The sequence below is a fragment of the Doryrhamphus excisus genome, linkage group LG1 (genome assembly GCF_037039965.1).
Source record: "Doryrhamphus excisus strain RoL-2023G ecotype Guam linkage group LG1, RoL_Dexc_Guam_v1.1, whole genome shotgun sequence".
Classification (NCBI taxonomy): domain Eukaryota; kingdom Metazoa; phylum Chordata; class Actinopteri; order Syngnathiformes; family Syngnathidae; genus Doryrhamphus; species Doryrhamphus excisus.
The window spans coordinates 7780198-7852286 of NC_136357.1; the positions used below are offsets into that span (position 1 = coordinate 7780198).

At 41.2% G+C, this 72089-nt stretch overlaps 1 protein-coding gene across 2 annotated transcripts; it reads right to left on the minus strand.

Annotated features, from left to right (window-relative positions):
- Positions 1–777: 777 nt before the first annotated feature.
- Positions 778–29549, minus strand: smad6b (SMAD family member 6b). 2 transcript variants are annotated; one of them, XM_078789185.1, is made up of 5 exons: positions 28188–29549; positions 24734–24790; positions 24192–24269; positions 1443–1685; positions 1199–1372 (listed from the first exon to the last, which is right to left on the minus strand). In XM_078789185.1, the coding sequence occupies exons 1-5, from the start codon at positions 28960–28962 to the stop codon at positions 1347–1349; spliced, it is 1179 nt and encodes a 392-aa protein (XP_078645311.1). In that variant the 5' UTR covers positions 28963–29549; the 3' UTR covers positions 1199–1346. The 2 variants fall into 2 exon arrangements, with proteins under 2 accessions (XP_057932518.2, XP_078645311.1); XM_058076535.2 differs by having other exon boundaries at positions 778–1685; positions 28188–29546.
- Between the last annotated feature and the right edge of the window lie 42540 nt (positions 29550–72089).

Genomic DNA, 72089 nt, shown 5'->3' on the forward strand with positions numbered 1-72089 from the left:
CAGGCTTTGGAAGGAGGCTGTCTGATCCGCTTGATGGAGGGCAAAGAGCGAGAAGCAGCGAGAAGCAGCACATTCAATTGGAAATTGTATTATCAAGTTGAAAGAAAAACACATTGAGCGTCACAAACTTTTTCAGCTTATCGCAACTCGATGCTCGTCCATTAAACCTCATAGCTGCTCAGCGGTGAACTCGTTTAAGCAGAATGAGAGGCGAATGGCTCCTATGCTGGCAAATATCTCTCTACACACACACACACACACACACACACACACCACCAATCTGACAACCCAACACTAGCAATTATGAAGGAAGCCGGCAAAACCCACATCCACTCTGGCAGCAGTTTGGAAGATTCCAGCAGGCTTGTAAAAAGTGCACATTCCAACATCACAGAGGCCGTCTCAAGTTGCTGCAGTCGACCCCCACCCCCCACCCCACCTCACCCCACCCCTGCACGTCCATTGTGAGACCTTAAGACACTCCTGAATTGAGATATAAGAACCTTTGAAAGAAGGCAGCCTTTTTCTTTCCACTGCCACCATCTCATCACCGTGGCTTCTTAGGACCTCAAGGACATGTGGGACAGTCAAGCTACATTTGACACTTAGTGTCCCTGAAGCTCACAGTAGGAACTCTCAGCATTATCATCTTTGGAGGGTCCTTAATATTGTATCTAATGAGTTATAGCGACACAATTCAATCGAGCCACTATAAATAATAAAAAAATATCGGCAACCATCAAAAGGCACTAAAGATACAAACCAAACCAAAGCAGCTTATTATGCGAATACTTTATTATCAATGTGTGAATGGTGTTAGCTTTTCGTCTGGATATTAATAGTATATAAAAACTATACACCAAATCCAGGCTCATCCTAATTTTGCTGTATAATTTCTCAAGTTGGTATTGAAATTTTCTTTCTTTTATATATATTTATATATAATATATATATATATATAAGCCAAAGTGCATTTTCCATTTTTTTTCCTCTTGTCCATATACACATTGCACCATACATAAATAATGACATTGTAAAAAGGACTCCGTATTTACAAGTATAATATATATATTTCATATAATATATAAAACTTTATATTAAATCTAGGTAGATGATATTTGGGGTGGTCTGTGGGGGTCCGTGTTATCTGTGGTTGTTGAGGAGGATCTCCAGCCAACATGGGCAGGAAGTGATGAACTGTCTGGAGTAGCAGGGCCCCCAGCCCTTAGCAAAGCTGATACGAACGCTGTTGGGGTCGTAGGGTCCGTCCAGGAGGTCGGCCTCGGCCGTGTGCCGTAGCAGACAAGATCGCTCGTAGTCAAACACCTTGATGGAGAAGCCTGGCATCACCTTGCGCACCACCAAGCTCCTGCTGTTGGGCACATCCAGCGTGGGTGAGTTGACAAAGATGGGGTGGTCGCTGCGGTTATATGCCCACACGCCGTCCGCCTCTTTGCTGAGGAGGATGCCGTAGCCGATTTTGCCGCGTGTGCGCTGCACCGTGCTGCTGCGGTGCTCCAGGTTGAGCTGGCCCAGGCAAAAGCCCGTGCCCTGAGGTAGATCGTAGAAGATGCTGACGGAGTGCTCGTACACTGTGTAGAGGCGGCCCACGCGCGTGCGGTGCTCCCAGTATGCCACATTGCACCAGTGGCTCTGCTTGGGGGCATCGGGTGACATGCTGGCATCTGGAAGACACACACGAAGGGAGACGCTCAGGAGTCAAAGCATCAACAAAAGCAAGCATGACTCGTAAAAAGGAAGGATGGGCTATCTCTTTTTATAGTTGGGAGCAGATGGTCACGCTGTTAATACTGAGCACTCAGTACTTTTACATGCACAAAAAAATATATATTTTGCATGAATTGGCATAAAACCAGCTTTTAAGCATGAATGTAAACACCTTAATCGGACTGTGTTTGGCTTTTTAAAAGTCAGGTTAACATACCTAATTAAATCATAATATAAACGTAATTAAATCTTCACTTATGCACAATACTAGTAGTGTCCATTTTTAGTAGTTCTATCTTTAGCTACGATCGAAATTGTTCCTGAGTCGCTCAATAGTGTGGAGAAAAATAAGACAACTGTATCTTCCGTTAGAGGTTTCCCAATGCATATTTGCAGGCAGACACAGTGATTGTGGCATTTCGAGAGAACCAAGCGACTATCTCTCTGAAAACATGGCTAAAACAACAAAAAACTAGGGAACTTGCAAGCGACTACAAAAAAACATCTCCAAAATCACTGACAATAAGCCTGCCTAGCAATCTAGGACACTTAAACAGAACTGCCAACTCAGCAGAAAGTCCGCCATCATGGTGAGCAAGAGAGGTGGGCGGGACGAGGCGGACACTGTATACGATATAAAGGAAACTTTTTCATTCATTAGATTTTTTCCTTGCCTACATCTGTCCATTTTCTATCCCAGCTGTCTTCGAGTGAACGGTGGGGTACACCCTGGACTGGTCGCCAGCCAATCACAGGGCACATATAGACAAACAACCATTCACACTCACGTTCATACCTATGGACAATTTGGAGTCGCCAATTAACCTAGCATGTTTTTGGAATGTGGGAGGAAACCGGAGTACCCGGAGAAAACCCACACATGCCTGAACGGGGAATCGAACCCGTGGCCTCCTTGCCTACATTGTACCCAAATTTTAATGTATCAATCAACATATGAAAAAATAACACTGATATAGCTAATTAAGCTTTAAGCTATATTATGTGGGAATCTCACACAATATGTGAGTCCTGTCCACTGTCTTGTTTACTTGCAACAACCAGTGTCTATTAAAGCAGTTAATGGCGGAGCAGTGTGCTGAAGACATGTTTATGGTGCAATGCATGGCATAATACGAAAGTGAATGCCGAGTTATATAGTGATGTAACAGGTCAACCACAAAAGCCAAACATTTACACCTGCTGACAGGAACATGAGCGCCATCTAGTGTTTTGGAGGTCCACAGCATATGACTAATAATCGCAATGGAGAAACAAACAAACAGGGATGTCATGCTTATTATTTTGCCAATCTGACTAATTTAGTGCATGTAAACGTACTGACTGGATGGAAACCTAAGCCTTGTATAAATATCACTGCATGCATATCCATCTGACACACACACACACACACACACAGACTATACATATCCTGAGAGTGTATCCAGGTCAGTCAGAGGGGAGCACCTGTACTTTACACCACCGCCTCAAGAGGTCACTGTAATGATTTAAACACTAGGCAGTACACTAGACACTCACTGTTTCCACTGCAAGTCATAATAAAACAAAGTCCAAAACACCTTCTAGTCAAGGAGGAATAAAATATTTTATATGTGGAACCTCTGAAGCTGCATGTCTCATGTGGGAATTCGACCCAAATATTCAGGAAAGTGAATTTTCCAGTAAAAAAAAAAAGAAAAAAGAAAAAGAAAAATATACACCAGATGTTAGTGCTTCACTTATTTTTACACTTTACAGTGAAGTAGAGGTGGTTTTATAGCACTCAAACAGCAACAAGCACCTTTATCCACATGTGACTTAGACCACAAGTGCAGTCCAAAACCCGTACTTGTCACACAGGAATGAATATGGCCGATCCCAATGGTCCCTTGACCTGTAAATCCGCTTGCTAATTCACTTTTCATGGCTGCTGTCTCTGAACTCTTTTCAGCAAACTCCAAAGTGAGTTAGTGCTCCCTCGGTGGACGTCCATCCTGCGTGGACTGAACACACACGCTTGCACGGTCGTCCATGCTGCCCGTTTGCACACCTCATGAAGTATGTAGAAGAGGCTTACGTTCATATTGTGTATCTTTTACTCCTTTTGGTGTTCTTCCTCTGCGCTCCTCACATTCCACAGGAGTAGGGGCAGGGGTCCCCACCTCCCCCACTACATTACTCTTCCCCCTGCTGCGGGCCCAGGGACAGCATTCAGCTCCCTGACAACTTAGCACAAGCCTGTGACCCGCTGACCCCCCAGCCTTCATGCTATCAGCTCCCATTAACTCACACACAGAGTGATGCCATTATTTTGCTTCACAGAGTCTATTGGCACAGAGGATTTAAAGCCTGAGGCCTGTGGCCCCATTCCTTTCAGCCTGTGTGCTCTCAGGGCGTAATGACCGCCCGCCACAATAACAAACACCTTTAAGGTGGAGCACTTCGCATCCACGTGGCAGCAACAAAATGTCTTTGCGGGTGTCTTTGCTGTATTGCTCATGTTCATAAAGTTTGTTGAAAGATTAGCAAAAAAAAGCCAGACGTGCACAGACAAAACGCCTACTGGTTGAAGGCTTTCTGTGCAGTGCAGGGGGAGGACCAGAGTGGCTGAGTGGGAGTGGGGGCTGCAGACAGGCTCTCTGTGTGTTTGTGCACACAGTGATGGCTGAAATGACCCCCCCCCCCTCACTCCCTCCCTCCCCACCTTCTTCATGGGCCCCAACATGCATGTGCCATTAGTGAATTCCACACTGCAGCTCCTCCACTCTGTGCTCAGCGTTTACTGCAAGCGGTCCGTACAAAGAAGTCAGGCCTAACTTGTTTATGGCCCTCCACTGTCTCAAATCAAATGGAGCCCACACATCAAGGTAAACTCTGAAAGTATGCACACAAGGCACTGGAAGGCCAAAAGGCTAGTTGTCTCCCCTTTACGTCCTGTCCGCACGGGAACGTTCCTGGGAATGAAAAAAAATTGGCATCCAGACGGGAACTGATCACTGGGTGAAAATGATGTAATACACAATGCACACCTACGTGTGGCGCTGTAAACAGACATAGAGACGGAACCATGTGACAAAGTAATCTATAGAAAGAACACATGCATCTAGACGTGTGGAATTAAGTGGAATTATTTCTGCAAATAGAAAAGTTAAATGTTGACGAAATATTCAGATATTATGTTGGCTTGTCGTCAAAAAAGACAGTTTCGGGGCACATAGAACACCTGAAATGCTAAAGTACTTTACCGTTTTGACCTGAAAACGTTTCCGTGCGGATAGCCTCTTAGATGGGAAGTTAGTCCCCACTATCTACTTTTCACACGTAGACTTCAGTATGACCGAGATGCAGGCCAGGAAGAGGAACAAGCAGGACAAAGGTTAGAAATGTACCTAATGTCAAGCCAGCCAGAGGGAAGACAATGAAAGCATCGTGAGCCAGGCCTTTTCCTGTTGCTCGCTTGTGTCAAGCGTTTACAGTACGTGTGCACTAGCACACGTGTCTGCTCAAGAGAGGGAGAAAAGAGAGCCGTGTTTGTGTTTTTGTCCTCAAATTGTGTGTTTTGGCTACATGGGGGTGGGGGCATGCGGGGGTATGTTGAGGTGAGTTCTTTGAGCGAAAGAACCATTAGGGTTTGTTTGACGGAGCACCACTATCAGCAAAGCAGCTGCATGCACGCTGCATGAACGTTTATCCTCACGAGGGTCGCGGAGGGTGCTGGAGCCTATCCCAGCTGTCTTCGGGCGAGAGGTGGGATACACCCTGGACTGGTCGCCAGCCAATCACAGGGCACATATAGACAAACAACCATTCACACTCACATTCATACCTATAGACAATTTGGAGTCGCCAATTAACCTAGCATGTTTTTTGAATGTGGGAGAAAACCGGAGTACATGGGAAAAAAAACACGCATGCACGGGGAGAACATGCAAACTCCACACAGAGATGGCCGAGGGTGGAATTGAACACGGGTCTCCTAGCTGTGAGGTCTCCGTGCTAACCACTCAACCACCATGCAGCCTAAAGTAAGTTTTATAATGGCACATTTTAATTCAATTTATTGGTTTATTCAATCACAACAGCAGTGCACAACATCAACATCATATGGCACCTTACATATGAAGGTCACACTCATAAAAGACCAACTGAAACCCCACAGGAGCAAGCACTTGGCAACAGAGGCAAGGAAAAACCTTGAACAGAACACGGGCCGTTCTGAGTTAAGCCATTTAACTTGTAAAGATTCAAGGAGCACAGTGTTCTACTGGGTTGATAGGGTTCTAGTAGCTCTTTAAGATACAGTGGTGCATGACGGTGTAGTGCTTTATATGTAAGATAAACTCAATTCTAAATTTTACAGGTAACCAGTGCAGTGAGGCTTCTGATCTCTTCTGGTTCCAACTGAAGGATATTTTAAGATTACTTAGGGCAACCTGTTAACAGAGAGTTACAATGATCCAACCTCACAACAGCATTGACAAGTTTGTCGGCATCTGGTAGAGGTAGGAACTGCCATACTGTATAAAGGACACAGGTCGTAGCACGGAATCCTGTGGGATGCCATGACTGACCTTCATGTGTCTGGATTCTTTGTTAGTAGTGGATACAAACTGTAGGCCAGGGGTGAGCAAAGCATGGCCCGGTGGCCACATGTGGCCCACCAAGAGTTTGAATCCGGCCCGCCAGTTGCTTTCTAAGTATTTCAAATTTTAACATACAAACTGGTAACATGACTTGCAAGTCAGATGTCTTATTTTGTTAAAAAAACAACAAAACTGTAAATTTAAATGACATAGTTTGATGTGGTCTGATGTTTAAAGTGCTCCTGAAGACAGGGACATGAGAACATACAGTTGATAGTATAACACTTTTACAAAAAATTATAAGCATAAACTAGTGTGTGTGTTAAATATATCAAAATATTATATAAAAATATACAATATATTTTATTCATTCATTCATTTTCTACCGCTTTTTCCTCACGAGGGTCGCGGGGGTGCTGGAGCCTATCCCAGCTGTCTTCGGGCGAGAGGCGGGGTACACCCTGGACTGGTCGCCAGCCAATCACAGGGCACATATAGACAAACAACCATTCACACTCACATTCATACCTATGGACAGTTTGGAGTCGCCAATTAACCTAGCATGTTTTTGGAATGTGGGAGGAAACCGGAGTACCCGGAGAAAACCTACGCGTGCACGGGGAGAACATGCAAACTCCACACAGAGATGCCCGAGGGTGGAATTGAACCCTTGTCTCCTAGCTGTGAGGTCTGCGCACTAACCACTAGATCGCCGTGCCGCCAAAATATATTTTATAATATTTAAAAATATAAAAATATGTCAAAATATTTGCCCACGCCTGCTGTAGGCCATCTGACAAATAGGAGTGAACCCATTTTAATGCAGTTGCTTTAATTGTCTCTGTACTATCAACTGTGCAACAACTAAAAAAATAAAATAAAATGCATGAATAAAATGAATAATGAATGAATAACGCATGAATGAAATGAATAAAATGCATCCATTGAAATTGACAAGAAGTCTCAAAATTCTAATCTCAAAATGTGCATCTTTACCCAGTTGGGGTAATGTTCCAGGGATGTCTTTGGCCCATTTCTATAAGTTAACAGAAATCTAAAGTTCACAAATAAACAAAGAAATGACAATAAAAATGTCATTTCCTTGCTGACACATGTCCATAAATGTAATAATATGTGAGCAAACATGATAGCGAGACAGGAAGGCTACACACAGGCCGTTCAAATAAGACATGAGGTGGTGAATTAAGGAGGGCGTAGCTCACCTCCCCTCTGACCACAGTTGGGGCACCCAACTCTTTGAATTCATGTTGGCCCCCTTTGACAGGATCTGCTCAGGGTGGAGCCATGACAGGATGGGAGCAATTACTGGTGCTCTGCATCCATTTAACCCTGTCACCTTTTAACAGCTCTGTTTCCCCATTAGTATAGTAGAACATGTTATTATTGTTATTTTATTCTCAAAAGTCTCTCCTCTTAGTGTCAGTCTCAGAGTCCATGCACGCAGTCCAGCCACGGAAAGGAGTTAATGAGCTGCAGCATGTTATATAACCAGACCCCAAGTATGCTCGCTATTGTACACTTCATGACCCAATACAGTATATCTCTATACAACTCTAACACACATACGATCTATGTATAAAATGATTACCAGAGTGCAGCACCGCCTTCACTGACACTTAAAGACATTCTCTTAGCTCTGTTTTTGTCATGTGATCATCTCTGTTTTTGTTTTTTTTGGGGGGTTTTTTGTGACCATCGCTAAAGATGCGCTGTATTGAACAGTCTGTGAAATTAAGTGATGGATTAAAACAATATGAATGCAAGGTGTTGAACATATCACAGTGTGACCAACAACCTCAATGAAAACAAAGATTGTCTATATACGGTCTACCTATGAAATACACACCTTTATAAATAGAACAACTATACACAATTTCATAAAAAACACATTAACACACATGTGAAAATAAAATGCAATGTATTTTTTGGCCTACATTTTCAAGTATAGAAATTGCTAAATGAAGTAAAATTCAAATATAATGCATTAGGAAGACACATTCAAAGATGCTGTGAATATCAGTAATGTTGTTTTAATGTTTGGTGAGACAGACTTGATCACTGGAACATTGCAGGTTTAAATTACTGCAATACAGACACAATAGTCCCCAATAAAAAGTCACGCCAAGGTAAAACGTAAATCTGATTAATCACATCTTAATCTAATGTATGTCTGAAATATGCCCAATTTTACTGTATTTTATGAACAGAAAGATAAAGATATAGAAAGATACATGATTACTGTATATATAAATGAATTAACAGAATATGAATTAACAGCTTCAAATGAATCGAAAATTTCTCTCAAGCTAAAAAAAATGCCTAGCAGCATTTTTTCTGGGATTTCCCAGCATACTTAAATGCAGCAAATTGTATTAAGAGTTACAAAGTGTGTGATAACAATATCCATGTCATGTTCTTCTAGGTCTTTCTATTGTGTATTTAGGCCATTCACACACACACACACCCAATAAAAGCGTGTCCCTGAATGCATCTCACGTTCTTGTAATGGACTGTTGAAGTATCTTTATGAGGAAGAATGGGCTGTTCAGGTAAGAATGTGATAAAAGAGCATCAGCATGTGTGTGTATTTCTAGGTATTCACTGTGCCCCCTTCTGCGTTAATTACACTAAATAGTATAACATAATTAATTGAATAAATTAGTTGCCGCATTATTTTAAACAGCCCTGTGTGGATGATTTGACTATACAGAATAACATACAGAAAAACATTCACTTTAAATCCACGTGCTTGACTGTGGATAAAGGCTAGCAAATATGCAGAAATGTAAGTATTTTAATGGCAGCCCCTAAATGAATTTAAGGAACAAAGTACATGAAAGAAAAGCCATAGGGGGTTGGAAGTGGTCTAGTCCACGTTAAAACCCAATTCCGCAGGGAGAAAGAGATGAATGGGGGGCCGAGCGTCGGGGACAGGCAGACAAACAACAGTTTCCCCTTCCATCCTCCCCAGCAGGCCACCTCCATTACACCTCATCTCTGCTAATCCACAGTGGAGCACACATATGAACTCATTCCTCCACAACTTCAAAAAAAAAAAAAAAAAAAAAAAACACAGTTTCCAGTCCAGCTCTAAGCAGTCCAGTGAAGGGGAGGAGTGGGGGGGTGAAGGGGGGGGGGGTGCAGTCTCTCATCCTGTGCCAAGGATTAGATTCCCCTCCGGCTATTAGTCTCTCCCAATGAACTGATAGGTTGAAGCGGGGGCTGGGGTGAAGCGAAGGGGGTGCAGGAGGACTTTATGGGTCCTGTGTGTTGAAGTTGGTGTAACATTTACATTTTTTTAACCCAGTCTGACTTTGCATTCCTTAGCACCTCTCCCATCCAAACTTATTCATGCTTAAAACAACAACTTAAGCTTGTAGCTTTAGAGTATGCCTTTTCTTTAAGTGCACAATAACCCCAGTGACAGACTATAACCCTGAGCAGGCAGCATTTAGGCTGGCGTCTGTGCTATCTCTGCCATCAAAGTCAGCTTTATCAGTCAGACACGCCAACTGAAGTTGCTTTTATATGTTCTATGGATTTTTCTCCCTGAGGTCTGGTCTTCTAGGAGGAGCCGGGGGAAGGAGAAAGAGACAGATACAGAATATGCTCCAACAAAACACAGCCAGGGCACAACTGAGAAACTGAATCCAGTCAGCCAGCCAACCAAGCCTGGCTGAATGCTTTACATTGTCATCCACTTCCTCTCCACTTCACCACCATTTCTGTTTCGGTACAACCCTTCCAGGGAGGAAAGGTTCTGTACTTTTTTAACACAACAGATAACTAACACATAAATGACAACAAATAACAGAAATGGCTTAGGGGGCTAAACTGGCGGGAAGGGAAGAGCACACAGTGACCTTCGAAAAGTATGAAAGACGTGGTGCTCAGGTCGGGGCTTTTAAAAGCGTGGTCACAAATGTCACGTCTACAGGGTGCCTTCAAGGTCTGTAGATGTCCGAGAGGGCAGGCAGCCGAGCACTGAAAGCAAAACACTCAGTGAACATCCTGCTGGGTGGCTGTGCCCTTTGACCTCCGCCTACAGTCTGTGTGTGTGCGTGTGCTAGTGTTTGTTTGTGAGTGTGCAAGACAGATTTCAGCCAAGTAGGCTGCAGCCTTTGAGTAAAGAGGACCCTGCACATTCCTGAAATCTCCTCTCCTCCCTCCCTGCGCCTCCGAACTTCCTACTCCGGTTGGGACCTGAGGGTGGGCGTGCACAAAGGAGTTTCCTTTAAGGGTTTGTATAGAATACTATCTCACTAAGGGTTTAGTTTCAGTAAGTTATCTTTTGTTGTTGTGCATAAAGACAACTTATAGTACTTTTCCCATTGTGCAACTGTGGCCTCCTGTTTGGAAAAGACCACTGCGGGAGACTGTGGCAACTGTGCTACACTGAACACATCACAAAGAATGGGAGAATGAGGGCCCTCGTGTATTTACTCCTCAGCAGTGAGACACATTCTATTCAAGTGGAGAATGAGGGCGGCAAGAAATCAAACCGCTGCAGCAATGTGGACACTGCGGCGTATAGAGCAGGGGTGGCCAACCAGTCAGAGATCAACAGCCACATTTTTTTTGTGACTGCAAAGAGCCACATCATACACATGAACAGCTTTCCCTCCTCACACACAAAACTTTGCACCACCAGATTTATTGTAAATGTCACACACTGACATGAAAACAACAAAAATCGACTCCTACAGAGTACCAAGACCACAGGCCATTCATTTATAAAAACTCATTCTCACACAAACAAACTACTAGTTTAACCAAGTCCACAAACAAAAATATAATAGGTATAAATATTATTTTCTCAAAAACGTATGCAAAAATTTTGCTTTGTTTTCCATTTCCTGCTTAGCATGCACTATGGCGCATGTCTTAGTAATGGTAATGGTTTTATTTCATTTGAACATGCATCACATTACAATTGAATGCACATAATCAGTTCACAGTTCCACATGTCCAAAAGGAGTAGGAAGAAGCAAAGCTTATTAAATCCTACCCCTTCGTCTGGTACTTTTACAATCAGTAACTGTTACATTTGTTCACTTCCTGCTTTCCTAATATAGTTCAAGTTTTTTTATTAATTTTATTTTTGTCACGTACCAAAGTAGGAGGTGATATGACCATCCAATGCCATAATGGGTACCATAGTGTCAATATAGTGATATATATAGCACATCATGACTCTTCATCCTTGTATTTAGCAAACATCAACTGCTTGTATTGTTTCTTGAATTGGCTCATCGTTGTGCATTGTTTGAGGGTCTTACTCAATCCATTCCATAGTTTGATTCCACATACTGAAATGCTATGGCTTTTTAACGTAGTCCTAGCATATAAGTGTTTCAAATGTAGTTCTTCCCTGAGATCATATTTCTCCTCTCTTGTAGAGAAGTATTGGATGACATTTTTAGCTAATTGGTTATTTTTAGCCCTATGCATTATTTTAGCTGTTTGAAGATGAACTATATCAGCAAGTTTAAGTATTTTTAGAATTTTAGAAATACTTGTTGCATTAATAATACATTGCCTGGGTCCAACTGTGTTAATAATGTATTATTATAACAAGGCGTCCCTGTTAGCATCATGTTAGCATGGAAACATGGTTAGCATGGTACGGCTCCATCCCCTGTCGAACGGGTTCATATGTTAATATGAACGTAATGGAGTGTTGTTGGCACTTTTGTTCAGAAGGCTTTATAGGCAATCTTAGCCGCCTCTTTCTGCCTGTTTTTTATATCGTTGTGGAAAATTCCCCCTAAAAAAAGAGCGGTTTTCCTTCAAGACAAAGGGCAGATAGTGGTTTGTTGCGGCTGTAGTTGAAAACAAGGATTTTCTATTGATCCGACCAAGTGGATCAGAGTCTGCGAGGAGAATGTGTTCTGTCAGGATAATGTGGCTCCAGAGTTAATGTTTCAATCGCAACACTTGCTGGGCTGTGTAACCCACACTACTCCACCGTGAGCATCCAGACACCAGCTCCCCCAAACACAAACAACCCCCCCCCTCCTCCCCCAAACCATCTCCAGAGCGGTTCACAACAAGCAAGACATCAATTAAAAATGTAGTAGTGAACATTTCCAATCACTTCCGTGGCCCTTCCCTGTCAACATCTGCAAAAAATCTTGAAGCTTAAGGCAATGGCAGGATTTCATTAAGTAAATTGTGTGCTGGCAGTGACATAGAGAGGAAGAGGGGGGAGTTACAGCCAGACCTCTAATCTAAACCGTAAACTGAAATAGGACACGTACTGGAGCCAAACAGCCAAGACTTCAAGAAAGGTACACTAAAGAAAAGATACGGAAAACAAACATTTGGAGGCAAGGACAAAGTTAAGGGAATTTACACGTCTTACCAAAATTTATTTGCTCATTTGAGTTGTATTTACAGTAAGTCTAAAAGTGTTCCAGTCAAATTTAGAACTTAGCCATGATGCATTCATGGTCTTACAGAAAGTTGCATCCATCCAGGCATTTTCTATGCTGCTTATCCTCATTAGGGTCGTAGGGATATGCTGGAGCCTATCCCATCTGTCTTTGGGCAAGAGGCGGGGTACACCCTGGACTGGTTGCCAGCCAATCACAGGGCACATATAGACAAACAACCATTCACACTAAAGAGCCACTAAGGGACCCCGACCCCTGTAAGAGGACAGGAGAAAGCCAGGCAATTTCCAATTTGAAGGTCAGAAACACTACAATTCTACAGTGACGAAAAGACGCCATGTCATCTTAGTTCAAGAGTCAGATATAAGCATCACATGACTGTACATAACTGGATTAGTATTCATCAAAGAGCATGACAGATTCTGATTATGATGATAAAAAATGCATTTCTTACAAATCTCTCATACAGCTATAATGCTGTATTGATTTGTTTGATACCTATATGACATACCTATGACGTGCATTATGTGACGCAAGGTGGCTGCACAGAGAGTAAATACAGTGGTACTTTGGTAAATACGTCTGACCCAGACCCTTTTAAACAACCAACTAAAATGTGTTCACCAAAGTGTTTAGCATCCGAAATACTGTCTGGTTTGTTTACACTGTGAACACCATTTGAGGACAACGGCGTTTGTATCAGAGTTTTGTTGATGTAAAAGTGATGTCAAATGTTCAGTTGTGCATTCATTTGTCATTTGCAATCATTTTTTAATCATTTGTAAAACTATAATTGTCAATAAAATGTTTTGTGTTAACATGTTTGGGAGTCTGGAACGGATTAATTGAATTTACATTATTTTCTATGCTTTGGTTAGAGTCCGTTTTGGTTTGAGTTGGACCTTCTGGAACTGATTGACTTTAACCAAGGAACCACTGTAATCGGTAAAGTGGACAACAACAAGACACCCATACCAATAATATTGTAACGAGAAAAGACCAGAGAGACCATTGGTATGTAAGTATCGTTGCTTCCAAGATACAACCGTGTTTCGTCTTGAGTCCTGGTAGTAATTTAATTCTACTCCTCTCTGATTCAAAGGTTATCAACCCAACCTGACAAGCTAAAATAAAACACGGGAAAACCTACTGGAGTAGAGTTGAAGCGTTTTCAACAATCTTCTCAGCATTTTCAAATGCAGGCTGACGTTGGTCTAAAAGAAGTTGGCACATATGGACTTTCTGGTGTTTCAGTGTGACTGTGCTCCTATGCACTAAGAAGGATCCTAGAAGAACTTGGACAAAACCCTGACCTCAAGTCCATCAAACACTTTTGGGATAAATTCGAGCAGATATGGTGATCCATCAGGTCAGTGACCACCTGATGTCACAAATATTCTTGTGGTAGTAAACCGACACACTGCAAAGTCTTACAGAAAGTACTGCCAGAAGAGTAGACACTGTTATAGCTGCAAAGGGGAGATCTACACCGTAGTTTCATAAATAAATGGATGATTAGTTAATAATACTGTTAAAGGTTATGATTGAAAATACACTAGCTGGTTAAAAATAAGACCACACCCTCCCAATCGTCTATAATAGTAGGTCCCATGTTGAGACATAGCAGCAGAGAAGAGATTTATGCCCAGCAGATCAAGTTCAAGATAATGAAGGAGGGAAATGATGTTTCTCCAGTTACATGTGAACAGCAAGAGAAAATGAAGCACTTTATTGTTCCCCCGCTGTCCACAATAAGCTTCTGTCCTGTCCTTCCCTCTCGCTGCTGTAAAAGGCTTGTTTGGAGATGTCGACTGACACGGGCCGCTACAGTTAATCCACACACAGCATTCTGGTGGCTCAAAGAATGCACCGGCTATTCTGAGTTTTAAAAATACTGACAGCTATAGATTGGAGCGCAACTGTCGATGCTCCTCTAGGGAGGAAGGGGAGAAAAAAAAAACTATCGTCTATTTTAGCCAGCAATCAGACCACAGGCCTAAAATCATAGCCGGGCTAGGGCCAGAGTCTGGATTTATAATTGTGGGTAAAATGGTCAGAAAATAAAAACAGCCTCCACAACTGGCACCTCCTCCATTTGCCTTTGCCAGGCGATGCAAGGCAAGCACATTTACTGTGTGGCTACTCAAAAGGGAGCATTGTTCCCCCTCTCAGCCTTGAGAGGAGGCACACTAAAACACTAAACTAACAGTTGGACATTCCATACATTTTTAATGGCATTACATGCTCCTTATTTGTTGCTGTAACCCTGTGCCCTGAGCTGAATGAATGGGCCTATTGGTGCTGTGCTGCAGGCTGAAGCCAGTGAAGATGGCAGCAACATCCTTGCACAAGATTAGGTCACTTACAAAGCTAGAAAATGGGGCATAGGTAATTAACAACATACATCCACCTCTTTCTGTCTTACCTTGACGGAAACAGTGCAGGTACATCAGACTCAAGAGTCATACTTGATGAATCTTTTTCTGTGGGACCTTCACAGGTTAGTCAAACCCGATAATGGTGGCATCACAAGCTGGCTAAAAGACAAATACTAAGTCCTAGTTAAGAGGCGTTGGGCCACTTGGAGCACTGATTTCAATTACAACTGCGTATATAAGTACTGTATTATTACAGCTGATTACAGATGCCAACAACTCTGTTACTAGCGAACAGTATAGAAAACACGGATCTATTGTCAAATTATGTGGGTTTTTTTGGTCCATCCATTTGCTGTTATTTCCTAGCTCACACAGAAGGGGATAAAATCCTATAATTGCAAAATTATAATGGGTTTTTCCTTAGATTGTGGAAATTACTTCTGTACTGCTGCTAAGTGTATATGTAGTGTGTCAAAACAACAAAGCCAGTCTTTGGCTTTAGAATTTTGTACAGTAATGTATACGGTAGTCCCTCATTTATCACAGACAATTGGTTCCAGAACCAACCAAGAAGAGTGAATTTTCACAAACATTCCTTATTTATAAATGGAATATTAGTTAGAGCGTAAAAAACCTGTTTGTGACCTTCTAAATACTATTTTTAACTTTATTGGGGCCTTCAATACTTGGAATACCTCCATTGTATTTCAGTGGGAGCTTGACAAGCCAGAATTGGGCTTCACAATGTGAAGGCCAGTATTGTTAAAAAATTCTGATAATAATCTGTATTGATTGCCATTTATCCTAGTTTCAAAACCCAAGTGTCGATGTTGTTACCCGCTACGCTAATCAATCACTTAAAAAAACACATTACACATATGTATTAATAGCATTAATAGTCCCAGCTTGTAGTTGAACAATGCCAGCTCTCTGCTTGTGTCTAAAACCCTCAAAATTTGAAATAAAATACAATGACAGTACTGTATTAGGCAAAAGACTTTACGGTTAAAAGGTGACAAAATATGCTACTGTACGAACTTTTTCTTTGCAGATAGGCAGAACTGAACCCGGCTTGGGATTTCTCAATATCATAAAAAGTTTTAAATATAGTTAAATGTTTACTTAGTTCCCAACAACAAGTCTTAAAGTCTTAATCTAATAGCCAGATGACCGCTTTGCATTTTTTGGGTGCTTGAGTGGAAACAATCTAGGCTGCAATCAAACCCCAAACAATAAAACAACTACAAACACGCACACATCCTTGCACACACACGCACACACACACACACACACACACACAAGAACAAGGCATGTTAATGAACCACTGCTGTGGACTCCACTGAGGACATTCATTCAGCGTCATAGCCCCCGAGAGGAAAAGTTGAAAGTGGATTTCTGATCGCAGCCTAACAATGCTGAGAAAGGGAAAATGAAAAATGTGCTTATCGCTCTTATCAATAGTTCATTTATGTGTTTGTGTGTGTGTGTGTGTGTGTGTGTTATGTAAGGGGAAACGGAAGCCAGCCTCCCAGGACAGGAACAGATACAGTGCTTGAGACAGGGATTGTGGGTAAAAAAGCTTTACACCACTACGGAGAGAAAAGAGCGCAGAACCCCTCAAGATGTACCACTACAACCCTCCACCCATTTGAACTGCGATGAGATCCCCTCAAACCATATCAGTCCTCTGTCCCTACATTCCTCAGGCTCCCTTCCACTGTAGAGGGGGCAGTTCACCTCCCCGCATGGCTACAAAACCCAGGCTGCTTTTTTAAAACAGGATGTTTGTCTGAGGCCTCCTTCCCCTCAAATAAACAATCCGCAAAACCTGATTTCAGGAGGCAGGGCTGGAAGCACTCCAGTCACATTATTTCCACATCCCGTATCCTGGAGCATCGGCGCTCCTGGGGGAGTGTGGGCGGCGAGGCACTGGGAAGACGCCGGGAAAGACTTAGGTCTGTGGTGGAAACCTGAGGACGGATGCCAGGCTGCAGGGGGAGATGAGCCCAAACTACAAGATGTTGATCATATTGACAAGTCCAGGGGCAGATTTAGGTTGGCTATCATAAGTAATGAATTGAATGTCGCCCATGTTGGATTTTAGTCACATGCGGCAGTCAAAGATGTTTCAGATGCAAAACGCAGGTCAGTTGGTGTTGATAAGTACTTGAAATGGTATTTTGTTCTGTAAATTAACACATACAAATCTTCACTCTTACTGTGCACTTCAAGTTCAGTTGCAATTCAATTGTATTTATCAGCTTTTAAGAAAAACTGCTCTGGTTTAACAGAATAATCAGAGTAATTTAAGAATAATCAGACATGATATTACAGAGTCCCAATTTTGTCCACCACATACTGAGAATTCATTTTGCAGATTAAAATTATAACAGGGCTGGAGTGGTTAGCGCAGGCCTCACAGCTTGGAGACCCGAGTTCAATTCCATGTGTGGGCTTTCTCTGGGTACTCCGGTTTCCTCCCATATTCCAAAAACATGCTAGGTTAATTGGCTCCAAATTGTCCATAGGTATGAATGTGAGTGTGAATGGTTGTTTGTCTATATGTGCCCTGTGATTAGCTGGCGACCAGTCCAGGGTGTACCCCGCCTCTCGCCCGAAGACAGTTGGGATAGGCTCCAGCACCCCCGCAACCCTCGTGAGGATATAATCATTTTGAGGAATGCATTTTTGAGGAAAATGAATGAATGAATGAAAATTATAACCAAAAATACAATAGTACACTTAATAATATACAGCATTAATCATGATTTCACTTTCAAAATATGCCAAGGGCCAATAAAAAAAATCTGCGGGTCGCAAATAGCCCCAAGGCCACACTTTGGTCACCCATGATTTAAAGGAAAGTGAGTCAAATCCTATCCTAATTTGTGTAAGTGTAACCCATCTGGTTCAGCCAACCCTGCGTTCTGATTGGGCTCGAACCAAGGTCCACTGAATGACAGCTCGCACGTGGGAGCTAACAACGCATGTAACGGGACACACCTATTTTGTCAATGAAAAAAAACACAAACAAAAAATGCCAACAATGTTCTATTTAGATTACTGACCTGTATATAAGCAACCCATAGCGACATTGTTGTTATTGTAGCTAACACTGTGTAGCGCCTATCGTCACTACTGAGGACTGTTCGACACAATGCAACTGACTGGAAAACAAAAACATAGGAACAACTATGAATAGACAACCAAATTATCTGTATTAGCCTAAATGTGTATTATGTATACAAGTATTAGCCCCCATTCTGTGTTTTGTTTATACATAGCTCGATGGACTGTGTTGTGATATCATGTGCTATGTGCTCCATGTATCACAATTAATATCATGGTGACTTCCACGATGGACAGTTCTCTATCTGATCCAGCTGGTCTGGTGTCTTTTACAATTTATTTTAGGTACGTGGAAAAAAACAAAGTTTATAGCAGTGCAAGGGTTGTTAGGGCTAACAATTCTTTGTTTGTTGTGATGCAGTCTCTTGGAGAAATGCCCGGGCTATACATATGAAGGCTTTCCATCCATGCTAACACTGTATGCTACGCTCATTTCTGGCTTGATATGCATGTTGTCATGAATGTACCTCTTAGTGCAGTTCAGTGTCCCGTGTATGTGTATGCGTATTGATAGCTCCCTCATGCTAATTGTTTTTCTGTCTTTAGAATGCACAGAAAAGGGAAAGACGTGTATTCATGCTTGTGGGTGATGGACAACCCCCCCCTTTCCAGACATAGATATGCTCTTTTGGCATTCATCATGCAAATTTGCCTTTAAAATTATGTAAAACAGGGCGGCACGCCCGTCTAGTGGTTAGCGCGCAGACCTCACAGCTAGGAGACCAGGGTTCAATTCCACCCTCGGCCATGTCTGTGTGGAGTTTGCATGTTCTCCCTGTGCATGCGCGGGTTTTCTCCGGGTACTCCGGTTTCCTCCCACATTCCAAAAACATGCACATTCCGGGCTATACATGTAAGGCTGATTGGCGACTTCAAATTGTCCATAGGTATGAATGTGAGTGTGAATGGTTGTTTGTCTATATGTGCCCTGTGATTGGCTGGCCACCAGTCCAGGGTGTACCCCGCCTCTCGCCCAAAGACAGCTGGGATAGGCTCCAGCACCCCCGCGACCCTCGTGAGGAAAAGCGGTAAAAATGTTTGAATGAATGAATATGCCAAGGGCCAATAAAAAAAATCTGCGGGTCGCAAATAGCCCCAAGGCCACACTTTGGTCACCCATGATTTAAAGGAAAGTGAGTCAAATCCTATTCTAATTTGTGTTCTCGAACCAAGGTCCACTGAATGACAGCCCAAAAACATGACCACACATGTCTTTCTCTTTTCTGTGCCCTGTGATTAGGTGTACCCCGCCTCTCGCCCGAAGACAGCTGGGATAGGCTCCAGCACCCCTGCGACCCTCGTGAGGAAAACAGCGGTAGAAAATGAATGAATGAATGATGTAAAACAGTAGCTTGCATCCATCAAACATTCAGTCAATAAATGAGCAGGCTTTGCAAAGTGCTTTTACTCCAGAGACAGGCTGGCACACTGCATAGAATGTGGAATGATTACTGTGTGGGAACTTTTGACTACTGATTCCCTCCAAGTAAGCATGCAATACAGGGAAGCGGGCACACTATGTACACAACATCTTTCCGCTCCTTCGGTCCAGCTTTCCTACACTCTCAGGAAGGGGGGAAAAAGGACAGTGAATTAAAGGTCAAATTATATGTCCTGTGGTCATGAGACCCCTTTAAATGCAAAGGGAGCCCCATGTATGTGTGAGTGATTGTGTGTGTGTGTGTGTGTGTGTGTGTACACAATGTTATGCTGACAAATTCCTTGGCTTGATTGGGCACACAACCTGTGTTGCCGGAAGAATGTAGGCAGACTGGAGCCATGATATTCCAGCAGTCTAAAGCAGGAACAGTTAGAAGGATTGCGTCATTCATTGATCATAAATATTCTCTATTACAGCAAAACATTGTTGGCATGTCTGCACACTCAAAGCAAAGCATCAAGTACAGGCTTCACGTCCGCCAAGGCCACACACAGTAATGCCTGTGGCTGCATTTGTCATGAATAATCCAATACTATTTTTAAAAACTAAAATTTGATAAAGCATTAAAAAGCTCAAGAAGGACTTCTATGAACCAGATTTTTCCACAGTGATAAAAATCTGGAGCTGTACTAAAATTTTATCTTTCCTACTTAAATTCACTTCACACTGCTCCATAAAGTTTTGTGAAAATCTTGGCATCTGGCAGAGGTAATGAAAATGCCAAACATGAAGAACAACCCCTCATTTGTCTCGGGGTATGTACACACTGCAGGGTATGATGCCTGCATTTTTGTTAAAATGATCTTTTTATGGAGTCTTTCGCATCGCCACATAAATGTGGCTTGTATTTGTTTATATGAATTATATGAAATATGAATGCAATGTAACTGATTTTTTCATGTCAGTGTCAACAATACAATTCAGATTTTTTTTTATGTGACTCTGGCCTCATTTGTATATAGATATAAATCCAATATGTATCCGGGCTACTGCAGTCTGAACTATCAGGTTGCATATATCTCGGGATGAGCATCCATGGGAATCGGTACTAACATTCCGATTTTCCTGGGATGATTCATATCTTAAAATTTTAATTCCTAAATTCTACAGCCGACCAGCCCGATTACCGGAAATAATAACACCAACAATGAAGTGGCAAGGGGCGTTTGTGTTCATCCATTTCAACCATGTACAATGTGTGAAGTTTGGCTAAAATCATGCAAGAAAGCATATCATGCAAAGGGTAAAACAATAAGTTATGTTGATTGTATACCAACATTGATGCACCCAATAAATTATACTTTACACAGCGACTATGTTAGCCAACTCAAATTCCAGACGCTAATGTTAGCTCTAACCAAGAAGTTGAGCCATAGATGGACCATATTAATATGAAGCAAACACCTACAGTTACTGGTTGTGTCTATATCATGTGTTGGCTAAAACACAAAGAAAATAGGTCTGCTTTCATGGATGACTAAAAACACTTAAAAATATTCACATTTGAGAGGATATTTACATTATGATCGATTACCAAAATAGTTGAATGTTCAGACTGCAGTAACATCGTTTATATATTGGGTCAATATCTACATACCAAAGAAGCCTGAGTCACATTTGAGAAAAATCTGAATTATCCTGTTCACACTGATATGAAAAAATATCTAATACAGGTCGCATATGAGCAAATAAAATCTGAATTGACCTGCCTAGGTTCCTCTAAACATGCACTAATAGAGACATGAAAGGAAAAGGGGACTCAAGCATCTCCCACAGAGAAAATATCTGCCGCAGCTACTGGGAGAACATGTTTAAAGGCGCTGTAGTAACAGCGTGTCAAAGCAGGTGCTACAGTAAGTAATGAAAAGACAACTTCTGTTTTCGAGGACTGGAAGGAATGTTTTCTGTAAAACGCATTTCAAATCAGCACTCTCATCTGTTACGCTCCAATGTCGGAAGGCTTTGTGGAGGAATTGTCTTTCATCAGGAGAAATCCGATGACCGCGCCATAATAAAGTCAATGTGTAGGGAGCAAGCAGCCCTCAGACAGTCATACAGGAAGCAATGAGGCCTGCTTCAAAGGCCTTCATTCTGATGTGCACACGACAAGGCCCAGGCACTGAGGAAACAGGTGTGCGGGCACACTGGGAGGGCAGCGCAAGCGAAGGCATTCCCTCACACACACACACACACACACACACACACACACAGAGTACTAAGGCATACTATGTGTGCACAGGCTTGAAAGCTCAGTCAGCCTGTGACGTAAACACACATCCCAGATGCCTGGCAGAGGGTGTCTTTCTCACAATGTGACGTAGCCATGTTTAAATAAAATGTCCCATGAGCACATATTGACTAAAGATAGGAACATTTAAAACCCAGAAGGTATGTGTGATCTCAACATGTTCCATAAAGTTAATGATGAATCTAAAATATGTGAATGTTTTCTGTGTGATTGATCATTGCCCACTAGGCTGGATAATTCAACACATCACACCCCTCTCACTCATGTTTACTTGTTCCTCTGTCAATAGTTGGGAGTCTGGCTTACATACAACTCTTGTCTACACATAAACTGCACGCTCTATAAAGTCGAGCTGCGGGGCGAATCGTATGCGGTGTCATTTCCAGGTCAGCAACATGCTAAATGTATGACAATGTGACAATATACATGAGAAGAGTTCTGTCAGATGCTGGAATCTGCAGAACAACATGAACAAAAAAGACACATTTTGAAGCATAGCCTCCCAAGGATGTTATGAGGTTGGATTTTGTCAATATATTTGTTTTTGTTTCAATAATTACATTGATTTTCTTCTTGTGTATGGTGCCATTTATCAGTTTTCTATAGCACTTATTCTATTCAGGGTCACGGGTGACTTTGGTGAGGTACAACGAGTGCTCATACAGCAGTGATTTTCAACAACTGTGTACCGCGAGAAATTGTCAGGTGTGCCGTGAGGAATTATTCAATATCACTTTTTTTAATTAACATGTATTAATAATTTTCTGCAAATATTATGTCATTGTCGCGTGTCATTGGTGTAAAGACTGGCAGAGCAATGTAATATTCATCCGTGTGGCAACACGTAGCTGATTGCCTCGTTCCTCTAATAGACTTAGTGATGCACATGAGAGGTAGTGGTGACATGTTGGAACATTGTTGGTTAAATTAGTATGCGGATCAAAAGGATCTGGTGTGGCGAGTCCGTTAATCAAAAATAAGCTGAAAGAAGCAAATCATGTTGGTTATTGGTGTGCGGCAAAATTTTTCCAACGTAAAAAAACGTGCCGTGGCTCAAAAAAGGTTGAAAAACACTGACATACAGTACAAACAACCAATCATACCTATGGACAATCCATGGTTAGTCTCCCAATTAATGTTATTAGGAAAGTCTGAAAGAGGAAACCCACGCAACATGCAAACTCCACGCGGAGAGGCTCAAACCTTCAGTAAATTAAACTTGAGTTAAAATGGTTACCATATGCCTGCCTTTAAAAGCAATGTGATTCGCTAATGTGATCTTTTACATGCTGGGTAAGACATACAATACCATTGGAGACAAAATGCCTTCAACAATTTGCGCACAGCACGGAAAAATACACCACTTTCTGGTGTACTGGTCCGCCCCTCTCTTTGAAGAGCGACCTATGTGAGCGACATCACAGTAGGAGGAAACCAAATCATGTCTAGAAACTCCCACTTCACCACAGCCTCACTGGAATTGTGGTGCACGCTCTGACAAGCCCCTCATTTGTTGACTCAGGGAGTGTCGCCGGGCCACACTGAGGTGGTGACAGCTGACTACCAGGGGAGGAGGCAGGGGGCCCTCGCTGACTGAATACTTCACTGCCAGGTTACTAGTTATTCAACTGTCCAGGGCCTACGAGTCTTGAACAGGAAATGCGCCGGCTCCAATGCAACTCCTAAAATAAGGGCTTCAAACTCCATGTCCACATGATGCTGTCCATGGAGGCTGAGGGGAAACGGGGAGGGGGGTGATCTCATGCTGACATCTGAAGTGTTTCACTTCAAATCAGAAGACAGTGTCTGTTTCTACTCATTTCCTTTCCTAAAGCCTCCCATCCACGACAGACACCCTAAATTGTACACACACACACACGCATGTGCAGAAGTATGCGTGCTTGTTTCTGAATGAGCACGGATCTCATTACCGTTTTATCCCTCTCAAATATTTCTGAAAGGAAAACAGAGGGTGGGGAGGCCAGCACGCCCTGTGGAACCTCTACTTACAATGAATCCTTTATCTGAGCACCACGCTTAATAGCTTTTAATGAGAAGGAATAAAACACAAGGCCAAAGTGTAACCGAGCAGGTTTGTGTATTCATTCAGACATACTCTACAGTAGTAGTAGTAGTGACCGGTCAAGATGCATAAACTATTTATTTTCTGGAAAATATGATTTGATACGCACGATGGAATTTTTATATGAATGCAATAATTCATTCATTCTGAAAAGGAGAGAGTGATGACAGTTGGAGGAGCACACCCACCTGAGAATTCCCCTGGTGAGATGTTTGGTGAGCTGGCTGCCTCTGTTTCAGTGTAAGACAATGTGGAGTCTGACAGGTCTGTAGGGAAAGAAAAGAAAAATTAGCCTCCTCATTAGGTGCATCAGCCTGGCTGCAACGCTGCTGCAGTAGTTCTCCAGGCAGCATTCATCATTGCTAGTGTCAATATCATGTTCCACCATCCACTAAAGACTATTAGTTTCATCCCATAATAGATAACAGCACAACAGGCTCGCTAACAGGCTTTACCTGATGACATCCCCCCTATCCTACAAGTGCTTCCAGAACCCGTAAAAACCCTCAGGCTGGTCGGCAACAGCAACCCACCGAACGCACTGAGCATGATTAAAGATCTTCAGCAGTTTCACCACATGATAAAGGCAAAAGCCAACCCAACACTTTCAAGTTGATGAAGGCTGCCATTAAAAGTCGACATGACGTCATTGCAAAATGAATAACTGCCTGGTTCCAATTGACAAGTCAGAAACAGTAAATAAAAGGTTGGCATAATTAGTGTCTCTTACCCAGTGGCTTGTGTTCTTCATTCGGGGAGAGCCTTGAATATGGAGGTGGGGGTGACTCTGCAATATGAAATACATGATATTAAATACAGTACCGTAACACAAATTGCACAATTTAAATTGAGTGGGTGGTTTAGTTTGGATATTATCCAGAGTATTGTCATTCAATACAAGAGCCATTACAAAGATATTTTGTGTCGGTACTAGTGATGGACGAGTCAATTCTGTGGTTTAAATACATCGATACTCACACAAGTACAGAGTATTCTCATAAAAGTATACTAAAAATAAGTATTGATAAAAAAGTATGTGTGACTTCCACATCTAACTTACTATGTACGGACTTTGGGTCTAAAGCAGGGGTCGTCAACCCGTCTATTATACATCTATATTTAGCGCATGTACTGTTCAGGGTGGAATTAATGTTTTTTTTTTTACATCAGGTACCTTGAAGGGCATCTACAGTAAGTGTCCTTTTTAGGACCAATGACACATTCGAGATATCTAGTCAGCGTACAATGGTGTCTTGGTTAACATCATTAATCCATTCCAACTCAAACCAAAACGGACTCTAACCAAGGCAAATTTTCCCATTGAAAATAATGTAATTCCAGACACCCTGAAATATCAAGAGAAAACATTTTTATGGACAATATAGTTTTACAAGCAGAAAATGAGGCAAAAATAATTATAGATGACGGATGAATGGACAACTGAACATCACTTTTACATAGTTTTGTTTAAAAAAAACACACGCAAAACCATCATGGTTGACCATCGTTGGTGTTTTAAGCCGTAAAATTTGTAGGTCTCGGTACGGTCCATTGCCTTTCTCTTTTGTGCGGTCCATGTATTTTGTTACATCATATAGTATCTTGCTCTCTTACTCTAGCACAGCAAATCTGATATAAATAAATGCTGTTGCTTTAAAATGGTGCCCGCATCTGTTTAAATATATTTATTTTGATTAATAAGTTATGAAAAATGCACATTAAAGTTATTTCAGAGTTACAGGTTATTGTGATACAATGCCAAAACAGTCATTGGCATTTTTATCAAATCAAATAATCTGGTATTACTCATAACTAGTGGACACTACCAAAGGTTATAGTGTTTATTATTGTGGTTGTAATTTGAATTTGTGTACAAACCCACTGCATCATAGTTAAAAGTGTTTTTCTAATGTTTGTGTCTTTGATTTGGCTCAAAATATTACAGTAAATTACAATAATTAAAACAACCATATTGTAAATTGCATACCTCTCTGACAGTGGTAATCAAAAGACAGATGTTTTTTGATAGAGCTTTTGTATTGGAGGCTTCAACTACTAAAATGTTAATGAAGCTAACACCAACCGATACATTAGTGGTCGTAGCAGAAACTTTTAGCAGTACGCAGTCTCGTACAGCTCAAGTAAATGCGTCCTTTTAACCATTTGGATCGTTCAAAGACATTGTTGTTATGTGTAGGAATAAAAAAGAATAGTAAAAGAAAGAAAGAAAAAATTGCAAACACACTGTGACCTTGCCTGCAGTCGAAAAAGCGGGGAAGGAAAAAAAGCATAATAGCTGCGGGTCCTTTAAGAGTGGCAGCAGTAATTGCCAGGATCTGAACTCAGTCACTCAGATACACAGCGAGTCAGTCTGGCGCCAGTAGTATGCAAACTGTATATTATCACCACTCCTCCACCTAAATAGCATGAGGGGACCTCCTTAGGACAAAAGGGCTTTTAAAGGCGCAACTTGAAACGGAGCTCACTTGAAAAGTACAATGGCTGACCAAATAAGGGGGGGGGGGGGGGGGCTTTGCTTCAGTCCAATGAAGCCTCTCAGTTTATAGTCAATCAACTGAGAGGCTTCCTTTTACAAGCAAAATAGACCTTTTGGGTATATAAACATAACTTTTTTGTACACAAAATACATGCTCTGTTGATTGGATTGTTTTACTGTATTAAGTCATTGTGTATTTGTCCTAATAATTATAAACCTTTGGGGATATCTGTATTGCATGTATGTAATACACGTATTCATTCCAACGTATGTTGAGCACAACCCATAGGGGGAGCCACAAACATAATTTATAGTCATGTAAAAATAAAATGACTAAAATGAGTATTATAAGAATGATCTCTAAACTTGACATCTTATTCAAAACAACCAAGCCGGTGATTACGGTCTTGATTCAAAGGCCTGCCGTTGAATAGCATGAAAGAAATACCATCTCTATCGGGCCACGCATGAACGCATGTGAGCTATGTCTACTACGAGCCTGGGTCCCGATATGGGGTATGCACCACCCCCCTCCCTCTTCTTACAATCCATCTCCCATTTTTAGAGAGGGGAACAACATCACAACAGCACAGGGAAACACATTCCCACCTTTAACACTTACAATATACACACAACATACAGGTTGGACTTCATTTGATAGTGGAGCATACATATATGATGCTGCCAGCTGGCAGGTAAAGATGGATGTTATGGAAAATCCCCCTCCTGTGCCAGAGAGGAGACAGAAATACTGACACTTTGCACATGATAGTGTGTGTTGTCATGGCACCAGCAGGGTCAAGTGGCCCAGCATTGGGAGTCTCTCCAAATTGCAGGCCTTAAGTTTAAAGTGGTCAATAAGTCATGGAGGGATAAAACAAGGGAGTCTCACAAGACTTGACCAATGGGAATGGTAATAAGATTATTAGCACAAGCATGATGTTTGGCCTAATTAGTCTGGAAGAATGCGGTGTAAAATAAACATTCATTTATTCATTCATTTTCTACCGCTTTTTCCTCACGAGGGTCACTGGGGTGCTGGAGCCTATCTGGAGCTGGAGCTGTCTTCGGGCGAGAGGCGGGGTACACCCCGGACTGGTCGCCAGCCAATCACAGGGCACATATAGACAAACAACCATTCACACTCACATTCATACCTATGGACAATTAACCTAGCATGTTTTTGGAATGTGGGAGGAATGCACGGGGAGAACATGCAAACTCCACACAGAGATGGCCGAGGGTGGAATTGAACCCTGGTCTCCTAGCTGTGAGGTCTGCGCGCTAACCACTCAACCACCGTGTCGCCGTAAAATAAACAATTTAAAGAAAATAACACGAAACACTTTGAGGATAAGTACAAATAAGTACATTTGTATTAGTCACATTAAATATGTCTAAGTCATCCATATCAGTAATTATTCAAATAGTGAATACAAGTTAGCAATAAAAAAGGGTTTGAACAGAGAAAGGAGTTAATGCACTGACTTTCATAGTGTGAGGCATGCCACACCTGGGATGTGCAGTAGCTTGAGAAAAATAAAGAAAACCTGCTATGCTGACTTCAGTTATATGAAGAGAAAATGAGTTTAATAGAGAGCAGGGGAATCTGCGACTGCCTCACTGGGACACACTTTGAAAATTGTCCTTTCCCATGCATGTAAAGGCGAAAGGGTGGTCTTCTTACCTGGCCCACAGAGGCGACTGTAGTGATAGGGATTGCAGCACACAGTCGGACTGTCCAGCCCACCAAAGCTCTTACACTCACAGAGCGGTTTGAGCTGGGCCGGGTGCTGGAGGTCTGACCAGCGGTACAGTTTACACACAAGCAGCTGTGGGGACGCCACACGGCCACCCAGTCTCAGCTCAGTCCGGGACACCATAACGCAGTCGCTGGGAAGCCCTCCTTTGGACTCCACCGCCTCCAGTAAAGTATCCAACGCCTTCTCCTTGAGCTTTTTTAAAAGTGTGTGTGTGGCCAACTTCAGTTCTTGCTCCAGCACCGTGCGAGGCATCGCCTCCTGGGACTCAGGAGAACCGCCATCCCGCTGGCCCAGGCCCCTCAGGGTGAAGTGGCACGACCCGGGGTCCCTGCTATCCGGGGTCACCTCCGGACCCCTGAGCTCAGTGTGGTCCCGCTCTTTAAATAAGCAGCAGGTCACAGTCCTGGAGTCACTGTCCTGCACGAAGCGAGGAGACCCTTGGTCCTGCGCACACCCTGCACCCCCATCTTGGTCTAACCCCAGGGCGCTGCTGAACACACCCCCTGGGTCACCTGCGAATGACCCGCTGGGGGTCATCGATCTAAACTCCGTTTTAGGAATCTTCTGCGGGTTGTTTGCGAAGAGATCGTCCCTGCACCCCTCATGAGTTTGGCCATTTCCATCGTCCCCCTCTTTATCTGGAATCAAACGGCTTCTCCAGAGTCGCCGCACAAGACCTGAGCGTTTCGTCCTGAACATAGACAACTTGACTATCTATTGGGGGGGCGAGGGGGTGGAGGTTACTCTTGTTCGGCTGTCCCAAAGTTAAACACACTCAACATGAATAAGTGAGGGAAATGCCGTGCAGGGCATGCACAGCCAACTGACCCACACTGGTGGCCAAACGGCAACATTAGACACAAGACGCACCGGTTGCGTCTACACGCCGACAAAAGCGCACAACAATAACACAACGAAACGCGACATTCCGAGGAACAATGTGACAAAAATTAGCGGACTTTAGCGGAAGGAAGCTGCCACAACTAAGACGTGGAGTCCATCATTGAGAAGATAGCTTTGGAACAAAAATCCAAACAAAGGTATAGCTCCAAAATAGTTTGGCACTTTTTTGTACAAATCCCCAAACAAAAGTACGAGAAATCAAGATCCTTGTTCTCTTTTTTAAAAATCCCAACAACAGATCCACGAAGAAGAAAAAGAAGAGGAGCAATCCCGGGGACGAAGCGCATTCCTGCTTCTCTCCTCAGAGCCGAACCAAACTGCAAGCCAGCGCGCTTTCTTTCCCAGTTTCTCTCTTTTTCGCTCCCCCCCTCCTCTCTTCTCCTCTCCTCTCTCTCACTAACACACACACACACACACACACACACACACACACACATGCGGGGCCCCCGAGGAGAGCGCTGGAGCCATTGGCTGACTACCATCATGTGCTAGTCTAGACACTTTGGCGGCTGGGAGCTGCACTGATTGGTGCACAAACAAGGTTTCAAGTTTCTTAACTCTTAAAGGCGAACCAGCCACCTATCGCTTTAACTTCAACTCACTCCCAACTTATTTACATTTCACCTTGTTATCGCACTTTGCAGCAAAATAACAAGAAACACCCATGTGTTTTATGAGGGGAAATAAATCAATTGGTTCCAGCTTTAATGGGAAATAAATACTAATAATAGAATTTGAATATGATTCTTTATATTATGCTTTCAGGCATGGTGAATTATTATTTTAATATTTCACTATCTAGGCACTATTTCATTGTTGTTTCTCTAGTACATTTTATAGATATAATAATATAAAATAAAAGTGGCATTTGCATATTATGCTTCAATAAACACATTTTAACTCTCCTGCCTCCTATGCATGAATGACCTTCTATACAATACCAGTATGTTATAGCCAACAGAGGGCGCCTAAAGTGGGTGGGGAGGGGTGGGGGTAAGCCTGCAACATATACTATAGGGGAGGGAGGGGTGTCCATACATTGAATTCATATTCACTCTAAAACTAATCCAACGTAAATCAAGATTATGCTATGCAATTGCTTTTTTTTTTAACTTAATCCACAATTACAAATCATTATTTTGTTATTATTTAATAATTCCTAATTTTGACAGTTTTAAAATACAAAAAAAAATATCAGTATGATATTGTACATACACCCAAACAACCATTCACACTCACATTCATACCCATGGGCAATTTAGGGTTTCCAATTAACCTAGCATGCATGTTAATTTAGAGTGTTAGGAAAACCTGGAGAAAACCCACAGTGAGAACATGCAAACTCCATACCTAGATGCCCAACAGAGATTTGAACCCAGATGCTAACCACTAGGCCACAGTGCAACTGTGATAGAATTTTATTAGAATTTTTCATTTAAAAAAAACAGTGATTCAATGTTATTTGAAAAAAAGACTTTGAATGACATCATCCTGCGTGGTATGTATGGTGTATGTATGGTGAGCATTTAAGCAGAATGGTAAAAAAGTAGTGCGAGATCTACATTTCCACTTCATACTCCAGAATATTTTAGCAGCAGATAATTATCTGCTGGTGTCGAGCAACATTGTCGTGAGTGAACAAGGGTCAAGTTGTCACCCACTAGCTGAGCTGAAATCTGATTGCCAGCAGCGGTACTTCTGTCTTGGTCTTGCATTTTAACACAATTAGCTGTGTTTGTGAGTGGGAGGACAGGGAGTGGTCAACTATTGTGGCCTGCAACCCGAAAATGTCCACATGAGTTGTGCCGTTGGCATGAATGTTGCTCAACTTCTCAAAGTCATTTTCTTGAAAAGACTGACTCAACAGCACCTCTGCTGGTCGCAGCCAAGCGGTGTAGTACATTTAGCTTCAATCTCTTCAAGATCTCTGGGGGAGCCAGCAAAGGAACCCCGACAACACTCTTTACTACTATTTGATGACTACAGTAAAGTTAAATTGAATCTGGCCTTGTAATAGTCACAGTATCCTGGCTCGGAAAGCTGCATGGCAAAGACACCCGCCAAGTTGCAGTAACTAGATGCTCGGGGGGGAAAGGGTTTAAGTGTGTCATTGGCTGGTGACCCCTGCTTTGAAAAGTCAGCTGCAGTATACAGTGGAACCTATGCATGTGTAGTCCAGTGATGAGACATGACATTAGATTACATTACCTTCAAGGGATTGTTCGGATTTTTTGACATGAATTTGTATGACACTCCCATAAGCAGGGACGTCCGTCAACAGCGACTCACTACCCATTTCGTGTCCTGACACCCCGATGTGATACAACTGCAGAGAAAATAATGGTCATCGATTTGTGAGGTAGGATTTTTTTTCTAGTAGGCATTTTTGCGATGCAAATGTATTATGCTTTTTTTACGCATATTGTTTTGAGAAGTCAAAAAGACTTCACTGCTGATGGGGGTGTCATACAACTTCATGTCAAAAATCCGAACTAGTATAAACTATCCGAACTTAAAAACAAGTTCTCCTCCCATTCCTTTTAAAGTGGTTTGTTTTAGATTTCATACTTTATCCCCCTTCCCCACTCTGTCTGAAACCCTTTCCGAAGTTTAGAATAACTAAATTGGAAGCTAACTAGTTAGCACTCCCATGTGTCCCTGCAGTGTTTCCGTAGCCTGTGCATTAGAGTTGTGCAGTGTGGCGTAAACAAAGAATAATAGTAGTGTAATGGTGACTACAGGGTCCTCATAATGAAAAAAAATATATATATTCAAAAGGTCCTAAACAGATTTTCTCTGATGTAATCACGCAAATATTCTATTTATTCATCGGAAAATTCACTTATCACAGTCCAGTCTGAAACCAATTAACCACAATAAACAAGGGACAACTGTATATTCAAAAAAGGGATTATCTTCTTTATTTTTCTGTTAAAAGTGCTTAACAATATTTTAGATTTATGACATAATTACAATTATAATTGTGATGCATGAAGTCACTGCATTCAACTTTTAAGGTCGACTGTATTCTGATACAGTTTATACAGACGGCATTTAAAATACTATGCCCAAAGAGCACAGTTAATCTGTGTTGCAATAACTTACATATACAATAATCCCTCATTTATTGTGGTTGATTTGTTCCAGTCCTGACCGTGAATATTATTATGTTGTTAATATCGTGCCTGTTGTGAGATCATTTAAACCTGCAATAAAAGCCTGTTCCTGCCATCTCAGCAAACAATTACTGACACCTAGTCCCCAGTGTATAATACTACATTCACAAATACAATGCAACTTATACTTATTTTAATTCATTCAGCAATTTTTATGCTCGAAAATGATTAACTCGGGCAAAAAATATGTAAAATTTTCTTACATATGCATATTTTTGGACTAATCGTAAGCTGTATTCAACCACGAAATGGCATGATTTATGAATTAGAATTTGTCTAAATTTGTCCTTGCGTCAGCCACGAAATTGAAGAGTGCTGAGGGACAACTTCATTCGAATTTTCTTGTGAGTTGAAAGATACTGTGTATCAGCACACACTCACCACCGCCACCTGGACCATCTCAGAAGCTCTCAGGGTTGCACCAGTGATGGTGCCAGCGTGAAAACCTGGAGTCAGGTTTCAGGTTGGAGTCGGGGGGGGGGGGGCTTTTGGGCACAGGGAAGTTACGGCAGGAGGACACGGAGGCCATTATGCCTGCACGGTGTTACAAGCACCTGTTGCAAATACATTCCCTTCTGTAACCCAATCACATGTCAGACAAGGGAAAGAAAAATGTTATTACAGATGGACACTCCTTTTAAATCATTGTCATTTTCAATGACAATTTTTTTTTTTTACAAAAAAGTGAGTATGTGATTTAGGCCACGTAATAACACGTACTAACAAGTGTGAAAATGATCCTATCACTAAGCTAGTTTTATAGGCTCCTACTGGTGGATGGTGTTTCACTATTCAGTTTATGCTTAAAATGTGATGTTGTTCCTGTGTTAGTTTTGCCCATGACATAATAAATAAGATAAATTAGATTGCTATAATGTAGGACACTCCCTCCACAGCTCCACAGAGATCTGTGGGAACATGAGCCGGGCTGTGGGTCCAAAAAGGTTGGGGACCACTGATGTACATGAATTCCATTGCTGTGTAGTTAACACAGAACGGACAAGCGTACCCCTGCCTAAAATAGGGTTGAGGCTATCTGTCTGAAATGCTGTAGCAGCTCTGTGTAGATTACACAATCGTTATGATGACCTTGTGCTGCGGAGTTAGTGCACAGTGAAAAACCACTACAGCCATTCTATTTACCGCTGGTTCTTAGGATAGTTATACAGCACAGTGGAAACTTGGCTAGTGTCAGCCCAGTTATCTTGGTTTTTGGTCAAAAAATGTACAGTAAGCATGCAAGATGGTGTGCGTCTTGGTGTGTTATTAATATACTGCGTGAATCCAAGTGTGTTCATAATGTATATTATCTCAAATGTCGTTGTTAGCATACTTTGCTAACAAAACCCTGGAACTGGTAGTCAGCTACGTCGGCTCATAGCGGTTGACTCTAAAAAAATGTTAACACAAAACATGTTTTTACATGCGTAAAACAATTCTAAAAGGCATACAAATGATAAATGGAAGGGACAAATGAACATTGAAGACTGTTCACAAAGACACAATCTTCCTGTTTTGTCATGAGTTCTCAAAAGTGTTTCTCACCTTCTTTATCAAAATTACTATGACTCCATTTTGGGTTACAATATTAAAGCGAGAAACATTATGGAATTCAAGAAATAACTCATGTCAAAACAGGAAGGTGGTGGCGTGTTGACCTCACCGCCACATCGTGTCTTTGGGAAAAGTCATGTCAAGAATCATGTCTTCAGCAAAACTAGAAGTCATTAAGTGTTAATTTATCCATTTCATTCATCATTTTTATATATTTACATGCATTTTGAATGGTTTTCTGCATGTCAAACTATTATAAACTAATAACATTTTGCGTTTACATTTTAGGCTGCAGGGCAGTCGAGTGGTTAGAATGTAGGCCACACAGCTAGTAGACCCGGGTTTGATTCCCCTCTCGGCCATCTCTGTGTGGAGTTTGTGCATGCGTGGGTTTTCTCCGGGTACTCCGGTTTCCTCCCACATTCCAAAAACATGCTAGGTTAATTGGTGACTCCAAATTGTCCATAGGTATGAATGTGAGTGTGAATGGTTGTTTGTCTATATGTGCCCTGTGATTGGCTGGCGACCAGCCCGGGGTGTACCCCGCCTCTCGCCTGAAGACAGCTGGGATGCCCGCGAGCCTCGTGAGAATAAGTGGTGGAGAAAATTTATGTATGTTAACATTTTTAGATTTCTGGAACGGATTAATTGGATTTACATTATTTCTTATGTGAAAACTCTATTTGGTTACCATCCGCTTTGGTTAGAGTCATTTATGAAGCTTCAATAAGGACTTGTTGAAGATGAGCCATTTTGAGTATTTGTTAGAAAAAAGTGTGGCCTTTTGAAATGTTTACTGAAGCATATATGCAACATGTTTAGCAAGTGTTAAAGGAAAGGGATTATTTTAAATTAATATGATGAAAACAATGTTTTGGTGCATAGCAGCCATTTTTGTGGCCGTGTCTTGTTGACCGAGATTGCATATTTGAATATTTAAAAGTCTTTATCAAAACAGAATAAAATGCCAATGATTTAGTATTTCCTACTGGGTGTGGTGTGGATCAAAAGGTGTTTGATTTCCATCCAAGCATGGCTTGATGCATCTTGAATACGAAAGGGCTTCCCATGTAGAAGAAAGAAGTAAAAAGAAGTAAAACCCGCTAACTCATCTTTAAAAACATGTTATTGTGTTCAGCCCACACCGCTCCTCTACATAGTCCCGGGGCAACAGTGTGTCAATAAATGGTCTGAATTAATATGCAATCTATTTGAAGTAATCTCTCGTCTGCCATTATGAATCAACTGTGTTAATGTGTGCTTGGAAGGCACCTTATTGGGATTTAACAAGCAATGTACATTCATTATGTCATTAATATTTCAAACCACATGTGTCACACTCAAGGCTTTAATAGAACGTGAGATGCCCCTGGATGATTTGCAATAATTATGATGCCCACAGTTCGATGCATTACAATCCCCATCAGGCATCACAACACATTACAAAAGCCTTTCCCTCGCCTGCTGAAACGCTCCACACATTCACACTGCAGCCATTCATAATTATGTGTGAGCCAATTGAATGGTGCATGTATTAATACATCAGAGGTTGAGCAGGATTCCCTCTGGGAAGTCCAGTTCCGCCCCACACTACGCCGACTGCATGCCTGGCATATTTGACAGCACGTAAACCTTCTGAGGGGCCTGTACAACAGCTTCAGTGCATCCTTAGAGTGTCAGTAGCTCAACAGAGATAAAGATGCAGCATAAACCTTGCAATTTGCATTCAGAAAAATGATTTGGAAATGACCTATGAATCAAAACGTAATTCGAGCAAGGCCTATTGTATGTATTTAATAAGATTCTTCACTTATTCTGCTGATTTAAAACCCAAAGCATGCAGGAAACACTAGCCAGTTTTTCCTCTTTCTGAATGACTTTTCCGAAAACAATGGTATACATGGAAAGGAATATTCCAATTTCCTGTCTACATGCGCCTCTAAAATCAAACAGAATAGTCAATGGGGCATGCGCAGTAAAGCGTAAACATCAACATCACGTGATACCGACTTCCCCAACTTTTTCTTTCACTTTTTGGAATAACTCTATATTTTTAATTTAGTTTGGATCAAAAACAAACTTTCCACCGCAGTCCAGTGCCGATTGCTCGCCTCCATTTTTAAAACTGAAGAACGTCTGGAGTTGCGTGTTATGCCATATTTGAGCATGCGCTGAGAGAACGCACCCGGGATAAATTGGTAAACAGGAAAAGATCAAATTCAATCTTGCTAATATTTTATAATTAAACTCGGTGCATGTTTTATATAGATATATATAAAAACTGGACTTGTATAAAGTGGCGATGGCGGTAATGCACACCGATAGCTGCTTGCCAACCGCCAATAAACAGCAGAACAAGAAAAAACGCACCCTGACAACTTTCTGTTTGAGCTGGTACAAGATACATCATTCGGATTGGGGAAAGGAATATTCCACCCCTGTGAAGCCGATTATATATTCGTTCGAATCGGCACTTTTTTTTTTCGGAATGAGGTGTACACAAAGGTTAAATTATTTCCGTTTGAGCAAATAACCCAAATGCAATTGGAAAATTTGGGTCCATGTATACATGGCTATTGTTACATGGTTCAATTCAAACAAAGCAGAGACGTGAAAATTTGAATGAAATATTTAAGCAAAAATAAAAAAGTTCTATCAAGTATTTGCCAAGTCTGAAGGCTGAACCTTGACTCACTTGGCTCTACAGCATGGATCAAGGCACTGAACTGGAGTTCAAGGGTGCTTCAATTGGGAATAAGCAGCTGCTAAAGGACTTACGGACATAAAGAAAACTCACTCTACTTTTTACTCTAATTAATTTAGATTAAAATATATATATATATAATTTTTGTACTTGTTAATGACAGTGGCTCTCACGGCCACTGAAGCCCCAGGTACCAAATGCACCACCCATCACTGCTTACAGCTAATTATGGTAGGTGATTATATAACCAAATGTCAAATTGCCCGTTTTGCATTTTGTATATGTATCAAGCAAGGGGGAAAGCCATAAATCTTTGATAATCATATATCCAAGCCAATATTTTGGAGTCAACGTATCAGTGGGATAAAGTGCTTTGGGCAGAGGTTTTGTCATCCCATTTCCGTATGGAACCAAGTCATTCTTGTCCCCATGGAATTGAACTGTCAGGAGAACACATTCCTTGTGATCCAAACCACTATCAGCCCATTCAGCAGCACTGGAGCCTGCTTGACATGGGCCTCTCTCTAAGGCTGACCTTTTGGTCCTAGTCCTCGGCTGACTCAACACTCCCACTAATCCACACCTCAAAGACTACAAACACAAAAGTTGAGAGTCAAGTCTACACAACCGAGCCACATAAGTTGAACATGATCAAGATTGGAACACAATCCGTCTCCTCGTACAACCACACAAAAAACAGTTGACAATACAGGGTTAGAGGGAGGACAAGTGGCGTAGAGAATGGATGGAAGTGGTTAGCGGGACACTAAAGGATGTGATTGTGTGTATTTTTGGCTTAACGTCCTCAGCATTAAAACGAAATGGAACATTCAACACTGCTAAAAATAATTTAAATGAGCAACTTCAATAAACATAAAAAAACTTGATATCCTAAAATTAAAACTAGCAGTACTCATTTCGGAATGAGTACCGTAGTGTATCAAATGTTTTTCTCAAACATTCATGTTAGATGAACTCTTGCCCTAACCCATGCAAGCGTATGTGTAAAAAAAGAAAATATTGTTCCAACGGATGAGCACTGGAGCCAAAACCAACTGGCACCAAGCAAATATTCACACCTTCCATATAATACACTCACGCTGGCATAGCGCTCACATGCAAATGCTGTGTACAGTGTCAAGTATTCACATCCTGATTGGTCATAGCTCATTAAGTCTATGTTTTAACTCGACATAAGTAAGCAGAGGTCTTTTTAAGTTTTCACTAGCAGGCATCATGAATGTTTGGAGAAAAACAAACCTGTTTGAATGACCGCTTTACTGTTTTCATTTGAAATTCTGAGAGAGTTCTTTTGATCCATTTTACTGCAGGACTTTGCATGCAGATGGAAAGGGTCCTCAGTATGAGTCATTGTACTTTTTTTTTACCATTTTTTTTTTGTAAAGCCAGTCCTTCTAAATTCCAGAGTGCAACACGATGCCAAGTATGACATCACCCCTCCACCGACACAATTTATGATTTTTTGACACACAATTTACAACGTCCACGGCCAAGCAGGCCTCAGGAAGCAGTTCGGAAATAGGACAGCGTGACATATTCGCTTCCCGTTTCTTCCAGACAAAATGGAGACATGAAAGTGAAAAAGTCCTAATTAAATATTTTAGTACTGTACGTGATGACTGATTGTATGTGCAGTTTGACGACATTTCCTCCAACGACAAAACAGATTTGCAGTATGTTGTGTAGAATCAATACATCACTTCATACAAATACTAATATAGACTAATATATATATACACTTAACTGAATTATGAACGGTGTCGCACAACATTTCAGCAGCCATTTGTATCCCGTAGTGTGTTGGATGCTCCTCGGCAGATTGGAGACACCCCAGGTGTGACTGATTGGCAATCAGGCGGAGCTGGCATATAGGAGGCAGACTGCAAGCAATGCTGTGTGGGTGACTATAGGTGTCCATGTTGTGGCAGCAGCCATTTTGTGTCAACTATTTCTGTTTCACTGCTTTTTGTTTCCATCCCCAGTTTTTGTGGGGATTGTTTTCTGTTGCATTAAATAATTTATTTACTTTGACCTACTAGAGTGCTATCTTTCTCTTGCAGGGTATTTTATTTTTACACTTTTGTTACACCACATCTTGACCTAGACACCTTTGGGATGTAACATATGACTTTTGAATTGTTATATTTGTATCGCCTACCTTGCTGACACGATACTACTTATTTGTGGGTAACTTTTTTTTGGAATGTAAATTAGATGCATGTTTTGAGGGAATACAAATGCATGGGAAACAATTTTTTTGTTTGTGTGCAATAACAAAATAAAAAAAAATAAGCGAACTGGCATTGTTAAATAGAATGTTTGACTCACTTTCCTTTAAATCATGGGTGACCAAAGTGTGGCCTTGGGGCTATTTGCGACCCACAGATTTTTTTTATTGGCCCATGGCATATTTTGAAAGTGAAATTATGATTAATGCTGTATATTATTAGATGTACTATTATATTTTTTGTTATAATTTAATTAAATTAATTTTCCTTTAAAAATGCATTCCTCAAAATGCTTATATCCTCACGAGGATCACGAGCCTATCCCAGCTGTCTTTTGGTCGAGAGGCAGGGTACACCCTGGACAGGTCGCCAGCCAATCACAGGGCACAAATAGACAAACAACCATTCACACTCACATTCATACCTATGGACAATTTGGATTAACCTAGCATGTTTTTGGAATGTGGGAGGAAACCGGAGTACCCGGAGAAAACTCACACATGCACAGGGAGAACATGTAAACTCCACACAGAGATGGCCGAGGTTGGAATTGAACTCGTCCGCCGTGCAGCCCTAAATAGAAATGTTTCCCACCTATTTGCAACTTATTACATAAACATACCTGCTCAACTTAAAACAGTATACATTCAGTTTGTCGTATACTGACAGTATAAAAACATTTGCATTTCAAAGAAAAGGAACCTTTTTCCAGAAAATAATGGGAATAAAATGAGAAAAAATAACGGAAATGTTGTTATTCCGACAGATATTGCTGCAGAAAGCTGTAGCTAATGTGAAGTTAATGGAATCCAGACATTTTACAGAATCTTTTTCATTCTCACGATAATAATACAGAACAAATTGTGTCCCTTTTCAGCTCCATATACTGTAGGATGCGTACTTTTCTTTCTCAGTACGGGGCGATTATGTTTTTCAAGGTATGATGGGCTACCTTATGCGCAACTTGTTGTTACCAACTGAGACATTAAGTGGTTGTTGCTTGTCATTCTATGGAAGGTAAACGTGTTATATCACGTATCCTCCACCCCTGTCTCCTCGTCAATTGCATCTCCACATTTGGCAACCTTCAACGTAAGCAATATGGCAACCCACAACAGTGCAGCTATACTAATAAGGCAGCTAACAATGTATTTCTATGTAGTAGCCACGCTGGACCTCTACTTTCACATCATAGGAACGTATGATGCTAAATTTTAGTGATTTTGACACCGTGCCTAAACAAGGCCTTTTATTTGTCAGAAAATATTGGAAAACAAATTATAGGTAGTATTTTGGTCACTAAAATAATAATATATATTTTTGTTGTATGTTGTTATTTCACTTAGGTGATGGATTTTATGGCGTACTTCCTGTCCTGACACCACCATGAATAATGGTGGTGCTCTCTGATACTCTCTCCGTCTATTTTCCTGTTCAAGGATGCTCATTAGTCGACCAAGCAGCTAATCTGGTGTTGGGGTCCTGATAAGTGGCTTGCTTGGCGTCACTCAAATAAATTGCAGCGACTCTGTTCTGTTAAAAGCCGGCAGTAGATAGCGGTATCAGGAGACTGGCTGCATTGGGGGAGACAGCGTGTCCGGCTCCAAATGACCTCCCAAAATAGACAAGTGCCTCAAAACCAAGAGCCACCGGCACTGGCAGCCAAAGCAAATGAGCTAAGACGAGGCACGTTCAGGAAGAGCATGTCATCAGAGACATTGCTGTCAATGGTATGGAGATATGCAATGAAGGCGGCAGACACCAAGTGACCCTATGACAGGACTACCCACAGTGGGATTGGAGAGAGATGGCCTTGCATACTACTTCACCTGATGGTAATACAGTATTACAGGTACTGCATTAGAACATTGTGAACCAGTATTTCTCCACACAGAGGACATACTGTCATTTCCACTTCCAGTCCTGACAAAGACAGTCCTGTCTTTGGTTTTACAGTCCATCGAAAGGCCAATTACCATCCCTGAAGTGCAACCTCAACTTCCAGATGCAATAAGTCAATAACATGGCAGAACAAGAGCTATTTAATCATGCACTGGAAACATACGCTTATGTTGAACCTGAGTTTGGTCTGAGAGTAAGCTCAAGTGAGTGAAGAACACGTTATTGAAAACAGAGATGAGGGTTTGAGTATTCCTTCCATACTTGTAGCTCAGGTTCACATGGAATATACGGTACTTGACATTTAAAGTGCTCATGACAGCAAAACACATGTTCATTTTGTTATTTCCTAGAAATGCATATTTCCTCTGTGCTTGAATCTTTAAATAAATGGGAATTGTGTTAAAGGTTTTTGCTGGAACATTTGAGATGGAGTAAACTTTACATTTCTAAAAGACACCATTCACTTCGTCTGAAAATTTTGTGAGACAAATATTAATGCCCTGTAGATGGAATTAAAAATAAAAAAACAGAAGACATTCAACTAGTGGGAAAGCATGCCAAGGTGGCAATAAGTCAATGTACATTTTTCCTGCTAATCTTCTTTTTCATAGCCAGCCTGGTGCTCATGGCAGCTAATGCAGTGCTTATTTCCTATCTGGCTTCTGGGAGTGGGGTTGCTACGCTATGCTAAAATGCTAAAGCTACTTACCATTGAGAGATGTCTTGAAGTAACCTCTTTTCTTGAGAAACTTTGGACTGTCCAGTCTCTACTTCCAGATCGGATTCGGTATCCGACACCTATGGCTCATGTTAAATACTGACATTTAAAATATATAAATCGGGATTTATTATCAACTCCTATACCATTTATCAAAGTTAGCATCACAAACCAGAAGTGTTTCGATGCACGTGGGAGTGTGACCAACCACAGTGTAGTGGGTGTGCCTGAAGGCGGGCTGTGGGTGGAATACGTCAAAACAGACCGTTTTCGCAGGAACCACAAAATCTAACAAAAATACAGCTGAATAGGTGCAGATACTGGAAGAACTATAAATATTTGTGTGCTGGTTATTGTGTATAGCTGCTCTATAGGAGTCCACAACTCAATACAAAGGGTCAAAAAATGAGCATAATAGGTCCCCTTTAAGCGAGTACTTTCATTTGGTAATTGTTTTTCAAACTTTTTTTGGTGTCATGAACATTTTACATGTGGTTTGGCTAGGAAGCTATATAGCCTAAATCAATTATTTGAAGGTATTTTCTTCCAAGTTAAGGCAGAGGTAGAAGATTTACACATTTTGGCTTCAGCAACAAATTATTTCAGTTTGATGTTTAGGTTCAAAATAATAATTGAATCCCCTGCTGATTTTGTAAGTTTGCTGTTATCTTAACAGAGAGAAGGAATAAAAACAAAAAATCCAGTATATTCATGGCATAAATCCATTTGTACCCAGCATAACAATGAAATGTCCAAGGCAACAGAAAGGAGCATCTTAAGCTCCTAGAGTGGCCTAGCCAGTCTCCAGATCTAAAATCCGTGGCAAAAGCTTAAGTTCCTAGTTGCCAAGCGACAGCCTCAAAACATTCAGGATTTGGAATGTATCTGTAAAGATGAGTGGTCTGACATCCCTTCATTAGTGTCACAGTGCTAGCATCTCTCTCTTAATGCAAGCATTACTGAAAAATCATGGACCGTTCATATATTTGCAAGACGATGATGATTAGTTGAAATATGACACCAGGACAGTATTATATTTATTGAAAGGTGAGATGACCCATGAAAAACAGAAGATGATACAAAAACAATCTACATAATACATAATAGTGTATTGAGAGGACATGAGCAGTTAGTAAGTCATGAAGATTCTTCAGGGGTAATGACTCCCAACTCTTATATGATCTCATATCTTGGAGGAAACCACGGATCGCCTGCCAGTCTGCCGCTTACAGTCTCGCCATGTGACCTTGGTCCACTGAGGCTACTCAGAGCTCAAAATAGGTGGTGCACTGTGGCCCATGTCGCTTTTTCTTAAGGAGACCTTTGGAGGGGAAGGAAATCCTGGAAGAAAAGATACCTGGAAAGAGTGCAGACATTACAGTTTGCACGTTTGTTTTCAGAAGTTAATAGAAGAAATTGTAAAGATATCAGTAAAACTGCAGAAGCTACACATCTCCAATAAAAAGACAACACATTATGAGACTTTCAGAGGAGTTATTATTATTATTATTATTGTGGTCGGGGTTAGTAGCGATAAAGGACTGCAATGCATTATACTGATAGGTGTTACCCTATTTAGCATCATGACACAAACGGTTACAATTACAAACACATACAGAAAAGTGTGTCCAAGGCAACTCTTTACCTCGAAACTATTCTTCAGCCCCAAAACGATGGCAAACACCAAGTCATTTCCCAGTGTGTCACCCCCTCATGGTTATTAGTGTTTGAGTCCAGTAAACAATAGCTCTCCTGTGACAATGAATCAGACATGGCTTGTTGACTAGTCTCTTAGGCATCAGACCCGCTTGGTAGAAATTGGTTGGGGAAACTGCCGCCGCGCCATGCCATTTGTCATGCTGTATATTTACAGGCTGTGTCAGCGCAGGGTGGGTGGATGCGAGACGTCTCCGCTCTGCGCCCGACTCCACGGACGCCAGGCGCAGTACCTCCCCTCATTCATCTGTTTACTTTCTAAATAGGCCTCTGTTTGGACTTGCATCAGTGGGGAGACAATATCTAAGAAAACGAGGAAGGAAATCTGTGGAAAACAAAGGAAAGGGAAAGAAACTCTATGTGATAGAGACTGCCCCTCGCTGTTCCTGATTACAGCAGATTTCTACAGCGCTTGGCGCCATCAAAATCAGCCATCCAGGCAGCCGGGCAGGCAGAATGGGAGAGGAAGCCTGGAAGTGACGCTAGAAAATAACAAGAAGGGGAATTCTTCTTTAGATGGATGTTTTTGCAGGAGAAATTAAAACAAACACCTTTAACAGTTACCAAACTTGTTTTGAATACAAATTGTGTTATTTAATGAGGGTGATGTAATATGTACTGCATGTTTTTGTTATGTAACATATTTAATTGATGCATCGCTTCACAGCATGCAGCATTCTCAGAATCATATCACACTTTAGCTCTTTACTCAAAAATACTTTCCAGGTTTTCAAGATATTTGTATAGTTGGAGTATGTTAATGTTTCCAGAGGTAAAACACATACAATGACTGGCTATAATATTCATTCATTCATTCATTTTCTACCGCTTTTTCCTCACGAGGGTCGCGGGGGTGCTGGAGCCTATCCCAGCTGTCTTCCGGCAAGAGGAAGGTACACCCTGGACTGGTCGCCAGCCAATCACAGGGCACATATAGACAAACAACCATTCACACTCACATTCATACCTATGGACAATTTGGAGGGCTATAATATTAGTTATCATAATATAGTAAAGCAATATTGGTAATATTGTTGAGTTATTTTTAGGGCTGTCAAATGAAGAAATTGATTAATCGGATTAATCAGATTAATCACATTTGCAACACACACACATATATGTAGGACTGTCAATTGATTCAAATATTTGATGATATTTCATATATATTCATGATTAATCACATTTTTGTCCACAGTTAACTAATTAATTACATTTAATTGCAGATAGAAATATGTTTTATCTATAATAAGTAGGGGAATAAGTAGGGTAAATGATTCGATCCGCAACTACAACGATAACTACATTCCATTTAACTACAACTATATCCTACAATTTCCATACGGAAAGGGGTATAAATTTGGGAAATATGGGCCATTATTTCACAAAACAAAATACAGTCAGAAGGCATTTGTTTTGCATTTTTCATTATTAGCACATTAGATCTTAAACTTGGCCACAAAGGTTCGACAAATACAAAATGTGAGCGAGTGAGACCTCTCACACTGACACAAACATGCTTTGTTGATAACGGTGTCCGCTCAAGGCAACATTTGTTTATTTATGATACTGGTTCTCAATTCTAAATGTTTGTGAATATAAAAGCTTATTGACATTCAGATAGGATTATTTTGAAATATTTGCCACTATGCACCTTCCGGAAATCAAATGTTGAAATTAAAATACCTTCATACCTTCCTACTTTTTTTACAGCCCGTGAACGCACCATCTACCGCACAGGTGAATGTATTTTGGATGTATAGATGTATTTTCCACTTTTTCTTTCACTTCATATGTGTACCCCGCCTCTCGCCAAAGTCAGCTGGGATAGGCTCCAGCATACCCCTGCAACCCTAGTGAGGATAAGTGGCATGGATGTGCGTCATCATAATATAGTAAACAGTTGTGTCGAGTTGCAACTTCAAACAGAAGTACTCCAAATACAGTACAGAGATCAATAAATGGTTAAAAAGCACCAAAGGAGGATAATACCGTTCAATGAATAATGTTTGTTATCATGTTCATTTACAGCTAAATGAGTAATGCCTCTGTGTTTTATGTCGCCACAGTAACTCTATCTAATCTTCATTGAAAAGAACGAGAACGCCAGAAAAACAACACGACTGGCTGGGGGCTGAGGCAAGAGTGAAGAGAAAATCAGCGGTAAAGATTTGAAACAGGAAGAGCGTGGCGTCAGTACAGGCGGGAGATAAGAGCACTGCACTCCATACACAAACACAGGCTTTCTGAGGCTGAGTGACTCCCCCACTCTCTCGGCGCCCTCATAGTAGCTGTTCTTTCTACCCCGGCCAGCTCTGGACCACAGCCCACTACCCAGCCCTGCACACAGCAGATCCAGGGGCATGATACACCCTCACTGACGCCAGGGGTCTTAAAAGTAAAACTGCACTTTTGTGGAATTTTGCCCATCATCCATAATCCTGACGTGAGACATGAACACACTTTCGCCTATAAAGCCTTCTACGGCGACTTTTTATTTTTGGTGCATTCTAAAGATATAAAAACAGCTAAAAAAGACACAGCTAAGAATGCAAGTAATGGGAAAAACTACAAAAAGCACCAACAATTCTGGTAAACGACCTCAAAACGGCAAAATGCTTTATGTAGTACATGTTATCATGTACCAATTACTACATGGTTACAGCATGTACATAAAACCATAAAACCTTGCTGGAGGTTTAATAGCAGTCTTTGGTGTTACACACAGTAACAGCTGCCTCTTTTTATCTGTTTTCATATAGTTATAACTCCTGGGAATTGTTGTTGCTACTGTTTTTGTCTCTCTCTACTGCCCCTCCCCTTTTTTAAATTAAATTAAATTTTTATTTATTTATTTACTTTCTCTCTTTCTTCTTCTTCTTTTTTGTGTCCCTTCTTGCTCCGGTCCGGCCACTCTAAATTTGCATAACAAAAACATAAAATAACGGAAAAATAAAATTTCATAGTATATACGTATATATACATATATATATATATAGTTAGAATGCACAGAAAAGAGAAACACGTGTGTGCATGTTTTCACATAAGAACTGTGGATGATGGTAACCCCACCCCCCCACCCCCGCCCCCCTCCAGTTTTGCTTTAGGGGGATCTGCGTTTTAAAGCAAGTATTGGCTGATACCGATCAGTGGCCGATTGATCAGAGCACCCCCATTTAAAAGCCCTTTTAATGAGCCCAATTAGGAGTTTTGTGTCCCTGCAGCTTTACAGTAACATTTAACATTATAATATTAGGTTACTGTATTTGTTAATGAAAAACTAAGAAACAGGCTCTGGGGACATTTATTATTGTTATTAAATTGAAAGATGAATTTAACACAGTATGGAACCTTTAAATGAAGTGGGAAGTTTCAGCAACATGTATAGAGTATGTAGTATATTTCTATGGTGTTTACGTACACATGCAGGACAACATACTCTTTTAACTCACCACAAAACCACCATCTATTGCCAGCATGCTTCAAATCCTATTATAGGAAAATCCTGAGTCAGATATCCTCCCCAGTGCATCTCACAGGGCCATCAATCAGCAGGCTTGTGTGTTATGGCAGATAGGTAGCGGAGGATAAGACATACTGTCATGCAGAGCAGCTTGGGCATTGGACACAAGTGAAATATCATAAAACGCAATCTTGTGTCCCGTTATGAGGGATATTCAAGAGGTTTGCTAATTTGTCCAAAGTTTTCATGTAGCCGACACGTCAGTGTGTGCTATGTGATATGCAAGTAAACCTTGAACCGGGTTGAAGGCTGGGAATCCTAGCTGAGTTAATAAAGCTAGCCCATGGGGTGCTGTTTGTCCAAGCGCTCTGTGTGATGTTTGAACGTGAAGTCAGACAAGCCTTTATTATGTAGCCACTGCCCTGGAGCCCCTGGTGCTGGGGAAGAGGCTCTGCCATTGACAACCACGGTTAATTCGCTCTTTTTGCTCATCCACTTATCCCTATGTCCGTACTCCATTTGGCCTCGAGTCATGCATTTACCACACTTCCTACCAAGAGAAAATTCCCCTTTCTGCCTCACTTTGTTAAATATTTACAGATTCATTCTAGATTCTATCCATTCTAGATTTTTTTCATCTGTGAAACATGGAAGCTTCTAATCTGTAGTGTGTAGTTTTTAGCATGGTATGATCGTGACAAGTCCGGAACATGTAACATACAAACAATAATAATAATAATAATACATTTTATTTGTATAGCGCTTTTCAAAATACTCAAAGACACTTTACAGAAGAATGAAGTTGAATAAAGCAAGTAAACAGAATAGACGACACACCAAAATACAACATTCATTGGTTAATACACAGTTAAAACATGAGTAAAAGCGGGGCGGGGTACAGCAGTCAGATATTAAAAACAGTTTTAAAGAGGTGGGTTTAGAGTTGTTTTTTGAAAGTGGGAAGGTCAGGGCCAAAGACAGCTGGAGGACAAACTTAGGTGCTGTAGTATTTATCCTCAGGGAGTACTTTCACAATAGTAATCCAAATTAATTATGAATGACATGTACTTTCTCATAAATAAAAATAACACTGAAAAGCACAAAGTTAAAAGTTAGGTGAAAAAAAAGCTTAACAACACAACACATAGGATAATGTTCACGTAGAAGGTAATCTTCGGTGTATTTGTGAGGTTGAGTTTGAGTTCCCTTCTTGGGCTTTGGTTTCCGTTTTGGACAATTATTTTGTATTGGACTTCCTGTTTTGCCTCGTCTGCCTTGGTTGCCATAGCCACCCACACCTGTCCCTAAATTGTCCCGTCTATTTAGTTCAGGTGTGTGCTTCGATCATTGTCGTTTGTCAGTCAATCCCTGAGTCGCTTTATTCTTCTGCTGCTGATATCGCACAGAATAAATATTATTTACCTGAATTTGATTCTGCTCTCTGCATCACGGGGTCGAACCTTAAAGCAATGAAGCCGAACCGTGACAATTTGAGCAATATTAGTACACGAGTAAACCTCGGATATATCGGAAATTCGCTCACAACGGACAGATAAAAAAGAACCGATTTTTCTGTCATGCATTTCCAATAAAAATTCATTGCATATAACGGATTTTTTATAATGGATTTCGCCTATTTCGGACAAAATCTCCAGTCCCGTTCCAATTTCCCTCGCATATCGGATGGCCACATCGTGGCACTCCGATTCGCTGAATCGCGACAGGCCGCTATACGACGTCATTTGCAGCGTTGCCTGCGCGATTTACATTCACGTCGCTAGGAGTGGTTTGGCGGGCGCGGGAATCGTCGAAATTGCTATGACCATGCCACCCAAACGAAAAACTCTTACTTTTCAGCAAAAGTACGATGTTGTAATAAAATAAATGAAATAACGTAGGACTGACGGGCGTAACAGGGCCTAGCTTAATTAACAATTTGTTATGCTCAGAGTCCAATAAAGTTAAATTCCCATTACCTTACGTCTCTTTTCATTGCCCAGTCCAGGTACATTGGAAACATAGTCAAGGAAGTGCCTTTTTATAACGGATAAAATCCGATTTACGCATATACCGGATATAAATCCGATATATGCGTAAAACGGACATTTTCCGGTATACGCATATAACGGATTTCGCTTATATCGGACAAAACCAGTGGGAACAATTGAATCCGATATATCCGAGGTTTACTGTATATCTATAACTGCTGTATCTACTGAACTGAGTCATCTATGAGCAATTATTAATTATTCATGGAAGACTGTTTTGTCTGCTTTGTAAACAGTAAATTCTGCTCCTCGAGTCCCATTAGTGAAAGAAGTGGCTGGTTCTCATCCAGTGCTGTGTTTACAGACAGAGTTTGACTAAGTGCTTGCAGAAAATTTATTATGTTGTGCTTTTAAACCCATACACTTTAGAAGAAGATCCTAAACAAATCCCAGCTCACTTACAATGAACCGAATATTGGAATCTACACTGAACTGGAACTCATAAATATTCCCAAACAGGAAGCACCGTCATATAAATTTGACTATTCTTGGCCACGGAGGTCTGAACCAGCAGAGCGTCTCTCAACGACAGAGGTGCGACACTGAAGTAACGGCGGCGAACTGACATGGAAACACCCAACACTCTTCGGGAATCCGAAACATGCGTTTCATCAAGTGGTGCTGATAAGTCAATGTATTTGGAGAACTGAGGATCCAGGAAGTATCGAAGAACTCCCACTATGTTGGGTGTCGCTAAGAGCTCCGTGACCAGGAATCTTGCTGACCTCTCTCGTGGTAAGCACTTGAGACAGGTCAGCTAAAATGGAGGGTGAGAACTTACACGAGAGTCTGCGTGATGTTACTGAACAGCTTGTCCTGTTGAAAGGTCAGCCGGCTTTGCTTCCCGAAGACCTATGACCTGCTCATTCTTACTTTAAGCTCGATTGCTGTCTTTTCAGGCACTCTTATCTGTCAATCTGACCTCCTTGAACAGCAACCCAACACTCCTGCGCGGTACTTTGAGGAGGCGCTTGTATCCGTGACAAATTTAGTGGATTAGAAAAGATTCTACTTGTATCGTTACTAATAGATAAATGGATTTTTTTCCCCTTTATTTGGGCAAATATATGAAACATTACAGTGCATTTTTCATCATTATAGTTAACAATTTTTTTATTTATTTTTTATTTTTTATTATTTAATTTTACAGACTTCATTGCTTCTTGTAGAGTGCTGTATCATTTCATCTGTTATTTTCTGAAATCCGCAGTCTTTGGACGTAAGTCAAGTGGAGCAAAACCATGACATTATCCTTCAAATCCTTAGGAGGTAAAAAAATAAGAGAGGTCAACAGAGGTCATTGCCTATTGGGGGTTTTCAGCTCAGGGCCAGAATGTTTGAAATAGATCTAATTTCATTATGTGTTATGAGTACTGTCCTTGTGTGTATAAAGACATGGCCCGGTTTGATAGCACTGTCTACACATGCTGGAGTCTGCAGATAAGACTGGGAAATGATTGTGTGTTTGTGACGGAGAGAGAGCGAAAAGAATGCTCACAGAACCAACACGTTGGAGCAATCTTTGTTGTTACTCGACAACAGTTGCAAGAGACTATAGCCACATTTACATGAGTTTTTCTCTTTCCGAATGGAATCTTTCAGAATGAATTTTCCAAAAGCAATGGTATACATGGAAAGGAATATTCCAATCTACATGCGCCGCTATAATCAACCAGAATAATCAATGGTGTATGCGCAGTAAAGCGTAAACACCAACATCACATGATACCGACTTCCTCGAGTTTTTCTTTCACTTGTTGGAATAACTCCGTATTGCCAGTTTTTCGTTCGTCCAGTCTTGGAATTTAGTTTGAGTCAAAAACAAACTTTCCGCAACAGTCCAGTGCCGATTGCTCGCCTCCATTTTTTTAAATCAAAGAACATCTGGAGCTGCGTGTTACGTCATATCTCAGCATTCGCTGAAAGAACGCACCCGGGAACAGGAAAAGATAAAGTTCAATCTTGCTAATATTTTATAATTAAGCTCGGCACATGTTTTGTTTAGAAATGTATTTTCTTTTTTTTAATAAAACTGGACTTGTGAATGGCGTATAGAAGGGTTTAGATTCTGTTCCACAGATGGCGCTAATGCACACAAAAGCTGCTTGCCAACCGCCAATAAACAGCAGAAGAAGAAAAACACCACGAAGAAGAACGCAGTCTGACAACTTTCCGTTTGAGCGGGTACAAGATACCTCAATCGGATTGGGGAAAGGAATATTCCACCCCTGTGAATCAGATTATATATTCATTCGGATTGGCACTTTTCTTTCGGAATGAGGTGTATACAAATGTTAGATTCTTTCCATTTGAGCAAATAACCCGAATGGAATTGGAATATTTGGGTCCATGTATACTTGCCTTATGACAATAAATTTGTGGGCAAATTTCCTGCAATGGATCACGCCATCATGCCTTCCTATAGTTGGAAGACACCCTCCAGTCAACCTTCTTGAAAAGGGGGACCACCACTCAGGGAAGTACAATCCAGAGGTACTGTTCCCGACTTCCACACAATCCATCCACAATCCAACATCCAGAGTCTTGAGAAATTCAGGGCGTAATTCGTCCACCCTTGGAGACCTGGAGCTTTTCCACCAAGGAGCATTTTGACTACCCCAGATACCTCAGCCAGGGTGATGGAACTGTCTGTGTATGTATCCTCTGACTCTGATACGTCTATGGAAGGTATGTCAGTGGGTACTAGTTAGTGATAGAAATACAAGCCTGTTCTGGGTTTAGACTTAAAAACTGCAATGGCAAACAGAACATATCTGTGGTGCATGATGCAATCCACGTTTTGCAAATCATTGTACACCAATTTAAAAGCAAAAAGCCTTACAATACAATTGTACACTATTGACATGACAACCATTAAGGTTGGCCTCCGTTAATATTGATTAAACGAAACATAATCTGCTCAGTTTGAGATCAATGGTCTGATGTCTGTTGTCAAGTATTTTGTCGAAGGAGTCAGCGGTAATTGATTATTTTTGACGGAAAGTAAACTCCAGTACTGTAATTCTATCATTTATTAAGGTACCAAACAACTCCAGGATTAGTTTTAAATTCATACTGACAGCAACAAATCCAAAGCTGGATAAGACAAGGTTTTGGGAGGCTGGGTTTTGTTGGGTCTGCAGTGCAGAGTAAGACTGGGACGCTGTTGCATATTGATCTGCCCCTCAGGCACCTCCATCCATGCAGACTGTTGTTATGAGCAGGTCTGCAGACCCTTTCTTTGCAGAGCCAGGCAGATTTAAGTGGTGCCACAGTCCAGCGGCTGGGATGTGTAGTGAATACAGTCTGCAGAGATAAACAGGGCCTTGTTGAGCCATTTCTTTGCTGCTGCTGAGCCAGCTGATAACAGCGGTGGGAGGGCAGGCGGCCCTTGCCGGCAGTGGAAAAGGCAGAGGGAGGCAGACACTCTGGCAGCAGTGGTCTTCCTACCGCCTTAAGCCCCCTTCTCCAATGCTAATCTCAGCTCTTTTGTTTTCGCTCTCTCCTTTTTCAAAAGGGAGGACTAAGGGGCTATCCACACAGAAACATTTTCAGTTCAAAAATGACAAACTATGTTATTGTTTCAGCTTGTCATCCACACAGAAACAGCATTCTGGGGGCCTTGAAACAGTATTTTTTGAAAAAACGGCTTCCAGCATGGGAGAATCTAAAAAATAATCTCATTTAAAAAAAATATAATATAATATCTGAATATTTTGACCGACATGACTCACTCCAGTCGCCGCATGTTAGCCGAGTGGTTAGCATCTAGGCCACACACTCAGGAGATTGGGTAGGAATTTCCACTTGGGTATCTCTGTGTGCCGTTTGCATGTTCTCCACGTTTGTCCGTGGGTTTTTACCCGAGTACTCCGGTTTCCTTCCGGTTTCCAAAAACATGCGACTCCAAATTGTTTTACCAATCCAGCACAGTGTGGATATAGTCAATGACTTATGGACACTTGAGAGCATTGAGAAGTGTGAGAAATTCCAAGCCAATCTGACTTACGGGTTAAAGCTTTGGGGTTTAATAACAAAGTCACCTTATGGTATATTTGTCAAACAAATAACAGTGCGGGCAACACAGTAGGGGTGCATGTGTTGCCAAATGTTCACAATTTTGTGTGCAGCGGTTTAAGACAAGTGTTACATGATTGTGTAACCATGGTAGCCCAATTCTTCCACATATGACACATTCTCCGAAGCTGCTGACTAAAAATCTGACAACCTACAATGAACAATTTCAAAATATACATAGAATAATAGATCCTTGTAGAGCTCTAAAGGTTTGGAGAAAGTGCCATAAGTACAAAATATTATGGTGGGTCTCCATTTAAAGTACAGCTAGTACATACATATATGTAGTATAAGCAAGTAGAAGTAAGATGGGAGTTGAACCGCTCTCCTCCTCAACACCACAAGCTGTCGTCTCATTGTCTTGGCCCGGCACCAGGCACTGGAGTAATTGCAGCAGTGCGGCATTGTGGGGAATACTTTGCATTCCGACTTTCACAAGGAAGTTTTTCTTCTTTTCCCTCCCTCGCACTTGCATTGTTTCCACGGGAATATTGAGCTGACGTGGTCATGTATAACCCTTTTCACCCTGTCTATTACAGCAGGGACCAACACAAGCAATGAGAGGATGAATGTTCCGACTTTGAAGGTAGCGTCAGAGGCATAACGGGTGGGACAATGGGTTTGAGAAAAGGGAACAGCGGAAAGAGGATAGCCAGAACAGGGGCATGTTATGTTGAAAGCAATTGTTTCAGACGTCACCACACATCCAATCATGTCCCGCCTTGCAGGTTTCAGTGTGAAATAGCTGGCTCTACTGTTACATCTCGTTTTGCAGAATCCCTGCATTGGAGATGCTTATGTCTGCATCAAGGACAGATTATCCCTTGAATTGTGTTGTATAATACAAGCCAATGTTAAGAGGGCTTGTTACGAAATTTCACCAAAAGCTTCCATGGCTTAGCAATTGCCATAAATTAAAACAATTGCATTTCCTACACATTTTTGGCCATAGACTACATCCTCCCATTCTAATTTGTCTTCCTGACTCATGGAGCACCACTAATAGTCCAAACAAACCAAAGTATCAGCAATCAATAATGCAGGAATGTTTTGCCCAGAACCCATGAATACTCCAGCACTCCCACCTCCCCTTTCCACAACCACCCCACCCATATTCTGGAGAGGCCACACATCTGTTTCCAATATCTTTGCCTATGTGCTGCAGAGTTACACAATCACCATCAAGTGTGCAAAGGCAGAAACACAAATATGGATGAAGACTCCATGTCAATGCCAGCACCCTTTTATGGCACAACATAGGATAGAAGAAGAAGATGTCACTATCATCACTGGACCTGAACGTATCGTTTAGTAGTGGGTTGCATTGTCGATTAAATAATGCAACTTATAATTTGGTGGTCACACTTCTTGGATCATCATATCATAAAACACTTTTGCTCTAAGATATGCACAAACTCATCAAAGTGTAACTAAGAAATCATAATGTTTTGCATCACTTATTCAACACTTGCACTGTACGGCCTTGTTGTCGGCCACCCTTTGAGAGGTATAGACCAATGTAAATCTCCAAACCTTGGCAGTATTACGACTCCGTATCACCTTTCTTAAATCCTCCCAGGTGTTCATGCCGGCTGATTTAGCAGTCACATTTTAAACCTGCATTAAACCTGCCCCGCCAATATCATGTTATACAAGAAGCAGCATAGCATGATAGTGTAACACTTGCTGATTAATAAATACTACGTCTTGGTGCATGCTAAGTTTGCCATCTGCTAGTAAAAGTGACAACACCTTCCACTGGAACCGAGTCCCTTAAATCGGGACGAGCTATTACTGACAAGTAAGGTCTAATATGTGATCCAAATACAGTGTTCAAAAGAATGTGTTCACATTTTTATGAGTTTTGGCCATTTTAAAACTATACCAGTTCACACGGCCTCAGCACTGCCAAACAATTTCATCCCTGTTAGTTTAATGCATTCTGTGCATTCTGTCCTGTATTCTTACCCACTCTTCACATTGCACGCCATGCACGCTTTTATTTCATCACGTCTGGACTACTGTAATGCACTTTACTCTGGAATTAGCCAAAAGTCTCTCTCCCGCTTACAGTTAGTCCAGAACTCTGCGGCACGGCTTTTAACAGGAACCAAAAAAGGGGAGCACATCACCCCAATTCTGGCCTCCCTACATTGGTTGCCCGTTCGTTTTAGGATTGATTTTAAGATTTTATTGTTTGTTTTTAAGGCGTTGAATGGGCTGGCCCCCAAATACATCTCGGACCTCATCCAAGTTTACTCTCCAGCTCGGTCACTGAGGTCCGAGGGCCAGCTCCAACTTGTGGTGCCTAAGACGAGACTTAAGACCAGAGGGGACCGAGCCTTTTCTGTGGTCGGCCCCAAACTATGGAACTCTCTGCCCTCCCAAGTAAAAAAGGCCCCCAATATCGAAAGCTTTAAGTCTCGTCTTAAAACCCACTTTTATTCTCTGGCTTTTAGCTCGGAGTGAGTCGTATGGTCCTGTGTCTTTTAGTTCTTCGTTTTTATTGTAATTAGTTTTATTTTTTATACTTTTATTGCTTTGTTTCTTGTTTTTAATATTTTAATATTTATTTTATTATTTTATTTCTTAAATGCTCTTTTAGTTTTGGATTATTACTTTTTAATTTTACTAGTCTGTGCAGCACTTTGGAAACTCTGTTTATAAAATGTGCTATATAAATAAAGTGGATTGGATTGGATTGCAATAAGGTGATTCTTTGTATCTTAACAAATATGCACACATCTGGCCATGCACAATAAAGACCACTGTCTCAGTGGGGAACTCTTCAAGTACATTTGGGAAATATCACTCCTGTACCAGGAAAATGCAGCTATAAAATATCACTACAGTCTACATACCTCAAATCATATATTCACACTAGGTGCTGGAATGCAATAAACCATATAGACGTTTGCATCATACCCTGACTTAGATATGACTTAAAATAGCTACCAATGGTTAGAAATGGACTGTTGTTAATTGTCTGAAAATATCAGAACATTTAGTCAGATCGGCACTTGAATGATGGGACAGCTAATACGACTACGATTTGCAAGATCGCTAGAAAAAAAAAAAGCAGTAATAAACCATTTATCATGGTTAATTCCTGACTGTGGTAAGTGAATTTCTGTGAAGTAGGATTAAATGTTAATAAACTAATTATTTTTGTATTTTTGTACATAGAAAACATGTTAATCCAATCATCCATTTTCTTCCACGTATCTGGATCTGTGTCGCGGAGGCAGCAGTCTCTGTATGGAAGTCCAGAGTTCCCAGTCTCCCGCCACCAAATTAAGAAGCCAAAAACCTACCACTTCCACATGGAATAGGAGAACTTCTTTTCCGTGTGCTGGTAATGTGATGTGATGTGATGTCATACTACTACGCAAACCGTGCTAACAATGGCTATTAATATGGTAGATTGGTGCCAGACATTTTGTTGGTGCTTTTGTTTATTTTTTGTGACCTGTTTATGTGGATAATGGTTAAAAGTAGTGTGAATATTAGTATAATTAATATAGTGTGTCTGAATATTGTTTTAACGGCTTGATTAATAGTTTATCTCAAGTCTGAATACTGATATTGATAATGTTGCGAAATGTTTGTCATGTAAAATGAGAGAAATGGCTGTGATGAAAAGTATTCCTCGCCACCCCCAGTCTATTTGGACTACAATGCTGCCTTTTTCGCACAGTGGTCGAGTGGTTAGTACGTCTGGCATCCATTTGGGTGTTCCTGAAATGTAGTATCTCTGAAGTAGCCCTTCTAGCTGACATTATGATCATCGCCACTACATCAGTCCGGGTTCTGCAGATCTCTTAGGCGCCTGCACTTTTCACTTCATCCTTCCAAAGGCTTATTCTCCAACCAGCCGCCCCCCGCAGCTGATGCTGGAGGTCTGCAGCTCGTCAGCTTTAGTGAAAGTGAGCCTAGTGAGAGCCCCATTGTCACGCTTAGGAGTGATGACAAAAAGGGAATGCCTGTCCAATGTAGGCACTGTCTCCCAACAAGCTGTTGTCTACCATCTTCTTCTGACATGTTGTGTAGAAATCAGAGACCCAAAACATCCTGGTATTATGGACCTTCCCTAGTTGTCTGGCAAAAAACTAAATGAAACGTCTGATCTGCAATACCCCGAAGGAGGACAGCTCCTTTTATTTATTGGTGGCTTTTTTAAAGTTCCCGAACAATCCTTTGCACTCAAACTGGTTCTCAACTGGTGCAGACTATGATTCAGCCCAGACAAAGAAAACAATGGCCTGACCTTAATGATTAAGATAAAGTTAACATGTCACCAGAGGCTGGGTGATAACATTTATGACCTACGTCTCTGGTCAGCACCCTGCCTGGGTGGTGCCCCACTGGTGCCATTTTGTCTTCTCCGCACCAGCTGATTGAATATTTCTTGTCTGTTTCCCACAACAGATTGCAAGCTGTCTCGCCATCCTCGGATACACTCCGCTACATACACACACACCCCTCAGCAAGCCTCAACTACACCCATGTCGTCACACCCTGCTGCAGACTGTGAAGCAACGAGAGCTGCCAGTAGTATCGGCTTCATCAGACCCTGATGATAGCAAGGAGACTGCTGTCTGAGCGGGTCGATTGTAGTCAGACATTATTAGCGCACTATTTTCTACGAGTAAAAACTAGGTCGCAGGGTTTTTATCATGTTTGCTTGTTTGTTTGCAGGGTTATACAAACACTTCATCAAAGGGTGGTGAAATAAGCTTTCCGGTTAGTATGTCGGTTAGCATGCCACTTCCTGGCTCACGGAGCACGAAAGATGATTGGATAGACTGTGACTCCAAACAGCACTGTATTATTGTGATTATCATATGTGAGTGTGAATGGTTGTTTGTCTATATGTGCCCTGTGATTGGCTGGCGACCAGTCCAGGGTGTACCTCACCTCTCAAAGACAGCTGGGATAGGCTCCAGCATGCCCGCGGCCCTCATGAGGATAAGCGGGATAGAAAATGAATGAATGAATGATTATTTATTATTTATTATGTATTATTATTTTCTTTATTATTATTGTGCCGTTTGTGAGATAATTTAAACCTGCAATAAAAGTGTGTTTTTCCAGCTATCAAGTCTGGTGCTTGTGTCATAAAAAACAGTTATTGACACCTAGTGACCAATGTAGAATATTACATTCACAATTTGATTCATCTTCTGAATAGCTTTTATTTTTACTTCAGTTCATTTAACTATTTTATACTTGAAAATGCTTAGTTTCTGCAAAAAAAAAAATACACACAATTTGCGTCCTTTATGCCTCCTACCTGGCAGCTCTAAACGCAGCATCCTTCTACCAATATATTCACTATCTCTCCTCTGGGCATGTCCCAACCATCTCAATCCGGCCTCTGTGACTTTATCTCCAAGGCCTCTAACATGTAATGTAACCTCTGATGTACTCGTTCCTGATCCTATCCATCCTGGTCACTCCCAATGAGAACCTCAGCTTCCTCATCTCTGCTACATAATTTGCTTGAATATGCATATTCTTGTTACCAATAATCGGCCATATTCATCCTTGAAACAGCATGGTTTATTAATGAATATATGTTTGAAATACCGTGATGAAGCTGTAAAATTCAAACTGCAATGCGGCGAGGGACAACAAATGCTGAGCAAGTATTAAATCGGCTTTTGCAAATATTTCTAATGTATCCAATAAAAGGCAAGGTAGTCGCAGTTCAGAGTTTTAGTACTATTTGGTGCAGGTGTGCTGCTGCTTCCTGTCGAGTGTAAGTTGAGTGTTTCGGGACCAACTGATCCAACCACAATACACATGTCCACTGTGGGTGATAGCACATCCCAGATAGCGGAGACAGCGGCCTTGACTTTTGAAGTAACAATGCCATGAGTGAATACTTAACTACACAGCAGTCCACTGGCTCCTCTGATTGTAGCCACGCTAAATGAGGCCAGTGGAGACTCCAAATAAATGGCCGTGTCGCCAGTGCTCTCTGCTGCTGAGTCGACTGACGAAATAATGAACCGCACAGGCTTGTTTGATTTCCTCTGGAGACAGCTGAGTGGGAGTCTGATCCTCATTCAGCCCTGGCTCCCACTAACCCAATCTGCTCTTTCTCTCCGTCTCTGACCTACAGACAGTGTCTGTGTAGGCCGTTTTAGGAGCCATCTATGCACTGTGATTTATTGTAAATTAAAATGCTGGAGCTCAGTTGTGCGGTTGAAATGCCCTCTCTGACTACCTGGCCGTGCTCCATACTGTCTGGGCTGGATTCCATTTCCTCTCATGTCAAATGTTGCTATTGTAGCTGACCAATAATTCACATGAAATTGTGTGTTTTCAAGGGGAAGGAGCATCGAGCCCTGAAGTTTGTGGTACATACTCATCACACTAAAATTAGACGACCCGCATAGTATATGAATATTATACACACACCACAATATATACTGCTTGTGCATACCAAGTGTGATGTCGATATGCTGATATGGTGCTTTTGGCTGGATTTCACCATGCTGTGGTAGTAATATAGAGTAATTATGGGTTTATGGTATTATAGTGCAGTGGTAAAGAGCACAACAAATGCTGTATTCTTCTTCTGGGAAATCAGCAGCTTGGCCTAGCACGCAGTCAGTCAGCGGCGATGTGTCTTGGCAGGCCGAGATAGGGGCAACATAGTCATGGACCCAGTCATCATCATCTGGCCACACATTCCAGCCCTATCTTTGCAATAAACTGGATCGCCTTCCCTCGCTTATCAGCAATGAGGAATTTTCTACTGCAGGGCCTCTTTTCCCTCTGTCTCTCTGTTTTTGTCTCTTCTGACTGCTTTTAGGTTTTTCCCGCTTGTTCTGTCCCTTCCTTCGAGCTGACACAAAGCAGAAGTGGTTAATGGTCATTAAGATAAGGAGAAAAGAAGATGGCAGGCTGCTGCCGGGACAGGCTGGACCCAAACAGCTCTGATGCATGCAGCGTCATCATGGCCCCTTGCATGCAACAAGCAACATATTAGTATTTCCTCAGGTTATGTAAAATATAGTCAGAAAATGGATGGATGGATGAGTGATTATTTGCTGTCAGTGTACTCTACAAAATAGTAAGAATGTTGGGAAAACCTTTATAATGATTACAGTATTAAAACATGAAAAGAAAGAAATACAATTACGAGAACAAAATTAGAGATATTACAAAAATATAAAATAAAACAAATAGCTGATAATACAATAAGGAAAAAAAGTGTTGTATTATTACTGTACAAGTACGAAACATAAAATATTTACTAATTAATTATGTTATATTCTACACACAGCATGCAGGCCACACAGCTAGGTTAGATTTGTATTTTAGTTCATTTAGCCATGTTTATGCTTGAAAATACTTAATACAGGCAAAAATTAAATTAAATTAAATTAAATTAAATTAAATTAAATTAAATTAAATTAAATTAAATTAAATTAAATTAAATTAAATTAAATTAAATTAAATTAAATTAAATTATTTACTAATTGACTGTTATATATATAAGTTATATATAAGTTTTCCCCAATAAGACATATATGACATATATGAGCTTAAACATGAAGCAGTAACGAAAGCACTCTGGTTGTCATAGCAACAACAATGCTATAACTGAGTGGATGCTTCACTGACAGTTCTCTGGCATACAGAGACGCACATGCGTCACATCAACCAAAATCTACAGTGAATATTTATTACCACTGATCGTCACGCAAAATGGTAACCAGAGAGTAGCCGCACGGCATTCCATATATTGCTCCAAATTACATGGATGTTTAATTATAGCGTGAAGTCTTAGAACATGACTTTTTCACCATATAGCTGAAAATAGGAGCTACTGCTGCAGGACTCAGGACTGAGTGTTACACGACACCTCTTCCAGTGCCAGGGGCTGTAAATCTGAAAAACGTTTCATCCCAGTTTGGAGTTTCCATTGGTAATCCTCCACTCCTGCCGCAGCTATGTACCAATTAAGGCCAAAAGTCTCTATAATACAAAATTAAAACATGAAAAGTGTATAATTTGGTCGGGAATTCCCTTATGTGACCTATCCAAAACTGGACTACATTATAAAAATATAAACGGTATTAAATACTGAAGCAGTCACAGTTTTTAGTAGTGAGAACATGGTTTTACCGTGATAATGTTCGTCGGTGTCACACTCCTGCCACCACACACATTAGTCCTGTAGTATCAAAGCACATCCAAGGGTTTCTCTCCCTCCCTTTCACCCCGGTGTGATGACAGACCTCTGAGAGGAGTGCTTTGTTGGTAATTGAGCTTACCTCATTTTCAAAATACCAGGAGCTCTGCTAGTTAATGAAAATGTGCCTGTACTGGGGTACATATTTCTGGAAGAAGCCAAACAGCACTATGCAGTGAAAACAGTGCTGTGCTTGTTGAACTGGGGCAGAGAGAAGAAGGCTTGTTTTTTTTGTACCCAGACTTTTCTTTGGTCATGATGTTTTCCCCTTCTGCTGGAACTACAGTGGGAGAGCAGCTTTCCAGGGAGGCTGGGTCATAGTTAGCATGTCAGTACTCTCTCCACATGTTTATGCCTTCTAGGGCATAAGATTTTCATAGTCTAATTTGATTTGTTTTCAAATAAATTATATGTAAACCACGCACACACACAAGAATGCATTTTGCCATCGAGCTAGAGGAGATGGTCTAAATTATTGATAAAGACTGCAGCAATCAATGCCATGTAATACGTTAAATGTATTATTTCCATGCCTACCTCTACCTCATTTATCCCTATAATCTGGAAAAGGGCATTCATTGCTGTAAAAAGCAGCATATGCATGATGAGAAGTCACAACAGTTTAATTGTCACTCCTTTTTATATATTATCACATATTCTCAGTGATGCACAAAAACAGACAAAGCCTTGAGAATATTTTCTCAAAATCATACCAGTAATGACAGCGTGTTTGCTTTGTTCAAACACTGGGGGCTGCAACCTGTACACAAAGAAATACACACATAAGAGTGATGTAGACGACACACACACAGTAGCATTGATGATGATGAAAGTTCGTCTTTCATCAAGTCCTTGGTTTGAGTCATTCACAAAATACACAAATACATCAGGACACAACTTAAACATGATATTGATTTATGATTGTGAAAAATATTTAATAATGTCATCCATTACTAACGTCGCAGGTATGCTGGAGCCTATCCCAGCTGTCTTCAAGCGAGAGGCGGGGTACACCCTGGACTGGTTGCCAGCCAATCACAGGGCACATATACACAAACAACCATTCACACTCACATTCATACCTATGGACAATTTGGACAAACAATCTACTGTAAGTAACCTAGCCTCCAACACGAGTAGAACATGCAAACTCCACACAGACATGTTCCAACAGAGATACATAAATACACAGAACATGCTAATCACTTGTCCAGCAATCTTTTCAGTATTAATGAACACATTACACATAAGTTTCAGTTAATAGATTGTCATTTCTTCCCAAAGTCAGGATAAATTACAATAACACATTCCCCCAGTTAAACCCCCAGTATATGCATCACCGCTTCTACTTCTGGCGTTACTACAACTGCAGCCTCAAACTGTAACCGGTGAGCATGCTGTCTCAAAACAAGTGTGAGTGAGCGCATTAGTGACAAGGTCAAGGTTCACGTCAGGGCAATGGTGGCAGGAAACAAGTCAAACATCCGCCTCATGAGAGACTGATGTTTGAGATGACTGGCTGCCAGAACTGAGCAGGCGAGCTGTTCTCATTGTGTTTTCATTTTGTTGTCAATTTGTTCACTTTCAGAACAGTCTCGTTAGGTCTTGGCATAATTAAGTTTTTAACGCTTAACCAGTGTCTTGTATGTCGGTGTATGCTAGAGTGGAATCTTGACATGTACATTGTATGTAGTTGCTCAAAAGTCACAAAAAAACACTTTTTTGGACCTTTTTGGGATGCTCCCACCCAGTAATAACAAATGCATTGGCTACTTAGTACCTACTACTTATACACCTAAAGCAACAATGTATAATAAATGAAGAAGAAATGGATAGTGTGGAGAAGCTGGAGTTGGCCTTTAGTTGAATTGGGCTGAAAAAAGTGTAATGATAACCATAGAACCAGAGATGAAAAACACTAACCTCAAAAATGTACACACGCTAATCCTCCCTGGCAAGTTTAAAATCTGTCAGATGACAAAGTTGTGAGTACACACTTACTTGTTACACATACATGACAGTTAATGTACAAATTTAAAGTACTCAACTTACAATTTGACTCGTGAATATGCTTGTATGCTCTCAATTTTCTTGTATTTTCCTGGTTTAAGTTTCAAGTTCAATCTGTAAAGTACAGATATTATGCTGGAAATGTGAATTCCTCTTGGAGATGAACAAATCTATATCTAACAGAAGATATACACAATGTGAGACTCACCACCCAGAAGCACATAGTCACTTAAACCTCCCTATGTACATTTGTCACGTGTCAGTGAGTATAATAATAATAGTTTTTAAGTATTCCTGTAAATGTGTGATGAATTCCCCCTCCCTTCAACTTCCAAACATGCTACATCAAAAGGGTCAATAGTTTTATTTTATCCACCCCACCTCCACTTAATCAAAACCTTTCCCCCGCAATTCACCTGGAACAAGGCCAGTGTTGCTGTTAATTTGGGCCCATTATTAAGTTAAATACAGTACAGGCCGTGGTGCTAGAGCTAATGAGCAGTGCAAAGCTGACTGTGCAACTCGCAGCCTCGTGTCCCGGCCATTACATAAATTACAGAGAGGAAAATGGCTCTCGGCTTGTGGAGGCATTAATTGAAGACATGAATGAAGCTGTCTCTGATCATTCAGGCCTACTTGGACTGGAAGGATCTCAACCCCAGACTAAAAAGAGACAGAATAGTTGGACTCAGGAATAGAAGGTCTATTTAGATGCTGCAGGATGTTGTATCTATAGGACCTAAACCGTGGTAAACAAAATGACTTCATGATGTACGGTGGGTAATTATCTAGCGGCATCTATTGTACGTGTACAAGTTTGTGTTTATATGAATTGGTGTGTTTTAAGGGACTTATTTAGTCAAGAAACGGTACACGACAGCTTTGTGGGTGGTAGTATTTCTGGACAGGAAGTGGTGCAGAGAACGGGCACTGCAAAGAAAAAAAAAACAAAAAAAAACATAAGAGACAAACAAGACACTTAAAAGACCAAAAGACAAACTTAAGACTTTCAAATAGTGGAAAAATCCAAAGTAGACTGTTCAAAGCTGTCCTCTCCTTTGGAATAGCATCCCTCTTTAGTTATGGCAGGGACTATCTGTCATCTTGCAAACTCAGTCAAGACCGTGAGAGACTAGAAGGTTTAGAAGTTCCTATGTTTAGATGACTTTGAGGGTTTTTCCTCTCTAGCCTTCGTTAAATTGTCCAAACACGACCACACTGGCATTCATTTGCTCTCTATCCTAACACAGCTTATCCTGACCACACAGTGACAATGTTTTTTCTGGGAGATACTAAAGAGATAGCTAGCCAAATCTTTGAAACCAAATCAGCCGCTTACACAGATCAACGGGAGGCTCCAATTTGATTTTAAAAGAGAGGGAAAGCTCGGCTGTTTGGGTTTTAGTTGAGAAAGACTGTGAGAAGAGATTGGCCGCAGTGTGGAAAAACGTGGGCGGTAAATGATGATGATGATGTGTTTCCTACAATCTTAAGGACAACAGTTTCCTTAGATTTTAACATTTTCACCTCGCCAATTCCATCGGACAATGTCACGTGCTTTGAATTGCACACTTCAGTATCAGCTATTTATTTTACTCCTGCTCTATTAACTTTACTATTATACATACACTCTTAAACACGGGAAGTGAACTAAATACCTTTATACCTTGGTTAGCATACACCCCAGTTAACATGTTTTTTTTGTTTTAGGTACAAAATGTTCAAAACATTTCACCTCAGTTTGTGTCCATTCATTTTATTTATTTATTCCTTTGAGAGGCTGCACGACGAACAAGTGATTAGCATGCAGGCCACACACCTAAGAGACCCGAGTTCGATTCCATCCTGGGCCATTTCTGTGTGGAGTTTGCATGTTCTCCCCGTGTATGCGTGGGTTTTCTCCGGGTACTCCAGTTTCCTCCCACATTCCAAAAACATGCTAAGTTAATTGGTGACTCCAAATTGTCCATAGGTATGAATGTGAGTGTGAATGGTTGTTTGTCTATATGTGCCCTGTGATTGGCTGGCGACCAGTCCAGGGTGTACCACACCTCTCGCCTGAAGACAGCTGGGATAGGCTCCAGCGCCCCCGCGACCTTCATGAGGATAAGCGGTAGAAAATGAATGAATGATTGAATAATTATGTTTTCCATCATTTTTTTGCATGTAAAAATAGAATTATCGTCCATAAAATGTGTTTTGTGTTAACATTTTGGGTGTCTGGAACAGATTCATTTCATTCATTCATTTACATTATTTTCAATAAGAAAATTTGCTTTGGTTAGAGTCCATTTTGGTTTGAGTCAAACCTTCTGGAACGGATTAATCCCGCCATCCATGGCACTACTGTACTTCAGTGTAACTTGATGAGCATGTACAAACTAAAGCAAACCAAAACCCTTGATATTATTATTAAAGTGTGCATGAATGAGAAAGCCAGAATTGAAATCGCACATTTTGGGATGTGAAAAGTGTGTAAACAAGCTCTCCCTTTCAGAAAAATTGTTCAATTTCCTGACAAGAGTGTCGGAACATGTTTGAAAAAGTCAGAGGTTGCATTTAAGCGAGCTTTGTTCCAGTTCTCCATTGAGTCCCATCTCCCTTAGCTGCACCAGTTTAATTAAGCGTATGACTGGCGACGGTGTAGAGCAAATTCCTGTCACAGTATTGTCCTCTTTGCGAGCCTGCTTCTGCAGGAGAGCACTTAGCCATGTTTATAGCAGCACAGGTTCAAAGAAAGGCCAGCGGTACAATGGAAGTGGACAAGTTGGCTACAGCTCCACTGCGACGAAAACAGCTAAGACAAAGATATAGACTGCTGAGAGTAAGGAAATTACCTATCCACTCGCTTGCTCGATTTCACTGAATTGAAAAACATTTCCGACACAACAGGAATATTAACCAAAGGGTCCTATTATTTGTTTTACTTAAGCTAATTGTAATTGCTTGAAAAACATTCAGTGTTGAGTCCAAAATATTTTCCTTGTAAACATGAGAGTTTGTGATAACATACAGTATAGGAGGATATGCCTGTCTGCGTCAGCCATTGGCTGAATGAATGGGTGGGGTCATAAGAGCAGTGCTCTAATAGCGGCAAGACTAGATGGTTGTAACAAGTCTCACTTTATGTTGGCTTCCCGTCATTAGAGGAGAAATCTGTGCATATTTGGCGTCAGTGTTGGTCAAGTGCAGACACAGAGCCCACATGAAAGGGATAAAACTAGAGTGTGGGCATTGAGTCAATATTTGGCAAACAGATTCATCACCTGCTCAGCATTTAACTAAATAGTGGGCCGAGTCTGACCATCAAATACAGTCAGGGTTGGCCTTCTCACCCCCACAACCAGTCCTGTGACCTTACCTTCAGCCCCCCTCAACACCAACGCTTTAATCCAGCTAACCTTGTCAAAACCACCAAACCTCATTCAGAACAAGCAGATGACTCTATGCACGCCAGAGGCTTCTATAAATAGACATTTCATTGAGGAGCAGCGGACTGAATGGGAGGTATTGTAAACAGCAGGGCAGCCTAAAGCCTCTCAGGGGCTAACCTGGGAAAGTGATGGAAAGTGACGTGCTGCAGCCAGGAGGCATGCAGTACAATAACAAACTGACACCACCGGGTGACTGTCCTTCACTTCACATACGAAGGTTTCAGTTGACTTTCAAACGGCATAAGAACCACAACGCATTCCCTCCATGAATGAAAAACGACTATAACAATGCGGATCTAACTAGCAGTGTTGCTTTTTGTGAATCCAACATCATTAAGTAGATTATTCAACCCTTCAGGGCCACAGAAAATCTGTTTCTAGACCTGAGATATTTTTATAAACAACTCGTCTGCCTGTGTTTGACACCATCTGTGCCATTGGTTTTATTAGCCTAATTTTTGTCCTAATAAGTTTTTTTCTGTGAAACATGAAAGATGTTGTTTGTGTCATATTTATATACAAGATTTCTACTTGGTCTATAGTTAAGCATGTATACTATATATATATATATATATTTTCTTCTTTATTTTGAACATGAAAAACATCCAAAGCACAACAAACCAACCAAAATCAACACAAATAAAAATACCTATGTATATATAAATGTACACATGTTTGAAAGGGAGTGGGAAGAAGTCAAGACTTATCTAGTCCCACCCCCCTAAGCACCCAAATTCCCTATATTAACCTGAATATAAGATTTAAAAGCATTTTTTTCCCCATTAAAAAGACAAATAGAGATAGAGGCGATCCATTTACACATGCAAACCAACAGGTGGTGCCAAACAACTTTTCCCCAAGTGAGTCAGAGCTTTTCTTCCAGTCACTCACACCACTGGCCTGTAGCCTAGGGAGATGCAGCTGTGCTACAGCTGGGAAAAAAGTGTTGAAAACGTTGAAAATTTTTGTTCCCCAAAAAAGAAAGCGGTGGTCCTAAATTCAGAAAACGTGTTCAAATTTTGCTTTTCTATTGAAACTTGCACCTAAATATGCACCGACTAAACCACGGAGGGAGGGAGAGAGGAGAGCGAGGACCGGAGAGGGAGAGAAGCTGAGCCATGTTTAAGCCACTCATTTGATTCACAATTCACACGCAGATCCCAGCCAGGGGGCAGGGATTTTGAGGAGGAGAGATCAGTAGCCAGGCTTAGCTTAAAATGTCAAACGCTTTACTTTGACTTCATGGAAAAAAAAAGACAGTTCAGAGGACCTGGCAAACCACATGTGACCAAACATTCCCCCCCCCTTTTTCAGGAAAAAAACAACATATTAAGACACAGACTCACTCTTTCAGATAGTTTGCAGCAAAAATAAGGAGGTTTTTACCCTGAAGGCCAGCGATACCTTATCAAACTCCCACCAATTAAAAGTGCTCATTTTAATTAATCTAATCATTTGGTCTCTTCTTCATTGATGATGTCATTCTAAATATTGGGAAAAAAAATACACAGGAATGTCATGGTTCTATGTTGCAACTTCCGTCATTATTTTCACATAATTGTATATTTTTTTTTAATTTGTGGACATAAATTCAACAGTTAAAAGCATCATGCTTAGGTCATGCATGCAAAGTTTTCAAAATGTAGCTGCATTGTTATGACAATATGTCATGTACAAGTTAACAATCATAAGTAGATGTACTGCCAGCATATTATATAATACTCTGTTGGATATGCTAGCTGTGTAGAGAATGTACACAAACAACACAACAGCCCTGGAGATTGAATACTTACCACAAAGGGTGTCACAAGATCGTAACGTGACACGATGTCTCGTTCAGAAACACTAAGACTGGGATGATAACAAATTTGTTATGTAATTAATTAATCAATTAAATATTTAATTTTTCGTGCATGTTCAGGGGGCTGCACGGCGGTCGTGTGGTTAGTGTGCAGACCTCATAGCTAGGAGACCTGAGTTCAATTGCACCCTCGGCCATCTCTGTGTGGAGTTTGCATGTTCTCCCCGTGCATGTGTGGGTTTTCTCCGGGTACTCCGGTTTCCTCCCACATTCCAAAAACATGCCAGGTGAATTGGCGACTCCAAATTGTCCATAGGTATGAATGTGAGTGTGAATGGTTGTTTGTCTATATGTGCCCTGTGATTGGCTGGCCACCAGTCCAGGGTGTACCCCGCCTCTCGCCTGAACACAGCTGGGATAGGCTCCAGCATAAGATAAGGATAAGGCTTGTGTAATTAGTCCAATCCCATTTTCCAGGCTGCTGAATTATTTTGGGGGGCTGGTTGGAAGTAAAACTGTGTTTCCACACTGAGCTGTATGACTAAATAGTTAAATTCACAAGGGAAGGAATAACTCAGTGTAAATGATGTAATACACAAAGCACACCTACATGTGGCGCTGTAAACCGACATGCAAATGGAACCACATGACACACCCATAATTACAATACTATACTATATTACTGTATATTTTAGTTTTTAACTGAAATGTTTCCCTGTGGATATTAGCCCCATAGAGGTGATACCACAGCACAGGGGTGTGAGATGGTGACTGACGCCCTCCCCTTTATTAGCCAATATGACCTAGCACAAGTTATAGAATGCAGGGTTTGCAGTGGGACTGCTCCCCTCGTTTCAGCCCCACATCCAAAAAAATCTCCCCATGTATGTTGTATTTGTTGAACCTCCTGCGCTGAAGTTTCCATGCATGGCAGGCAATAACAGCAGCACTCACTCAACCAAGTCCGCCTACTAAATTCCACAAAAGAAAGAAACATGAAAAAGCTAATCAAAAACAGTAGTCAACCATTAAGTTTTAGTGTTACATTGGGAAGAACAATACAACTGTCCGGTCTCATTCTTGCAATATTCATTCATTGTCACGCAATGGCGGATAAATGATAAAGAATTAGGCCTGATGGTGGATTCAATGGGACAGGAACATCTGAGGTATGTTTCCAGGTGCTCAAGTGGCTTTCTCTGGTCTTGAAACTTGTGATTGACATCTTTACTGACAGGCTGTGTATCCAACACAAACAGCTTGTGATAAACAACGCCCTCTGCTGCTCAGTCCATGAATACTTCCCTCTGTCATCATCCACATTAAATGAGACCAGCAATTACATTAGCTAGGTTCAAAACTATGTAAATAACTGAAAAAGAGAAAAGACCCACGGTGTAATAAAATGCATATTAATAGGGTTGACTAAACTAAACACAATAAATGTATTTTAAAGAAGCCTTGAAAAACATTTCATATGGACCATTCTTAAAAAGGACCTATTATGCTTTTTTTTTCACTTTTCTGACCTATAAATGTAGTTAGAATGTTGTATTTTCATCTTAAACGATGCCAAAGTTTTAAATAATGAGGTTTGCACATTTGGAAGTGAGCCCTGAAAGAATTTTGGGATAGCTCTGAAAGCTTGGTTTCAGAGTTTCTTCCTAACACCAACTTACTGTGACATCACAATGAGTCGGACTTCCTTATATGGGCGTGCCCGGATGCAAGCTGTTAGTTGTACAAGCTGAGTGGACCAATCAAAGTGTAGTGGAATACATTAAGACAGACCGTTTTGGAAATCCAAGGAAATACAGCTGGAATAGGTGTAGATTCTAGAAGATCTGTGCGATGTGTGGAAGTCCACAACTCCACAAAGCGTCAAAAATAAGCATGATAGGTAAACACAGAGGCAAATATAGGCTACTGTAACATAACATGGATCATAACATCAGCTCCACACATAATTTGTCACGTCTGGTCAAACAGTCAATATGATGCTTGATGGAATCAGCCAAGACACATGATTAGACACAGTTCCCGATAATCTGTAGTGGCAGTCCCGCATCGGGACCGAAGACATTTCATCTCGCTTGCTCGCTTGCTATTCAGCTTTCCAACAATAACACCTCCCCAATGAAAGGAAATTCCACCGCCTTCTCTGCCCTCGGCTAAAAACACACTTAATCCTTGCTCTGGTAATGAGGTCACCTCACAAGTTACATTTAACCCCTACTTTGTGTTTTGCTCATAAATTCAACAAAAGTTCTTCAATGCCAAGTTTTTATTCCCAGTTTCCTTTATATATGACTTATTTTCATGGCTGAAAAACAGTACGATTATTAGGAGACATTTCCGCCCCACACTTTCATCAACTGCACTGAAGACATCTGATCACAGGATCAGCCAACCTGGCCTCAAGTGAAAGTGACAGTGTGTCTCCAAGACACATTAGCAGCAAGAGGAAATTGGATATAAACAGATTTTTAAAAATGCAATCGCTGCTGGAAGCAGCGAGGCACAGGGGGCAGGAAATAAACTTGTATTTAAGCTGATTACCCGAGCAGAGGCCCGGCCTCTCTGGCAGCCCCGTGCAGGCCTTCTTCGCCACTACCAATGTTGTTAATTAGAGATTTGTTGAGGGGAAAAAAGGCAGCCTTGTCAGCCTGGCTGTAGTGTTCGTGATGGCTGGCTGGAGGGGGACATGCAGAGCTCTTAATTGGGGCTGTATGCTGTATCGGTGGCTGGCTGGAGCGCTGGTGATGATTGCTGTGAGCAGGTGGCCGTGGCGGCAGCTCCATGCAGGCCGTCCTGGGCCAGCCTGTCTGTTCTTGTCAGGGCCTGGAACACTGAGCAGACAGCTCCTGAGCCCCGCGCTCATTACGGCAAGTTGCCCACCCTGTTGCTTAGCAACACCCCCACAGCCCCTCCATAACACATCCTGCCTGGTCTAACAATGTTACCAGCAGTCGTCATTGACATAGACAACTTTGTCTAGTCATGAAAGAAGGTGAATCGGACACTTGTGTCATTATGTAAAATAAAATGATTCATCATCTGGACTTAGTATAGGCAACAATGTGCACAGCTGACTGCTTTTATTATAGCATGATTAGGAAAACACTATTTTTAAAAATATATACAAAATATCATTCATCTATTTTCTACCGCTTATCCTCACAATGGTTGTGGGGGTGCTGGAGCCTATCCCAGCGGTCTTCGGGCGAGAGGCAGCGTACACTCTGGACTAGTTGCCAGCCAATCACAGGGCATATACAGACAAACAACCATTCACACTCACATTCATACCTATGGACAATTTGGAGTCGCCAATTAACCTAGCATGTTTTTGGAATGTGGGAGGAAACCGGAGAAACCCCACGAATGCACGGGGACAACATGCAAACTCCACACAGAGATGGCCGAGGGTGGAATTGAACTCGGGTCTTCTAGCTGTGTGGCCACTCGTCCAATCCTGATTGGTCTAACATTCCAACAAGAGCTTAAATGGTGGTGAGAGAGGAAATTGCATCAATTGCATCTTTCAAACAGCAGCCATCAGAAGTTTCCAAATTCAGAATAATATTGTAAAAATAATGATGTGTCCTGTTAGGGATTAACAAGGCGCCATATGAGAGATGATCAGGAAATGGAATGACATCAGTTATGGAGTATATTGTTCAACCAAAAAAAAAAACATTGAGGTTCTATAATGTTTTTTAAAACGCAGAGATGAACCTTAGACCTTCGTTGTGAAATAGGAGGACATATTTCATGTCGCCACATAAAAATGACATCAAGCTGGAATACCATCAAAAGCAACATACTATAATCAGTGAGTAATATGGGAGTAATATATTATCTT

Coding starts and splice junctions, on each gene's coding strand:
- smad6b (XM_058076535.2), bottom strand. CDS start 28,962: ATGTTCAGGACGAAACGCTCAGGTCTTGTGCGGCGACTCTGGAGAAGC. Junction 24,791..28,187: donor CAGTCGCCTCTGTGGGCCAG/GTAAGAAGACCA, acceptor TTCATATTGCAG/AGTCACCCCCACCTCCATAT. Junction 24,270..24,733: donor TGAAGAACACAAGCCACTGG/GTAAGAGACACT, acceptor CTTTCCCTACAG/ACCTGTCAGACTCCACATTG.